Here is a 50,754-nt window from a genome sequence, read left to right on the forward strand (position 1 = left end):
CGTAAAATAATTTCAGAGACTTCAGTGAGCGACTTTTGGAAAACGTGGAGACCAAACGATTTGATAGTGGCAAGTAGACAGATAGTCAGAGACACACTTCAACAGCGGTTGTTTCAGTTACAACGAGAAAAGTTTCCAACGTTGCCAGTGCCGTTGTGTCATCGACCAGCTGATACGCGACGGCAAAATATTGACGTTGATATACCAGGACAGACCGAAAAACAAAATATCGTATTAAATGATGTTGTTGCAGTTGATATCAATGTTGTTGAAGATGCACTGCGCGCTGATAAATCCCCGTGGACGCTAGGATACGCAATGACGATACATTCATCTCATGGACTGACTATCTCTGATACAGTTGTTTGGATCACTGATGATCGTATCGAGTGGTCAAACTTAGTTTACATGGCTGTGTCCAGAGTCAGAAGAATATCTCAACTGCGAAGGATTGTTTTGGATGAGTCAATGGCTGATGAAATTAATAATGAAAACAACAATGATATAATAAGAAAAAAATTAGCTGGTTACAAAAGAGAGTGACAAAAAAAATAATCGCGATTTTGACCTTGATGTTGAATTTATCGTGACACTGAAACAACAGCAGAATAATCACTGTGCGAGCTGTAATTGTATAATGTTGTGGCAGTATTCGAGTAATAATCCAAGACAATTCACAGTAGATAGAAAAGATAGTCGTCTTGGTCATACACGAGAAAATGTGACGCTGACCTGTCTTGAATATAATCGACGTCGGGGTGCTAGTTAAATGATCTGGGCGGTAATTGTGTGTCCTCGGGAATTGTTCACGTGTGAATTCACGTTGAGGAGCAATTGAATCCAGTCTGTAGATTGCTGGTCTACCAGTAGATCTAGTTGTGTTAGATATCTTGTGTGTCGTGATGCTCCAGATAGGATCAGTCGCTCTTTTTTTACCACCGTCAAGTTCACCTGGTTCATATAAATATCTCACAGCTCACAGTGACATCGCCCAGTATTGGTTGTGCTGAAAAATCACGTCGCTGTACGGGTAGGGTTTCATGTTGGCTGTTCGAGTAATTTCATTATTTAATGCAGCTATCACACCTGGTAATCTTGCAACCCATTCGCGTGATCTCTTGTCCTGAATGAATTCCTTCGCGTATTGATATCCAAATAACCGCTCAGCAAGTGTTCGATTAAATCGCTGAACAATTGCCTCATCACGGTGAATTGCAGTATGTCCTCGTCTGATGTTGACGTTATATTGTTTCATCAGCGATGATACTGCACCCTGAAATTCTTTGCCAGGATCAACTTGTAACAACTGTGGCCATTGTAGAGGTCCTCGTTGATAAATTCGTTTAAACGCATCGGCTACTTCAGATGCTGTTTTAGTCGTTAACGGTTCTGCATCTTTGTATCTACTTGCAACATCAACTACAGTTAGCGCGTATTTATATGTAATTTGACGTCTTCGGATTTTAATAGTATCATGTGGCAGAAATAATATATCAGCTTGGTGAACTTCATTAGGAACACTAACATCAAAATGTGCAAAGTGAATTTGTTTAGGCGGTGGTTGGTAAATTTGCCATATTGCCTGTTTGGATAACCAATTTTTAGCAGTAACGCGCGTAACTTTTGCTGCTTCAGCGAGTTTACTAATTGCTGTGCAACCCCGCCAGTATCCTTTTGGGTAATTATAAATCGACTCCATTATAATTAATTACCAGCACCTAGCGCTAATTTACCTTTCATTGCTGATTTTATTAACCAACTAGCTAACCTCTCCTTGAAAGATTTATCAGTGATAGAATTTAGCGCATGAATTAATTTCACATCCGCGAGATGCCAATCTTGTAGATTTTTACTTTTATAAGCTACATCATGCGCATGACATGCCTTATCAATAGCGTTTATCGGATACTCACCTGGTTTTGGTTGATCTTGGTCATCAAGTCTGATATCAAGTCTGGTTCCAGGACCGCAGTAATTATATCCTGGGAGGTGTTTTTCTCCTGGGTATGTAGCCCACGGAGTTCCAGGCAGTTTTGTTAATTTTGCTGCAATATCACCCCCGTGTTGCTTTTTTTAACTTGATTTTGGCTTTGACTTTGACTTTGGTTTTGACTTTGGCTTTGGTTTTTGCTTTTACTTTGGTTTTGGCTTTGACTTTGGCTTTGGTTTTGGTTTTGGTTTTTCAACTGACTGCACTGACTTGTCAGTGGAAATAAATTTAAATTTCTTTGTACCGCATCGTTCACACTTGCCCGTAACCGCAGATCTATTATTTTTTGTTGTAATGGTTGTTAGATCACTTGTTGGCGTGCGTGCCCTGCATTTCACACAATATAAATCCATATTTATTTTATATTATTCTAATGGAGATCACTGACGTTTCTGCTACAAGGAAACGAGAACCAGTCAAGCATCATGCAGCGCTACCAAATTCTGTTCTTATGATTATTATATGACCATCGGGAAGTGGTAAGACGCAGTTGTTACGTAATTTAATAATGAAATGGATGAAGTGGGACAAGTTGTATTTGGTAGCTCCATCTGTAGACGACCAACGATGCTACGAAGTGTTAAAAGATTTTAATGAAAGTGCAAAATCGTTAAATGAAAACGGCGATGATGTTGTTGAATTTATAACTGACATTAATGAAGCGCCAAGTACTGATGATATTGATGGGTCAATTAACAATTTAGTTGTTTACGATGATGTAAGGTTGGATAAACAATCAAATCCAGCTAGGATATTTTCCAGAGGCAGACACAAAAACACATGTGATTTATGTAACCCAGCGGTATACACAAATTCCTAAAGTGATCAGGGATAACTGTAATATTCTTACTGTGTTTAACGGAGTTGATACTCACACGTTACGAAATATTCATCAGACCTGGTGTAGCGGCGATATGGACATAAATAAATTAAAAAATTTCTTTAGTCGTGCTAAAATAACCCCACATGGATTTATAACAATAAACTTACACGATCCTAGAACACGGTATCGAGTTGGTCTTGATAAAAAAATTTAATTCATAGCAGCAGGGAGGGCGACGACAACGAATTGGTTCATTTTTTGTAATCGAAGCGCCATTAATAGGTTTTTCAACCAGAAACCGTATTTGGACTAACTCAGGAGGACCTCCCAAGGAGGTTTATCTCCAAGGGTTCCTCTTGAAACGTAGTCGACGTTATTTCCGGTTGAAAACCCCTCCTTGTGGAGGGTTTATTTCGACATTTGGAACCTTCTACATTTTGTATGGTTCGCCCTCCCTGCTGCTATAGCCAATTGCCACAAAAACACATGGATAATTAGGACTCGTCAATTGTTTTAATTTTTTTTTTTTGCCTTAACAGTATTTTTGGTAGTCCCACTCTTCTTCACAGGGTCTGTAATCGTTTCGCTCATTTGTGGTAAAATAGGTTCATAATTGTTTTGCAATTAATGCAATTTAAAGTCTAGAGAGCGAATGCAAGTTGCAGTAATTATAGCAAAATTACAATTTTGGATCAAGAATGGCTAGGTTCTTTAATGCTTAACTGCACTGAGTGATACACACTGTTTAATGAAGCATGTCAATGTATCAACTTGGCTCCTAGTTTTTATACACCATGCGTTTATGGAGGCCTTTCTTGTGTTGTCTGAAGAATTTGTATTAACAGACCCTAAGTTGTGGGACGGTTGGTAATGCTTTTTTTACACTAATGTTCAGATATACCAAACATGATAATTTATAGTTTTCGTTCCTTAATGCAAATAACTGGTATTTGAAAACAAAAATGGCATATACTACCTAATACGCCCTTCCGTAGTTGTAGTTATAAGATTACTTCCCTAGTTTTACATTATTTATTTGAAAATATGTCCGAAAATCAAGATTACTTAAAGCCTGTATTGTACATAGTTACTATTTTGCAAATTGACATCGATAGGTTGGCATCATACGATAAATATTCCAGTTTGAAAATGTGTCCATGAGAAAAAGCCTAATATTTGCTTAAATCGAAAGATCAATAAATAAATCTTATCCATAAATATATATTAGTTATAATACTTAATACAATATTTAATTTGAATCCATCTAATTTAAATCGTGTCACAAGCTATTCAAGATCTTTGTCCCATTGATTGACATTATTGATGCCTAACCCATATCACAAAACTGCCCTCCAATAAATACTTGAAAAGTATTTTCCTTATCTAATATAAATATTGTAAAAAATTAAAAATAAATCTTGACTTTGTACTTTATGTAAGTTATGTAACAATTTCGTTATATACTCTTTACATTAGGAATTGTTTAATAATGTTCTAAGGGGCAGAAATAATTTGTGACTTTTCCAATTTGGTAAATGACATCAGTGTTATGTCACTGAATGGAATTTCTTCGCCATTCAATAAAGAGAGTGAGACTCAGGTGGAGCTCATGATGCTAAAGCAACATATTTAATATTCACCATGCCAAGTAACAATTAAAAGCTCTGGGATACCATGCATACTATATCACTCTTCAGAAATACTTTATGAGAGGTATGAACAGGTTATCACTGGTAGCAATACTGTATCAAAGGTATAAACAGGTTATCACTGGTAGCAATAATATATCAAAGCTATGAACAGGTTATCACTGGTAGCAATATTATATCAAAGGTATAAACAGGTTATCACTGGTAGCAATAATATATCAAAGGCATGAACAGGTTATCACTGGTAACAATATTATATCAAAGGTATAAACAGGTTATCACTGGTAGCAATAATATATCAAAGGCATGAACAGGTTATCACTGGTAGCAATAATATATCAAAGGTATAAACAGGTTATTACTGGGAACAATGCTATATCAAAGTTGTGCGTAGGTTATGAAAGATATGAATAGGTTATTGACAGTTAAATATCCTTTGTAAACAGCCTACCTCTGTAGACTGACCATACATGCCTTATATATGCTTGTAAGTGAAGTTAACAGACCCAGATCTGTCGTCACATAGTACACCAGCAGATCGTGTAAGCAGTTTCTTAGGAGCAATCATTATACACAAAAGCATATACCCTGATCTGCTGGCGCATTATGCAAATGCAGATCTAGATCTTTTTTGTTTGCAGTTAGACTCAAAATAGTCTCAGTATGGTGTTGTAATTGGTCTGGGCAGTCTGGGGGACATTAGTAATACCATGTCCCCTTACGATTATTTAGATATGAGGATCGGTAACGTATAAGAGACATATAAGCAAAGTCATATCGATAAACATCCATGTGTTTATCTATGGTCCAGGATTAATAACATAGATCAGATTAGGGACCCTATCATCTTATCAACAAAAGACTGTTTTTATTTTTTTTTAGTGTACCTAACTTCTATTGTTAAAACTTAGATTCTCCTTATAGTCAGACGGAAGAAACAGGACGAAGAGCAATTTGTTTTTTAAATGAAAGTTGATTATATTATGTTATGGTATTGTCTCTAGCATTTGGGTCTTTAACTCCTAACATTAGAACATATGAAGAGGGTTTCATTAACATTTGCTCTGACATAGATCATGACCAGATGGTGTGCAGTATACGATATGCCACCACGTACAGTTCCTGTTTAAATTTTATTTGTTTGTCAACAATATAAATCTTGCACCACTTACGATAAAGCTATAACATATTATATATAAACACAAATAGTATGAGTCATACACGTCTTTTCAGTTTGTTCCGACAATTCAACCTATCCTTCAATATATTTCAGCAACGATTCATACAAATTTCTGCAAATATGGGCTTGCTATATATTGTTTATATATGCTATAATGTCTTGCATCAAACAAAACATGCTTATATAGTTTCAGACTATTGATGCATGCTATATTGTCATGATGCAGACGGACTTGCTTATGGTTGTCAATACTCTTCTAATAGACACATCCTTGCCGATAGATTGAGGTCATTGCAAGAGGAAATTTAATTTTATGATTATGCAGATATTTGAAGGAGATTGAATCAATTTTATATAGTATGTGTAAATGGCATGTCACATAAAATAGACATGACCTCTGCATTTAGGTCAATGTCACATCATGGGAAAATGTAATACCTTTGTCCATGTATGAGTATAACTTGAAACCAATGAAGATATATTTTAATGAAACTTTTGTCTTTTATACGTGCTTGCTTAGCAGTGACATTTGTATTATGTTATGCCACCTGCACTCAGTCACAACAAGGAATAATGGAAGCCAATGTCCCTTTTCCTTATAGAGGCTGTCCCTTTTTAACTCCAATGTACATTCTAATAAAGCTTTACCCATGCACGCACCTTTATTGCAAGTAGTGAAGTCCATATCATGCTATGTTTATTAATAGGGAAAAGTCATATAGCGGGTACAGAAAAGGGCATCTATACTGTTAAATTCAGGAAGAGATCTTTTTTAAAATGCATTATTCAGACAAGTTTATATGGTAAAAGTTCCTAGATTTAATTCATTACATGTGTTTATGATTATCTGTAATTTGGTGAGTTTTTAAAAATTAAAAAAGGATTTTTTCGCAAAAGATACCAACCGAGTTTGCATTGCAATGAGTAGTTAGGTCACCTGTTCTAAATTATAACGTCGATTTCGATGTGCATGTGCGATCACGAGATCGCGTGTTCATCTGGTGTCAGCTCAATGTGGTTTGTTTATGTGCTTATAGTGGCTATTAATCTGCCCAAGTAACCTCTGCCAAATGGGGGGGGGGGAGATTAGTAGTGGACGTAAAACAATATGTTTTATAGGGGACCCATACATTTTAGGACAAGCTAAACTTCATCGGAGGTATTTTAGTCGAAACTCCATGCTGATGAAAATCATCTATTTAGGACATGTAGTGATAACAAGATTTTCTAGATGGCCACTGTGATGACCCTATTGGATTTATTTTAGCACCAAATAGACCATGCGATGATGTGTTTGGAAAGTTTCATCGTGATTATCCAGGTAGTTAAGGAGAAGTAGCAATCACAGACATGTGCTAAGGGAAAGAGTAACAACAGACCATCCCACAAATGTTCCGGTCTATAACAAAACATTAAGTTTTTCTAAAACATCACATGGATTGTTTGTAAATTATGAAATGGAGCCAAGTCCCAAGAGAACGATGCTGATTATATAACACGTACAGATCTTGATGGTTTCTAAGTTGTTGGGCACCAAGTGGGTAAAGACAGATCTGGGAAACCATAATGACTGCATGAAGTAATTCAACTTGTAATGACATTTAAGAGTATGTACTTGAAATTCGAGGTACGAATAATTTCTGTGTTATGAATTTGGGCCGGGGCGTCAGGGTAGAAAACAAATTTACGATGTTGTTGTATAAATGACTTGTGCTTTATGTTGGGAAAGTGAGTCTGAACGTATATCACCTAAAAAGATCAATTACACCAATACTAATAGAGATTATAGTAACTATTTGCTCAAAAACGTTTCTTTCCTCTCCACAGTTTCAATTTGAATTTTCATTTACTAGATGACGTATGACAACTAATCAGGTGAAAAATATCAGGTATATTTTAGTCTCTTGTTTTTAAATTAAAATAAAAAGTCATCTTGTTGATTTCTAACTGAAATAAACGGTGTGGTATTCGCCACAGTTCACATTCCGATCTCTTTGAAATTTTCATACACTTGTATAATTAGTAGAGCTTTGCACATACATAAATTTTATTTAAAAAACGCATTTTCACTTATATTCATGAAAATGTGGCTTATGCTTTAAAAAAACTTCATACAGAAGACAGAGATATCAACAAGATTTATTTTAAAATTATGTAGATACATTCAGTACATTTCGGCGTCTAGCTGCAAACATCATATGTCCTTATCTGCCATTATAAAATGAATTCAAAGATCAGGGTCAATGCCGTTTGTTCTAATGGTTATTCCTAACAAACTGCACAGACACATATTTATCAGCGCATTGTGACAGTTGACCTGGTTCTACGTAGTGTGCAATTGGATCAATTGTATATATATTGTATGTTTGTAAGCCGAAAGACATATATATATATATATATATATATATATATATATATATATATATATATATGGCAATATTATAAACCTTAGGAACAGTCGGGAACACGATTATAATAACTCTATGGATAATGTGCTTGTTTAACAAGATATATATATGCATTGGTTAATATATACGTACTATCTGATATTTTTGACTGGACAAGCTGTTTTCGTGGGCATTTAGCAGATAAACTTGTGAGTTTGCTAGATCCACTTCAGCTATTTGATAGTCAGGCTGAAACGCTTACACATGTTAGCAGCTTAGTATAGTTTACTGGCTATGAAGAGACGGGGATCATTTGCACATAGTTTCTCTCCAGCACATGCTCCTTCTAGAATGAAATGACCACCATCCCGCCGTCCTTACCAAATATCCTAGTGGGAATAAGACCTCTCTTCTTCACTGATGAATGAGAACGAATTTGCAAATAGACCCAACAAAATGTTTCAAAGGGCATTGTATCACATCCAATACCCATCCTCCACTGTTAAGCCAGAAATTAACACCTTTCTCCAACATCGGACTAATTACACTCTTCGACCAGTCATATGTTCTCTCAGTTCATTCATATGGGCACCATGGTTCAAAAAAGAAACACCCAGGGGGGTTTTAAGTACAAGTAATGAAAGGTATTTCACAGCAGGCATACATCTGCAAGATGTTTATCTACATGTCTAATGAGTTTTTTCAGTTTGTCTCTAGGGACTGAGTTTAACGGTTTAGGATACCCCTTGTGGTCTCAAAATCATTCCCTGAATCATGAAAAGAATTATGGACTGAGGAGTATCTCACTTCAGGACAATCTCCACGATCATGTCATTTAGTTATCTGGGCAACATACTTCTATATTATTAGATGATTTCCATTTAAGATCAAGATATAAACTCCTCGGCCTTGAAATAGTGTTACCCACGAAATATCGGACGAGTATGAATCTCTCAAGAACGTGCATTTAAAATCATTTCAACGGTGGCTTCAGTTCATTCAAAACACCATCTGAGAATCCCTTCACCCACTGGGTTTATTCCATGCGACAGCAGATTTGATTGTTCCGGGTTGCCTGTCATGAGACTATTACAAACAAAACTGTTCCCTAATGGAAACCAAAAACGCAGCCAATTTGAACAAACAATACCAATCTCCAGTAAGATGAGTTCCAAAATCAACAAATGGATAAACATCACTTTTCCTATGGCAGGTGAAAACCTTCCGGAGATAACGGTTTATATGGACGGAAGCACGTCAGACTCGGGTACATATCTCCTTCCATTGTTTTATGAGGTCAGATCGGTGAGGCCCACTTAGAATCGTTTATCAATATTGTAAGCCGAAAGACATGCAGCGTTTCGTTTGGTGTCGGAAGTTTATGAAAAGAACATTCTCACTAAATCCGGCAAATCTGCTATGGTGAAGTATCTCAAAAGGTAAGAAGACAACAAATCCACATACTTCTCCATTTTGTTTGGGAGTTTCAAACAGTGATGCCATAGTGACAAGTCCGTGAGAAGTTCGTCACATTCCTGGCAGACTAAATGTATACGTGCACTTGTTGTCATGAAGGAATCAGCCAATACAACCAAACAGACTGGTTGCTTCATCCCTTGGGTTTTCAGTTGATGGTGGATCTATTTCCAGCAAGGCGGATTGCAAAACTCCAAATCATCGTATCTAAGTCCAAGACCCAAAGGTCAAGCAATAAACAATCTTCCTTTCCATAGATCGTAATACTTTGATGCCTACACATTCCCTCAGACACCTCTGATTCCAACGATCCTGCGAAAGGTCGGAAACTTAGAGTGCTATCTCCTGATTGCAGCCCTTAAGTGAGAAAATGATGGATAAATGACTGAATAAATTGGCAATGGAAGTTCCAACGAAAGAAAATAGAAAATTTTCCGTATCTGCTCAAACAACCTCGATAACAGGCGTGTAATCCAAATCCAGATATGTTAACTATGCATGCCTGGAACATATTAAACAAGCCCTCAAGAACAAACAGTTATCACAACAAGTAGTGGAGACAATCATAAGGATGAGAATGTCGATCACTTTCGACGTGAACGAAGAAAGTGAAAAATGTGCTATCAGCGAGAACATATTTAATCAATACCAAAATAAATAACTTTCTACAAATGGCTCTTCAAATTGAATAAATTATCTGTCATAACGATAAAACGTTAGTGTTCCAAAATCTCTGGCATGCTACATCATGTAAAAGATCAAACAGGACAAAACAAAAGGTCTCCGATCTTCTGGATAATATTAATTAGACACACCCAAAGGAGTTGGCTCTGTGCCAAAAGTGCTATTTGTTTCGACCATGGTGTTTTGCCTCTTACAAGGAATGGCGTACTACTCGTTCTAGCTACAGCAGAAGGAATAAGCAAAAGCTGGTCAACAAAACATATTTCAATTCTGTCCTGATGGGTTTGTATCATTCATGACAGACCGTCCTTTCACTGCTATGTACAGGCTCCTGCACATGGACCATCAGTTTGTGGTGAAATCTCATTCCGTCCTGGATTATTTAACTCATGCTCGTCTACATGACAGAATGAGAGATTAAAAAAAAATGAATAACAAATGAGTTGGTTCCATCAAGTAGATCTCGTCTGTTCTCACCTCCGTAAGGGAGAAAAATTGATATTTCAATTCATACCCTATCGTCCTCAATAAAATGTGTTATTCGCTCTCCATTGTGAGAAGAAAGTCAAGATCAAATAAATTTGTTATGCATTATAAAATCTAGGCATTCATAAAAAGCATTTCATTTGAACACAACCTTTTCCTAGCTGAGATTATACAAGCCGTGAGATGGAGGTCAGAGTCAACTTTCTCAAGTTTCTCATTTGGAGATCTTTCATCCCATAAGGCTCAATTAGACCAGGTTGGCCTATGACCACAGTACAAAAGGTTACTTACCCGCGTCATTTTAGCAGCTTCACATGGATATGACAATATGACTTCTATTGGATTTTTCGGAGAACATTTACCTGGTTCTACATAAAACCGCATCTCTGTTATGTGTAGTCAATGTTCCAGCCGGGTATTTCAATTTGGAAACTTTATCACATGCCTTTCAGAACCAGAGATGGTTTATTTGCATAAGGGGATCTAATGCCCGTGGATGTGGAATCTTACTTATTTTCATAGGGTATTATGATATGATCGGGTAACGTTTTTGAAAAAGAAACCTATATTTAGCGTAAACTATATTTCTCGATTTCACTTGTCCCGTCATAATTAAAATACAAACTCTCAATCTACTAGCAATTAATTCCTACTAGCAACTTCAATAGTAATTGAAATAATGCAGAGTATTCGGTACCAATCCTTACATGAAAGGGCTATCGCTGTCTCAATGTCACCTATGTGGACAGAAAACTTTTAGGTATAGCATGCACAGCCGAACGTTTTAGACTGGGATGGCTGCATATGTAAGGTGATGATAGCGACCCTAAGGTATTAAGATGAGGTAGGTATTATCAATAAAGGTTATAATCCAAGAATTGTTTTTCTTGAAAGTTTACTGTCATTAGTTTAGCGTTACACCGAGTCAATTAACTGCAATAAATCCGTCTTTTAATTGAAGCAAGATATAACAATGTTGTTTCATAATCATGCACTATTAATAAAAACAATGTAAATGAACTGGAATGTCAACAGCTAATAGCTAATCAGTTTTAAGTATTTGAAAATACAATGCAATTGATAAACAGATCAGATTATATCCAGTATAATGGAATCGATGACAAAACCCAAATTATAGGTGAGTGAGTATATTCAGGCAGCTTGCACGTGATGAACCACGGTGTCAATATTCTCTTTGTCTGTGCCTTCTGTATATACATGGAATGATAAACAGTATTAGACCACTCATAGTAATAACAATTCCAGTCATGACGAAAGAGATTGTATAACTTCTTGTCTCATCAAAAAGCCAACCTGTAATTGAAAAGAAATGTTTTCAACAATAGGTAAATCTTAACACAAGCCTTAAACTCTGTCAAATCTCTCATCCCTTTCGTACATCTTCTTAGAAACACTGAATGGTATGAACTATTTTCAGTTTTTGTACATATTGGTATGGATATTTAATTTCGGATGTGTACCTGAATTTTGTCTTCGTTTTGATTGAGGATTGTAGATAGAGATTTTCATACCTGATTTCTGTCATTATTATAAGTGGTAAACAAAATTTTTACTTAAATTTGTGTTCAATGGTTAGTGGAATGTTTTATGGAAATGATTAATTTTTCAGGACATTTTCTTACGATGTAGGTCAATTGAAATACGTCTAAATAGAGGATTGGTAAACAATTATTATTTCCTGTTTTGTATCAGCCTTTACAAATCAATGATCAGAGTTTATAGTTTGGTTCAGATATTGTTTCAGAGTAATTTTTTATTTATGTCATCTCTTGGAATTACAAAGTGCTCATTGCCGTTTGGGACTAAAAGTCTACTTCGTGATTATTGAGAACTCATTCAAAGACATTCTGGATTACATCATTGTGCTACAGTATATCGTTCAAGACTGATGGAACTCAATCAGAATATTATATCATTCTGTGATAGGAATTTAAAGTTATTTGGGATTTAATTCACAATACTGTAAGTGTCTAGTACATTTTCAATTTCTAATTAAGAATTTTGCTAACTTGCTTGCTTTTGCTTCTTTTTGTTATATACCTTAAGACCTTGAATTATAACAATATTTCAATTCTAGTATTCAAGTATGTGTGTTGTGAATGAAATTTCCATAAAATGACAAAATTTAAGAAGAATACAATGTAGGTCATGTACCACATAGCAAATGTAAGTGCTCTCACATACACACACACATCCATCTCATTTTAATTATACAGGTTATTTACTAGTGAAACTTATAATAGTCTTTTGTCTATCTGTCATATAATGTGGGCACATGTTTGTTATATCATCTCCTAAACTATTAGGATCACTGGCAAAAACTGTACATACACATTGTATGACAGGGTCTGGGTAATTCTAAATGAGCAAGCCATGCTAAAAACACTTACCATCCGAACATATGGTCATTTTGACATGAAGTATTCACTACAGGTAATTTTGTTGTTGGTCCTAAATGAAAATGAAGATGATCTGACATCCAGTATGGTTGCCATGGATGGCGTTGGGTTACGCTTGCAAATAGTTTTACTATAACTCCTTTGATTGGAATGTTATATCTAAGATGGATTTTCACTGAAAGACGTTTTACTATGTTCACTTGGTCCTAAATGATAAAGTGTTCTATTAGACATTCCCCAACGCATCTGGCATCAACCATCTTTAACATCAACTGATCCCCAAAATGAACGGTTCTATTAACATGTGGACTGAATGACTTCATATAATGTTGAGTTGGTCCTAAATGAAAATGGTAGTGATCTGAAATCAACTTTAGACACCCATGATAGTCATCTCGAAAATCTTGTCCTCATTATCCCTCCTGAATGCAAGGTCTTATTCATCAAAATACGCTATGATCTGAAACCATGGTGGTTTTGAATCTACTAATATGCTTTGCATCAGTTCCTATATGCTTTAATGGTCCCGCTATCGTTTAAAATCTAGTCCGATCCAGTCCTTTAATAACATTAATGACAGCACTGAATAGTTCACCCCATAAATATATGGAAACAGGACTTTTCCTGAAGGAACTGATTTTTAACACCAAACTATTTTCGAAGTTACATATTTATGATAAAACCTCTATGAAGCAATTTAAGAAACATTTTAACATTATTGTACCATTTTATACTATTTCATCGGCTTTTTAAACATTTGACATTAAAATACGCTACTACGTTTGGCACAATGTTTAACTTTATATACTCAGTTCTCATCACATTTGCCCTATTCTGGCGAAATCTGAACTTACTCAGCTATTAGTGTCTAGCATAGATCCTATTTTATTTGCAAAGGCTTTTGGGACCTTTTTATGTCTTGATACATCTATTATAGTTATTTCAATAAAAAAGACGGTAAAGTAAAGGAAGTGGAATTTTGAAAAGTTCTAAATAGGAATGTAACCAAAAAATGTCCATAAACAGGCCCAGAAAATAACAAGGATTCCCCTTAAGCTCTTTGACTTTACTGTAACAATAAGGGATAGTTAAAAAAAGAAAGAAATCTATTATTTATGTTAAAGATTGTAATGAGCTTTCATATGAAAATTATATAAAATTGGGAAGCACAGAATACAAAAGTAAATGTATGTACTTTCAATAACATTTCATTGACATTTGCACTTTTATGGTGATAATGTGTACTTTTGAAAACTTTTTGTATTGCAACAGCACGCTTATCCTAATGCTGTCAAATATTTAGGGGAAGTTCCCTGCTTGCTCTTCTACAACGCCTAAAAGGACGGCCATAGTGCCATGGAATTTCCATCAGAAGACTTCTTATAATTCAAAATAATCCCATTTCATTATTTTAACACCGACTGTTATTATTTACAACTTAATCACTGAGGTAGCCATGTTGAATGTAAGATCAGTAGTGTTTCCATTTGGGATAAACTAGACACCATTATAAGCCTTTTGGTTAAAACTCCTTGTTAATATGACCATCAATTCAGAAGAATTAGTGACAAGATTGTCACCATGTTTTGTGGCAGCCACATTTTGAGGTCAGTTCATCACGATGATCAGGCTAAACATGAGAATTAGCCTTAGAGTGAAATCCATATGTCAATATATTTTTCCATTCAGAAGGAATAATAATAATAAGATTTGCCGGATGGCAGCCATATCAGGTGTCAGATTGGCACACTTTTGAGTTTGGATGACGTATTTATTGAAAACCTCAAGTTGATATCAACATTCATTCAGAAGCATTAGCAAAAAGAGTTTTAAATATGGCTGTTGTTGCAGCATAAAAAAAACCTTCTAATTTAGGACCAAGTAGCCAACATGAGATGATCTTCGTGTGAAATCCTATGTCGATATGACTTTTCATTAAGGAAGGAAAGCGATAACAACGTTTTTCAGGACGACGGCCATGGTGACCATATTGGACTACTGATTGACACAATTTTCATTGAGGATCAACTCCACATCGTAAGTCTTTCAATGAAAACTGATATTCGATCTGATGATCATTCAGTAGGAGTCAAACCAAGATTTTCAAGATGTCTAAGAGGATCCATTTTCATTTAGGACCAACTAGACATCGTGCGAACTCATCTGCTGAAAACCCAATTTTTATAACTCTATGGCCGTAAATAAAGCAACAGAAAGAAGCAAAACCAACAAGTTTTGTAACATTTAACAAACAAGTTAGTTATCAATATTATTAGACTTAAGATTGAAGAGGAACTTACTGTATTATGAAATCAATCCAAAATAATTATGGAAAAGTCATATTAAAGTCTAAAAGACTAAAACGTTCCCGATAAATTTCAGATCCACGACTATACTGGTCCGCTAACAGTTGAGAGAGCCCCTGTGGTGCGGTAGATGGTACCTGCGCAGCTCTCATTGCAGTTGAAAGATCATTGAACCACGATCATTGAAGTCAAAAGAAGGGCTATCATATGAGCTAGAGTTAGAAATTGGATCTTTACAGAAATCACCCTATGGGAGGGTGAATTCCCCTTATTTCGCTGTATGGTATATTCCGTCTGGAAAAGATTAGGTTACGGAAGAGTACAACGTTCTATTTACTGATTTTACACAATGTACATGTCGTATGGGCATGTGCATGATAAGTAAGATTTACAATGACAAAGAAATTGTATGCTAACTTAAACATTTGCAATCATGTTTAACACACGATACCTTAAGAAACATGTGCAGTACAGTATGAAACAATGCAGTATGGAATAATACTGCACGATTCTGACAAAGGGACGTTAACGTAGAAACAAATGAGCATGCAATACAAATTACTATGCATCAATATGACTACCTAGATAATCCTATTAGTATAGCCAGTGGAGCGGCCAGGTTGTTGCCATTCCAATATGACCTGCCATAAAATCAACCATGCAGGCTTTTTAACGTGGGAAATTATGTGATCTCACTAACTGTTATCTTGCCGAACAAAGTCGTTCACCAACATACCTTTTTGTATATGGTATTTTTAGAAAGGGTCAATGATCTTCATGCTATGAATATTTGATAAATCAGTCAGCTGTTGGTCTCGGGTATTTTTTACAAGCTTTTAATATGTGTGATGATTTTTGCCTGGGAGCAAATGCTGAAATACTAGTGAAAGAACACAAACAAATACCTATGTATGTTTTCGTTTCTTTGAATCATGGATAGCCCGGGCAATGTAAATAATATCAGCTGGTCAATAAGCAAGTACATAAATTACAGTCATAATCAGATCTTTTGAGCTACATACAACCTCTCAAAAAACAAAGATAATCATAATTTTGGATTCAGTTTTCACACTGAAATCCCTGAAAACCTAAAATAGTACAGCCTGTTAATGGTCCAAGCATTATAAAAACATGATTTCCTGATAAAGTCTGGAAAAAAATTAATTTTCCTTTTGCTGCCTAATATTATATGTATTAATAACATATTTAACTAATCGAGTTGGGTGAGATACTAGGTGTCAAGATGGTTTTAGAATTTATAGCGACCGGGACAGATCCATTTGCCTGGGTTGGTCTTTCCATTTTGTTCTCAGTCGTACATTTACGTCATTGCATTAACATCAGCAACAACAACAAAAACCATTCACTTATCTTTGGAAAATAAATTTTGTTTCTTGTTCTCTAAATTCCAAGTTTTCGATTTTTCTAATACATTTATAGATGCTTCAGTGATGCTTGCTAATTTGTGATAAGCACCGACAAAAACATGATGTGATAAAAGTACAGTTCATATGAATGTTATAGGTTATTTGCAATTTATGTACTTTAAGTTTGAAAATAAACTTAATTCATTATTTTACTTCCTGTATTAAATCACGGTGTTTAATACTTCTTTCTGACCGTACAATGATGAAAGCTTCGCTGACATATCATGTTGCTGTGCCAGCTGAACGTGAATTAAGATCAATGCTCTTTGCAACTGGATTCAAGTTGTACATGAGCATATATGGCATCTGTTTCGATTCTTGTGCCACATAATGAAATCGTGCAAAGCTGTGCAAGTTTTTGGACTCTCTCCTTTCAAAGTGTAGTAGGAATATGAGTGGTTTATAAATACAATTTTTCATTTTTATGTACTTTGACCATACCTGCAAGAGGTGGCCCAGCAAGGGAGGTAACTCCTGACACCATGTTGATGATCCCAAATGCTTCGGACAATAAGTCTATTCCCACTATGTCGACCAATACTACAGAGGTTAGAGTGATTGTCACACCTAGATGAAACAGTTCAATGATATTCAGCTGCAGATAATTGATATCTCCAGCTAAATTAATTTTAAAGCAAAAACCCATAAAGCAATCACAATATCAAGACAAAAAAGAAATTTTCATTTATTAGCTTGACATTTTCAAACACTATACAAGGCAGAGTGTTACAATTTACTACTGACGGAAAACACTGACACAGATAATGTTAGGAATGTTAAGGGAATAGTATATAATAGTCATGTTCATTAAATTGTGAAGGATAAAGATTTGTGTGTTTAGTTATTTGTGTTTCAGCTCAGTTGAGACTTCGCTAATCAATGACCATTTACAAACGAGACGAGTCTCTTGGTCATAATGTATAAACAAATGGAAACAAACAGAAACATTACAAAATACAGAAACTATTTTTGTACACATTGTGAATAACCTCTTCGTGTACGTCATTAGTTTAAGTGTATCAAATATTAGTCGCAATATTTAAGTGTATTTCACTAATAGAGATCGTCATAACGATATTTTTAAACGGACCATATCATATACACACCAAGTTATTGATATCCTCCGTGTGGATTATGAGTGTAACTGCATTAGGCATTGATAATTCATAATATCGTGACTTTAGTTTTACAAAACCAATTGTAGACAACATAATCCTTGATATGAAGTCACATAGTCAGGGTCAGTATTGCTTATTCTACTGACTAATCCTACCAAACGGCATAGACCTAGATCTGCTGTGCATTATTTGACAGCAGATATTGATTTGTGCAGTTTGCAGTTGGCTTGGGTTTGGTTTTGTGGGGTTAAAAACCATTGTTCTATACAAGACAGGCTGTACATGATGACTAGTATATTATGTGGGGTAAGAACACTGGAAGACCCAGAAAAGAGCCACGACTGAGAGGATGGTACTGGCAAACTTTTCCACATACCCACATTGGTCGAACCGATGTTTGAACTCACACGAAAAGATGTGAGATGTATGATTGATCTCTAACGAAATGCGCTTTAGATCATTCGGCCACCCCCGATTTGCGGTGGGACGAAATTTACAAGTGAGCATATACGGTAATTTTAATATATAAAACATGGTCATATACATCATCAAGTAACGCTAACAACGAATAGAACAAAGGAGGTGACGGGTTACATTTGCTTATATTAGTCGTTGAAATAAATGCACTTTTTCATATATGGTGATTGCTAACGCAGCACTGAAAACAATGTCAGAGAAGGGACCCCGAGTGGCCGAGTGGTCTAAATCGCTCTCCGTTACAGATCACTGCCATCTCACCTCTGTCTGCGTGGGTTCGAGTCTAGGATTCGGCCAATGTGGGTATGTGAGAAAGCTTGCCAGTAGCTTCTCGTGGGTCGGTGGTTTTTCCCAGGGTTTTCTCGGGTTCTTCCTCCATCATTAATACTGGCCGCCATGTATAGCCTATCGTGTGCTGAACAATGGCGTTAAACCCCACAACAATAACAATAACAATGTAAGAGAAACGACGCTAAATGTAAAACTGAATGCAGTTAACATGAAAAGTATGCAGCTGTGTCCAGTGTTAGGAAGCTTTACTATTTCAGAGGGATGGAACAAAATAAACAAACTTTTAAAATCTAAAGCCACAACAACGATAACACAAACCCACTTAGGAAAGCAATAAATGTCTCCACGTGCTTGGCAAACTTTACAAAATTAGAACACTTTGAATGGGTTACCGCTGAATGACCAAATAATATGTTACATTGAAATGATACTTACCACTGAATGTCCCAAAAATACAAGCGTATGTTATTAGGAGAGGAAAGCCATCACAGAGTGGCACCAATGTGGATGCACCACCACAAATGATCATTGAAGCACTGTACAGGTAGAGTCGGTTGACGTGCGGCAGGTCCGACAGAAAGCCAAAACTTACACGACCCACTGTGTTGGCAATTCCTACAGCTGAAATGATCCATGCTGCAAGATCTTTTTCAATACCTACAGTTAATGAAAGGAAGATCTATGTTATTGATTGTGTATCATATATAATATGTTGCATACAGGTTTTATGCCTGTTCTACACAAGAATGGATACTTGTTGTACAATATATATTGGTTCAATTACTTTACTATCACTGTCATTGTCGGCCACCATTAAAGATAGTATGTTTACAATTATCTTTTGTAGACACAGTTGAACGTCTGATTAAAAAATTTCCATTTGTTTATACTGAAGATAAAATGGGAACCAGGAATCGTTTTCAATGTCTGAGTCTAAAAAAAACCTAAAAATTTATATGTTTTAAGAGATAGTTATTGAAATCACAGCAACGTCTAATTAATTTTGTTTCGGTCATAAATCGTAATAAACTGAAACCTTTATTGGAAAAAGGGCTGAAAAGGCAAACATTATGTCTCATGGTTTATTGTGGTTTAATTTGAGACCCTTATTAAAATATTTTACGTAAATATTCTCAATTGTAGTTTACATGAACAAAAATTGACATCCCCACGCTAGTAACCATTTAGAAATCCAATTATGCTTTTACATCTTTACATATGCAGGAGGTTTGTGAACTTCATGTACATTTTTCACAATTAATATGTATTACAAAATATAGAGCGAAATTGTTTCTTTGCTTTCCCTCGAACAAATTCTGTGATTTTAAAGGGGCTTGATGTTACAGAGACCATGTAAAACAGTCGTATGGTCCTGTAAACGTGAGGTCAAAGACAGAACTATGACAGGGGTATGACATACATCCATTAGTTAGGAAATATTGTTGTGGTGTTCTAAAACATTACACTACATGCGGTATTTCTCTCATGGTAAGACGATAAGCATGTCCGCCTAAGATATTGTTTAACAGAGTATTCGGTGGGCTTTTTACTCGACATATACTTTGTATATATGTGCCAAAATGTTGTAAAAATGGGTGCGTGGATTTATCATTGCATACGCAAGCTAACTACACCAGGCAGAAATTTTGGAGTAAAACTTTTGACTTGGCCTTCACGCTATATAGCCAATAATATGTATTGAATAGTGCACATATACTGTGAATACTCAAATATACATAGGGTCTGTCTACTGACTACCTCTAAGAAATTGCATAAACCAAGATTTGCCGGACCTTAACGATCTATGCGATTTACAGACGAACCTGATTTACCTGCACGCATATACAATATTCCCTGACTGCAACAAATAACCCTGGAAAAGTAGAAAACAAAGATCATTACATAACTTAAATAGGCCTACCTACACTTTCAGCATAAACAGGGAGGTAGACATACGGAACATAATATCCAATTCCATATAGCATGTAAGAGACCAAAAGGATAATAAATCTACTATCCTTTATGAGGGAGAGTTGAAAGATAGACTGCAGCTCTTTAGCATTTGTTGGCGACAGAGTCAAACATCTGCATAAAACTAAAGGTTCATTTTCATTGCTGAATTGTGAGTCTGATTCGTCTAACGAATAAACTGTTGTGTCTTTATCGGTTTTATCCACTTCCAAAGGTGGAGAAAATAAACCTTTTGACTGAGGTTCAAATTCATCATTATTAAACTGTTTAGTTGCATTGCAGGTTTGATCTCCTTTCAAATGTTGATGTGTTAATGCTAGATGACGATTTTCTTGATCCATGGAATGGAGCTTATCTTGATCAATGGAATTCACACACGATTTACTATTCCTGATATCGTGAATTTGTCGAGTTTGATTACAATAATTTTTGTTTGATTGATCCCTAGTCTCATCAGGTAAAACCGTCTTTTCTTGTGCTATAGCAACATCTTCAAAGGTATACATATCTTTGTGATCAGCATGATTCGAGTTGTGTGTAAATTTATTAAAACCTCTATCAATATATTTCTTATTTGCCCCTCTCTGTTTTTCCACTTCCTCCGGAACATATTCTTGTCCGGCAGCAGAGTTGTTGCATCTACTCCAGCTAGTATTATCTAGCTTATCTAGGTCACCCATTGGAATTACATCAGAAAGCTCACTGGAAATGTCTTCTGGAGTTTGTGTCTTCTTTGGGCATGTGAGATGATGGTCCTGTCCAGAAGAAGTACTATAGTTTTCCACCCTGATGGTATTCACTTTGTCTATGTCATCCACTGTCTTGCCATTGGATGTCTGATCAGAACGGTGTGCTAAAACCCCTTTCTCCTTTGGAAATTCAATATAAGCATTGTTTTTACACGTGAGCTTTGAATTCAGTTTTGCTCGGTCAAAAATGACCGAACTGATTTTAGAAAACTTGCGAGAGAGAGCTGTGGAATTCTGGTTCTTTCTGAGATTTGTCAGGGGTCTGAATAGAGCCCCACACACAGCACAGTTCAGAAATACACCCGATAGAATCAACATTGTCCCTTTCCAGCTATATATGTCTATCAGCGTCTTAATAATGGGACTGAAAGCAAAGGTTCCAATTCCAGCGCCAGAAGCTGCTACTCCAACAGCAAATGAGCGACGCTTTTCGAAATATTGGTTGAGCAGGACTATAGCTGGTAGAAATATCACGCCATATCCAAAACCTGAAAAAGTAAAACTAGAAATTTAGTCGGCAAATCTCAATGACTGTATAATAAAGACCGTGACCTTAGTACGTATTATTTATACAGTTGAATATATTTGATATTAATACTTATTAATTCAACCTTCACGTAACTGGAAAGGTCAATAAAGGTTCAAAATACTAATTTGCTTACAGTGTTGTGCTTTTTCAGTGGAAATATTTAATACCAAATCTTACAACATTTTTCTCGTGTCAATGTCTACGTCAAAATGAAAATTGGATGACGTTTATGGTAATTCCTATAATGATTTAGCAGACACATTCCAGGTGATGATGACGATGAGCGTTTACTGATGAGAATCTCCAAATTAATATATATATATATATATATATATATATATATATATATATATATATATATATATCCAAGCTGAATATGTGCACACTGTTATAATTATTGATATATAGTAAGCCTATGTGATACTGTATTAGAAGGTAGGTACCACGTGCATGTTATCTGCTACTTTATATTTCACTTCTAACTCATCACTTCCAAAAATCAGCTGAATCATTGAAAATAATTCTCACCATCAGACTTGTTTAACAGCTCTAACTTTTCAACGATTCTCACCATCAGACTTGTTTAACAGCTCTAACTTTTCAACGATTCTATACCAGTCATTTATACATTATGTCAAAGGAAATGTGACTTGTGAAATAGAAGCAGCTAGTACATTAAGATACAAAACCAATATCTGCCACTGTCTCTCTTTCTCTCCCTACCACACAAACACTACCTTCCACGATTAGTTTGTTTAGTATGAACTTATAGGAGAATTTCTCACCTGCAAGGATTCCTAAGCTGAAATACATGAAGTACAGGTTTGGAGTGAAAATTGTAAGGATGAATCCAGATGCTAGGACCAAGGAACCCATTATCATTACTATTCGGGATCCAAATACGTTGGTCAGGATGCTGGCAAATGGACCTAAAATTAACACAAATGCAAACAATCAATTTTGCCCTTGATTCATATGCTTACCAGTCAATCTGTAGGACTTTGATTAAAATGAATGCGTCAGTTAAACCATCTATTTATCTTATGCTTTTACATATTTAACTGTTCATATATATATATATATATATATATATATATATATATATATATATATATATATATATACACACTTCCCTACCTGCCTACTAATCTTTCAACCCATTTCTATCTCTCTCTCCTTCTGTTACATAATCTGTCCATACCTAAGTTTGTTTTAAAAACAAAAAGTCCCTAGAATAAGATCTACTGACATTAAACCTAGCTCATCAGTTACTGGGACTCTTCTGAGAATGTGTTCATAGATATTTTGGCTGGATTCAATGAAATATCTTCAGAACTGTCTTACAGGCAAGCATGAATGGGTATTACAGTATCATAAGAACTTAAAACCCCCAGTAAATTCTTGTTACTCTCCGACAGAATCTTCCGTGCAGTTTGACTTTATATAAGCAAACTTGTTAAGAAAAAATTATATTTGCCGACAAACAGAGTGATATACAGACAGTATCAACAGAACTACAAGCAACAGTTCTAATCCAAAACTGATATATCGCACAAATATCTAATCTATACTTTGGACCCTGCAAATACGTTCACAAGATTAGTGAAACAGTTTAAAAAATTCTTACTGAGAACAAAATGTAATGCTGATTTTAAGGATAACTGTTACAAATATTAATTAAGACATGATCGCGAATAAATCATTATTGATTATGACTTACCAATAAGGAAAGGAATGCCCATAGCAAGAGAAACAACTAAGGACGTTTCTGATTCCGATGTGTGAAAGTAGTCAACAAATTCAGCAAATAAAATCCCAAATGAGTAAAATATTCCATCGAGAATGAAATGGACCATAAATGTACCAAACACAATCATCCATCCCCAGCCACCATCTGGTGGCAGAGGTGCAGCTGATCTTCGGGACATGCTTTATGATGCCTGATCTTGAATCTGAAATGCAAATTAGTCTTTGTTCTTCATCCTTTGCCCAATGTATTTTCATGCAATATTTAATAGACACTGAACAGAAGTTAGAAATACAAGTTAGTTGTTATTTTCGCATTACAAAAGTTCTTGAAAGATTTAAGTTGACTGTGACTACGCACAAAACAGATGTTGTATAGATTTTGTAACATCCTTGTGATATACATCTTTAACCGTGACATGTGATAATATGACTTCTTATGTGTTAATAATATGACACATAGCGGCCTAGGCATTTGACCATCTGACATTAGAACCCATTGAAATTGCAACCTCTGCGTCTTCTGACAAATTGTTTTATAAACTATTACATAATGTCTACTGACAATGTCAGCATTAACATTGGAATCTGATGAAAATATAGATATTAACATTGGAGTCTGGTGGAATATTGGCCATTAGTATTGGAGATATTGAATTTGGTAATCTTGAACCAAAATTGTAATTCAACAGAAGAAGGAATGGACAGAGGCTGTATATTACCATTTGTGACGTTCAGGCTATTTTCAAGCTATCCTTGTAAATGTATGGGACACCGTAGTAGTTATACATTCAAACAAGATTGGCCACTAATGCTATAAATAACTTGATCTCTGCATTTGCATGTTTGAAAGGCCAATTAAAAATGAATGTGAATGTTTGGTGAATTTTTCAATGTTTTCGCTCTAGTGTCAGTTTATTCAGTAATCTTAGCAGTACTAGCAATAAGAATTCAGTCTTCGTCTGAAGTGATACGGTCAAAATATATGCTGTAAGTTATATGAAGGCATATATATTAGCACAACAAGACCAATATCGTGTAAAACTTAATATTTTCTGTGATATCCAAATATCAAGAAAAAATAGTTTGGTTTAAAGAAATTTTAACACCATGGATCATAAAATAGGCAACATGTGAGATTTTAACATAAATTTGTAATACATTCGTGGCACAATTATTAATAATTTTTCAATGATTGCGTTTGTGATCCACAAAATTTAACTTGTAAAATATTTCAATTTTTATGGCTTCAATAGGATCGAAAACTTTATATATGGTCATTGAAGTTCTTTCATTGTTGTTGATCGCGATGCTTAGAAAGAGTCTAGCTACAGAGGCAAAAGAGTTACCAAAACAGCATATTTTGCGAAATAAAGTAGCTCTGCCAGTTACAAAAATGGTAATACAATGACTGGGATTAAGAGTGAATAAAGCTAATTTCCTAAGTGAAAAACAACACCCTAGAAATTATAGTGACATGCCATTTTAGGAGGATATTTAAGGGTTATAATATATGCTCTGGTCTGATCTAGGAATATCTTTTAGAAAGGGAGAGTGTGAGGCGGAGCAGACGCCTACCACCTCAATCAGCATGAAACAATACGAGACTTTTCTAGAATACGTTTTCTCATCAGTTATATCAGTTAATATTATGTCTTGGAATGCTTAAAATGCTGCAGTTAAATTTGTTTTACATCCTTGGCTCCCGTTAGGGGTTCTTTCCTATGACCCTTCAACTTCTTCTATAGCCCGCCCCACTACACCCTTCTTTCCGCCCCCCATTAAGTATCGCTGTTGAAGGGTAGACTACCAAGTAGGTGAGGATTGGAAACCATCAGTGGTGGCACATACCAGAAAGAGCCTCTTCTGTACTATATCTGTACTTTATATTCTCCATGGGGTTCCAGTTGTTTGGCGCTCCCTTTTATTGGAGGGAGGGGGCGACAGATGGCGGTTTTCTCTCTCTCTCTCTCTCACACACACGCACACGCACACACACACACACACACACACACTGGAATCTCCATTCATAATTTCGTGACATCCCTAAATGCACCAAAACTGAAGCATCTTACGCCTCGCAGTGGGTCATCTCCCCTAAGACTGCCACGTCCACATAAAAGTTTGTCTGCAAATGCCGCCTGGAGAAAACCAGCACAATTTACTGCATCACATTAAGTTTCTCTACAATGATTTTGTGCATAATGGAGAGATTTTTTTAAGGACGCTGGATGAAAATATCAAGAAGTCTTTAAATGCAACGATCACGCATAGAACTGATAATGTTATCAGCTAACATGCAACAATTATCATAATAAACAAATTGACGTCACAGTGTAACTCATCGGAAAATATTTATCAAAAACCAAAAAGAGATTGGATCACCACACACATACCCAGAATTACTTATGGACTCTAATAAAAATAAACAATCAGCATATAAAAATTTAAATCAATTCATAGACTCAGCAGGACTCAGGAACAAAATATAATTACTATCTCCACAAAACCAAAAGACCCAGTAACTAGCTAAATAAATTTAGAAGCCACCACATAAAAACCCATAACATATCATTCAATTTTATAAAAGTATTAATAAATAATTCACTTACGAAGCACCTATAAAAAACTAAGGAAAACGCAAAATCGGATGTCCTAGATGTCCTTAACGAACCGAGTAATCAGCTAGGATTCCGGTCCTAGATGTCCTTAACGAACCGTGTAATCGGCTAGGACTCCGGTCTCTTGCTAAATAAAGTATAAATAACGTTCAATCTCTAAAAACATCAATTAATAAATAACTTAAAGAGGTAATATCTAAAAACTTATAAATAACATAACGTAGGAAACACACCCTAAACACCTCGACTAGTAATACCATAATAACCTTGAAAATCTCTCTTCATACATGATATCTACTAAGAACCTCTATAAACAACATAGAACATCCCCCCTCCTTTTAGAACATTTTGAAGAAGAAAAAAAAATCGAGAAAAAAAGAAAAGAAAAGGCAAATGCAACAAGAAACCAGCGATGTAAAGCAAGCAGGACCGTTCCCGAGCTCTCCTTCCCACTAATGACAGCCTACCATTCAACTGTAGGGACCTTTATGGACCCACAGATTGAGGCCAAACTATCAGGGTTCCTTGAATCCATAAAAGCCTGGGGAGGTGGCACCATCCCCTTCCCCAGGAACAACTAGCAGGCTGCGGTGCAGTCAGAAGAAAGTGGCACATGCACAATTGTGCGCACGCCACTATAATTAAACTCAACAACAACAACAGGATACACATACACAGACTGGTTCTTCATATAGTATTTACGACTAGATTTCAATGCGTCAGAAAAGAAACGAGAATGAAACCAGTCGACATGCTTATAGACTACTGCGAGTAAATGATCTATCGACAAATTACATTTGGAAAGGAGATGTAGAGGAAGTGGAGACCTCAGACTTTTCATGACCCCAAATTCTGGTAGATTCTCGCCCCAGCCACCTACATATCTTGAAAAACATAATAACTAACTATTAGCTGACAAAAATTAATTTTCTTTAATTAAAGTGAAACCACACAACCCACAGCCAAAATTTGAATTGTCGGCCCCTTATTGTAAACCATCAAGTTGTTCTTCGTATATTTTCTATTTATCTGACTAAAAAAATTAAAAAAGAGACGCAAGACAACTTGATGATCTACTCTATTCTGAAAGTAAGGGAGTTATTAATGGCGAATATTTATTTAATGTTGTACGATAGGTCCAATATATAATCGGAGGAGTTCATCTGAACACCCTCATCTAGAAAACTGAGCCACATTACAAGCAACATGGGGAAGTGCAGTTCCTTTTCACTAGGGCAACTACAGCTCATTGGTAATCTCCTGTTTATAAATGACAGCATGGAAAAACTGGTAGCTAACCCGCCTAACGAGGCATTTAGCGCCACAGCCAGGCATACAACACTCGGCGCTGACATTGACCTCCTTAGGTGCACATGCCTTGACTCATACGAATGCATGAGCAGGTGGGAGAGATTCAAAGAAACACAACTTGTAATGATATTGATCTTTTATAGCCACAGTTATGAAGTTCGTGCTGACACTAGCATGCACCTATTTATTGAGAAAGACATATATGTCGCTATATTCTGTACGATGGTGAGCAGGCGTCATGTGAAAGCGAAGAATTCAGCCAGTGACTGCGAATAGCAAACCAGTTGGATAATCTACCATTACGTCAACAATCTCTGAGGTTGGACCATGGTACATATTCTAACAAAATGAACTCACACAATGGCTATCTTCTTAAAACTGACATCAAGTATTCTGAAGAGCTTCATGACGCGTACAATGATAATCCGCTTGCTCCAAAACTTATGAGCGTTTGAGACGATTGGCTAACCTACAAGCAACGTAATTTATTGAACAAATTTGGATATAGAAGGAGATATTGCTATAGGAACGAAGCTAGTTCACAGAGTGCGTTAAAACAACTATGCGTTCCAATACCAAAACTCCAACACTATATCAGACTTTAGACGTTTGTCGCCAAGGTCCACCGGACAATATAGTTGGACAAAAATGCATGGGTGGCACAATATGTGGAGCTGAATACAGACCTACGAACAATGCCAAAATCTGATGTCGAGAAATACTTAATATTTAAATTTCAATTCTCTCTTTGGAAAGACCGTATAAAACCAAAAAAAGCGAAATCGGGTGGATCGTCTGCGATCTTATCGGACTTGCTGTTCGTTACTCAGAGACCAGTCCCATATATGCTGGTTAGGCATTTCTTGGTCTGATCAAGCATCTTATCTACAACTTCTGAAATCAGATAAAAACTCGCCACGACGATAGGAAGCAGCTGCTGTACACAAAACTGAGAGTTTGCTTCTGAAAAAAGAACCCGCTAATATCTATAGAAGTATGACAGAAGATGCTCACCTCTAAGATACAAACGAATATCTGAAAAGCATCCACTCTGCAGATTGGCAAATATTAATGTCGTATGCAAGGTTAAGGATTCGTGCTCGGGAAACGCTCGGGAAATCAAATTGTCGGGCTTATAGGCCTCAGCCGAAAGATGTATTCCATTCTAGTCGGAGGTCAGGGAACCAAAACACCCCAAGGACAGTTATAACGACATCGTTTATGCCTCGAGTACATCTGAGAGAAAAAAGACTTTCAACCCTTTTTGACGCAATTCGTAGCGACTACGACAAAATGGAGCTGTATACTGCATAAACAAGACAGGACTATGCTGACACCCAAAACACGAGGCGGGCACGTGGCCAATTCCGTACCGCACAAGACCAACACGCCTGTACGGAGGATGATAGTGTCCTGTCCACCTTCCAGCTCTACTACTGACGCATATGGGTACTACATCAGGATATTTGAGGTCAGATGCTGCTCTTCCAGACCACCTCGTCACGTTACAGATGCTGGAAAGGTCACTGACGTCGAAGGATATTGCCATCAATAAACGTTTACCTGTCTGCCGTGTTACCTCTCCGTTTAGAGTCCCTAGAACGGCAGGCAACGGCTGAAAGCGCCATAGGCTACACTGTGCAGTCTAGCATTTAACAAGAAGCATCTACTGGGCGTATTTGTTTTTAAAAAGCCATTCGACAAGGTAGGGCTGAACTGCTCCACAATGCCATACGCAAGGTAGACGTTGACCTCTCCACGCGTCATGCAAACACCCTGCTTAGATAGGACAATAAACCTACATACGGGATCCTAACATATAGATGTCATTAACCAGCAAATCCAGCAGGAGCAGAATACAACTTTGAAGGGTGAAAGCGCCAAAATTATTACCGAACAGATAGATGTCACGTTCTTAGCCTACTGGGTCAACGTCGCAAACAAAATCCTGCCCCATCTATTGGAATCACTATGGTAGACTCCAAGAACAACATTCTTAGGCCAGTGCAACAGCTTTGCAACTTGCATATTGGAGAGCACCACCACGATCTGTTTCATATCTTACACGAGATGCTGTTGGCTGCTCATACGTGGACTCGAGCACCAGCAATGATGCTAGTCCTGGGTATGTGTTTATAGCATTACTCAAGATACAGGGTTCAGGTCGACCTTTGGAATTATCAGACCCCTTGCTAGTCTACTTTCCTTGCAAACCTACCCGCATTAATAAACTGCGCTTTACTCTAACCGACCAGGATGGCAACCTGCTCGACCTCCGCGGATGTGATGGTAATTTTGAACTATATGATATAATGTTCATGTCCACATATGTGCATGGTAACTTTTGTTGTACTATACCACAGGCGTACGTCTTAGGTTTTTGCAGAGATGCAGAAAGGTCATATTCGGCTCCAAAAAAAGCCGTCTCGATGACCCGTAAAAGCACCGACGATGACGCCTTGGTCCACTTTAATGCAAAGGTAATTGTGTGGACACGCCTTCAAAACATGTCTTTTGGATGCAAGCTGTGACACAGTAGCTGTCAGACGAGACCAAACTGTTCAAGTGTGTGCAAGTGAGAAGAGTAATTTGACCTTTCGGAACATGACCACAAACGCCCAGGAGTCATCTGTTTAGGTCAGATTTTACAGCGTCCCGGCACATATTCGTTGCCTTCCAGAACGTGGCACAACTAAATAACCAGCAGCGCAACCCGATGATATTGGATTAATTCGGCGTTACTTGGTCGAACTTGCTGATGAGCATCCACCATAATAAGGCGGATGAATTCATTATAATATATACCAACGACAACGAAGGCTTCGGTTGGCGAGTAAAGATCATTGCCTCCCTCATAGACAACACCGTTTCCACGACATAGATAAACTCAACACACACTCGCATTGCGTTGTACTATCAAAGTCATAATGATAACACAATGCTATATGATAACCAGCTTCTGTCCCTACCAGCTCGAAAACGTTTCCTCCTAAATAAAGGCTAACAACAGAGTCAACTTGCACCTCTGCATCTGGACATTTTTGTTGGCATGTCAAACTCATCCTATCATCTACCAAGTCAAGCATCTCAAAGCTACCAGTAGGTCAAAGCATGACATCAACTTTCTACATCTGCTCTGAATCCATGGGAAAACGTAGTCTTACACTCAAGAGATTTGTTGATACAGCCACCAAGTGCGGTAGTGATCTAAATAAAAGCGCGTAGCCGACACCAGCCAGAGCGGCTGTAAAGACTCTCTTTCCTACATTGAACTGATGAGAATGGCCCAACCCACAAAGCACCTCCTTGGCGTCTATGTGCGCGATGAGTTGTCACTGCCTACCATGACGCAGCGGGAATGAAACTGGCATCATCAACATCAACTCTTTACAGAACCGTGGAAAACAGTGGACAGCGGTCAGGGCTACTCAATCCCACCTCACTACCTTTACTTGAGCTGCCTATTGACCTAATATTCCATCTTTGTAGAAAAGCGGACATGACCTTCAGTCCCTTTAATTTACCTACGTCGCGATACTAATTCAATGAAAGGTCGATGGGCTGGTTTGCGGCCACCTGACCATTACGGCAATTAAAGACGACTGAACGCAATCCAATACCTTGCACATTGTTTGATGCTGCCTTATTTGTCGACTGGATTTTATTGAAGGTGTACTTTGTTTTGTTTGGTTAATTTTAACACGAATAATATGTATGCTCAGGCAACTCTCGTGCTACTGCTGTTTCAGCAGAAACAACAAGTGCGCTTAACCTCACCGACATTACACTTTTAGTAACTGCGCTCAGTTGTGGAGATTGCTCGGCTTCTTTTTTAATCTAGTTGATTTTATCCACCTAATAAATATCGCCGCAAAATGGTGTGTCATCAGCAGCAACACACACAGGATTCTCAAATTGAGCGATCGTATGAATGCTTTGTGAAGGCTACGAAAACATACATAGATAGCAGTATGGTCAAAACTGTTGTTGGATTTGGACTAACACGACTCACACATAATAGCAATAACGACTTTATGGTTAAAAAAACAAGTTCTGAGTACGATTCCAAGTGCAAAATATTTCATGTCTTTATCAAGAAATTTATGAATGGGCCTCTGTCAATTAGAAGCGTAACTCATGGGCAAAAGTCATTTTTCTTTTAAAAAAATGGACATATTGGAAATTCGACTTGACTGAACGGCTCATGAAAGCATCACACATTTTAGACTAGATAGAAACCTCATTGCTGATGTTTTCATATATATATATATATATATATATATATATATATATATATATATATATATATATATATATATATATATATATATATATAACACAATGGAGACCACTGTACAAATTCAATGTTACTAAGTAATTATTGACCGTACGTGTATTATCGACCCTTTGAGTGATGTGGCCTACATCATTAACCGTGTATTAACTGAGAGGTCTGAAACGGCTAACTTCAGCCTTTGACGTGAATAGCCAGTGTTAAATGGAGACAGGCATTTTTATATTAGTGTAAACATAAACCTAACCTGTTCACATCGATGGATGCTCTGTTATTTCAAGCGCAGATACCCCACATGGTGATTTCTTGCAGTACACAACTAAGACAGATCACACGGCCTCTAAACCCATGCCACTAACACAGACTCAACTGACCTGGTCGTGTTTTATGATGCGACGGATGACTTACCAACTTTTGTGTGGACGCCTCTGTGATCTTTACAAAAACAGTCGGTGTTCAAGCCGAACAAGTTTGTGTTTTCGACGTTAGTTGTGTACCAAGAAATAATAAAGCCTTAAAGGTCTTAAAGATCGCCGTTACCATAAGCTGCTTGCTGGTGATAAACAACAACTTTTAGCCTGTAAATGTGGCCTTTTGGTTAATCGGTAACCACCGTAACCAGTGGGTGCCGGGTATGACGCTCGAGTACTTAACGGTCTGCAATATTATATTACATCGGTTTACGGGAGAACAGTTATCAATCCGTTTGGTTACAGCACTAAATCCGTCTTGTTGCTATCGCTGCGATAAACACGAATCTTTAGAAACGTTATTGGTACTGCATCCAGCAGCAACATCGACACCATCATTTTCACAGGCGCCGGATTTTGCTTCATTAATCTACGACCCATGGATGTCCTGGCAAAACCTTCAAATCCTCGAAATAGATTTACACAGGCACAAAAAAACAGAGGTGTCGATTCAACCATCGGCATCATATTTGCCACTCGAGACACCATCCTATGTAAGGGCCTCATCGTCGAAGACGCAGAAGAGTCGGGATTCTCAGCCACTCGTCGGCTTCTTCAAATGTAACCTGAGTTACCGTAAGCTTAAACCAAACAACAAGGCCAATGGGGAGAAACCAGACAGATATAAGAATAATGGTTGAATCGTAATGCCCATACTTATGTCGCAAAAGAGGTGTGTGCAACAACAAGGAATATAAACAATTAGTCTGCAGGTACTGGTTCAAATTCGGGTCGAAAAAATATGCAAACCAGATAGAAATCGAGCCCTGGAACCACCCAGAACACCCTAAGCCAATCCGCGAGCACGTGAGGTCAATTGCTCATTCGTCGTTGGAATAACTGCAACAAGTACTACCTATAGGGGGTTTCGAGTGTGTTGTTGTTGTGAGGTTTAACGCCATATTTCAGCACACGATAGGCTATGCATGGCGGCCAGTATTAATGGTGGAGGAAGAACCCGGGAAAACCCCGGGAAGAACCACCTACCCACGAGAAGCTACTGGCGAGCTTTCTCACATACCCACGTTAGCCGAATCCTAGACTCGAACACACGCAGACAGAGGTGAGATGGCAGTGATCCGTAACGGAGATCGCTTTAGACCACTCGGCCACTCTGGGCCCCGTTTCGAGTGTGTCTATTGCTATAATGAAAAGATGGTACTAAGAGAAACGTCCTTAAGGATGATCCTTCATTTAGGGGTACGTAGGGAGTCTCTCTGTAAATCGTCCTTCAGTATAACCTTTCATTTTGGACTATGTTTGGTGTCACTCAGCCACTCGTCTCACTAACAGACTTATATTCGAAACAACACCCGATGTATCACATCGATAGTAATCAGACAGAAAAACTAACAGTCAGTGAACCTGTAAACAAAGGGCATGGTATTAGTGACTCTTGGTAAGAGTGTTGGAGTGCGTGTTTAAAAGACCATGTTCTTTCTAGATCTAGTGATATTAAGCAGACTGAACTTTGACATCACAACCATTTTACCCGTACACTGTGGAGAGAGGTTCGAAGTGCGTGTACGAAGGAATGCTAACCCACACCAGCCCAGATGAAATAAACTTTCATATCACGCAGCTTATAGTGGAATTATAATTCCAAGATATCCCCCCCAAAAAAAAAAAAAAAAAAAAAAACAACAAAAAAAAAAATTTTGCCAGTTTGGTGAGGATTGAAATATTGTCAACAACCATTGCTGCCTCATTATGATTGCCCACCTCTAAGCTCAATACAATCCCAGACCGGATATCAACAACGTAACGCGACATCGCCGTCTACGAGGAAGAATTGAAGTTTATCGTCAATGAAATCAACAAATACCTCACCATGGAAAGGGAAATGCGCACTGCATCTCTCAAGGCATATATTTCAGATATAACTGTCGAAGTGGTAAAAAACGAACCAACAGCTAGTGGTAGAATCATGATCATTGAAAATCAAGCTGTAGATTGATTTTAACCAATGTTTGTGACTTTATGAATCCACGCCTATTCCTAGGGCAATTCCATGATACGATAAACGTTTACAAGAACAAGTTGTATGTTTCCTAACGTTCCATTTAATTCTCGATTTTAAAAAATAAAACACAATAGATTTACTTAAATGGAACGATACTTACGGCGAGTTTGAAGGAAAACTCAGTTCAGTGCATGATTCTGCAAGGGTTTACGGTTGAACAAAGACCAAACAAAGAGTTGTTCTTTTATAAAAGCGAATATCTTCTTAGTCAAGGCAATACAATATGGTAGACAAAATGTAAGTCCATGCTTACAAACATGCCTGTCGGAATTATTAAACATTGCCACACTCTTTTAAAAAAGTAAAACTAAAAACATATATTTACCAAAGACTGAAATTAAAAACAGGAATGAATAATTATTTGCAATAACCTATATTTGGAGACTGTCACCTAAGGAATGACGCGGTAGTATTTTCTGAAAACCTTCACTAAACTTGTGAACAATGTCACACCTCTAGAACATTACATGTTCGTAAATAAAGTGAGGCCTTAAATTGAAAACAATGACAAAAGCCAGTGTGGGCAAAAGTTCTACCCTCAAACAAGGACAATGGGCACGCACACAATATAAATGAATAATACATACCACTTAGTGAACAGGTAGCATAAAACAGCATTCACCATCTAAACAAATTCGGACAAAATTCATATTGTATCATATGGAAGCATGGCAAGATCACACACTATCACAACTGTCAAAGAACTGGATTCCTATTCTAGTACCAAGCTACAGGAATTGCAATACATCCCGGACTTTCTAGACCGATTTCACCTAAGGCATAATTTTGTCTTCTATAACACTAAGCACAGCGTAATGGCCTATTGTAATGGCTATGAATAATTTATGTACGTCTTCGATATACCTTTTATACGGCGATCCTATCAAGTAACCGACCAATATATTCATCATCATATTGTACGACACCATTAATCTGTTTTCAACAATGTGTAATTAATGATATTTGGAATGCTTTTTCTCGACTCCGACATTTAACATATACAAAACGTGATCATCATCGTATTGGGAATGTTGTTTTCTCCGCTGAGCCATTGGTTTAATTTACAAAGCTGCTGACGTTTTACAGTAATTTCTTTTTTTTTTGTATGCTCTTTGTTTTGTAGCGGCATATTGAACAGGTTCTAATTATATGCGGCAAGTCGGTGCTATCGCAGAAGACAACGAAGTCTGTCTTTGGCACATCATTTAATTTAATGGAATGATGTTTTGCATATTTTTTACAATAATTAAACAATACATCTGTGGTCAAGGAATACAGGGTTTGTCTGTCTTGTTCTTGTGCATGTTTCAGTTGGTTAACAGCGATACAGTATTTTTATCGATTTTCTGGTGTCATTATTTATATAATGTTTTTTACATATCTGTCACTAGTTTGTATGTAGTTGTGTTCTTTAATATGTAACATGTACTATATAAGCACTAACATGTGTAACCATCAAATTATTCCAGCACGTATAAATTCGCTTTCGATTTTACTAAGTCAAGCTGATTCATAACTGAGCTATCTCTACAACTTTGGTAACGGTTATTCCTTATTTCCAATCATTTTGTGATTCTTAGTACCGCAGTTGTCGCATTTTGTCACATCCATTTATTGAAGTAGTAATATTTCAGTAGCACGATAGCATGAATCTAAAGCAGATAATAAAGTTTACTCCATCCTCAGTGTAAACAAAAACCTCTTTTGAAAACACCTACTACAAAAAGATGAACTCTTTACCAAATTTACAGTTGGACAACAATGTTGTCGTACCCCATACGAATTGGGATGGTAATTTGTTTTCATGTAGTAACACATGGACGAGTAACTCATGCAGCTCGATAATCACGTGGACCATTATGTTACGGTCCATGAGATGATTAAGCTGCAAGAGTTTACTCGTCCCTGACCTCGTTTATCTCACCACAGTGCAATTTTCCAAGCCTGTTATCGAAATGATGAAAACATTATGTTCTAATACATGAAACCTTGGATAAACATGTAACACAACACAAAATTTGTAAGTCGAGAAACTGATGTTGCAGACCTTTACTTATATCAAAATTGGATGGTTTGCGTCTGGTTAGACATTGTTGCGCTTGCCGAGATCACCGGCACTTACAAGAATGATTGGCTTTATTAATACACTTGTGCCAAACTAAAGACACCAGCTTATTTTTATATAAGCATGGAATTACTTTTCACAAGACATATATCATAACTTGCATTTGAAAAAGGAATTCCACCCGTCTCAGTTTTCACCATATATACGAGGTCCACAGTAGTGTCGGTGTACCACTGTATTTTTTTACTGGTGCGTATCATAATACTTTTTTTACTGTACGAATACTGGTAGTTTCCGTCGGTAAGGAATGAACGGAAATTTCCGAGTAATCTTGATATGAATAAAAAAATATTAACAGCATAATTTAATTTGTCATGACAAAATAATTCAAAACATTCTATTCCTTTTTTGTGTTGGTCTTAACTTTAAAAATATTAGCTTTCAGTGAATGATGTGGTTGACACGTGACACGTATGCCAACCTGGTGGCCAAATTGAATGTTGCTATTGATTTTTGAGCCACACAATTTTGAGTAACATTTCGGGAACATTTGTTTTTGTTTACTCGTGTATGTTAATGTGTTAAGTACACATTTTCCTTTGTTGTATGACTGCGAATCATCCACAAGTTTTCCATTGTTATATAGATTGCGAATCATCCACAAGTTTTCAGAAACGCAGTTGTTTTCTGTTTGAAATTTATGCAATTACTCAAGTCCACTAAATATATTTTGTTATTTAAGTAAGTGTGTTTTATGTTTACTGGCCATCGCTTATAAATATCTTGCCCGGGGATTGGCATCCACTCAAAGTTTCCCTACCTATTATATCAATAGTGTAGCAGGTAAATTGCAGGCTTCATTGTCAAGTCTTCCTATTTTTTTCAGTAAGTTCTCTGATGTCAACACAATGTCTTTTACTGGGTGTCAGTTAAACTTTATCACCACTCTTTATTGTCAGTTTTAGATTATATCATATACAATAATTAACGTACACATAGGAAATTCATCAAAAATAAGGCACAGATCATTTATTTATTTTATTTCAAGATTATTTTTTTTAAATAATATAATGGATCTATTTTTTTAAAAATAATATAATGGATCTATTAAATTGTGTTATTTTGGTTATAAAATCAGTTCAAGCTATTGTTTTATTATTTCTAGGCATTGATAGATGCACTTTTTTAATTTAAAAATGTGTTTTTTCTCTGCAGAACATTACGTTGTTCATCCCTAATATAAATAGGACATACGTAGTACGTATCGCGGTATGTTCAGAAATACTGAGTTATACCGCGGTACGAAACTTCTCGTGGTACCACATTGATATCAGATATATATGATTTCGCGTGTCTATTTGTCAAGTTGATTATTTTTGGTGAGCCTGACACGTTGCTATTTTAACGTCTAACATTTGTGCATTCGAATTTACGATAACCATTGAATGTACCTTTCTAAGTCATGCAATACATATATTTGTCCATCTGGAAATACCTAACTTACTGCCTAAATAACTTACCAACTAATGCGCAAACTAAGTAACAAAATAAATAATTAGGCATGATAAATGTTTACTTTAAACTGAAATTTTTAAAAAAATTAAACTTATTTCAGCTTGTACGTTAGGAATACAAATGTTTTACTTTATCCTGTATTTTATTTATGAGCCACGGTGGCTGATTGGTTAGCGTGCATGACTCGTCTCCAAAAGGGTGCGGGTTCAAATTCCAAGATAGGATCAGCTGGGGTCGGCTACCGAGATCTGGCCTTGGGCAAGACACTTTAATTCAATTGCCTTGGCACTAAATGAAATAATTTTTTTATAACTAAAAATTTTCTTTAAAAATACGACACAAGAGTTTCCTTTAAAATACAAAATAGGAAATACAAACAAAGAATGACATCAAAGACGTCAATCTAACACTGTTGCAATGCAGGGAACTGTATTGACACTACACAAGTTCTAGTCGTCTGAGACTTTGTAGTGTATTGTGAACCTTATAACAAGAACTTATAAATTAGTAGTTACAAACCTGCACATCACAACGTCTTCCCAACTGAAAAATCAATGAAACTTAGAACATTGAGCATCATATAAAACAAATTTCTGAATCTTTGCCATATTTACAGCATCAATCAAGAGTTAGTGGTGCCTGTTCTATAATACTTTTCTAATAAGGTCAACGATATAAAATATGTTTTGCTCACTGGAACTTGTTTTGTAGGACAGAAAAAATGCTTTAGTAGTCCAAAACAGATGCATACTTTTGGACTCTGTAACGACTTTGGAGATAAAGACGGTTGAATGGTTGGTTAGTTATTTTATTTCATTTTATTTCGCCTTTAACGGCACTTTCAAATTAACATTTGCTATATTGCAACTCATGTAATTACATAATATTTTATCAGAGCTGGTCGATGACTGATGAAAAACATTCTAACTGTCGGATGGTTGCAATTTTATAGGAAATATGAATTCAGAAAATTATCAAGCTAGTGCCAAGAGCTATAATTAAACTCAGAGTATGATGAACAATTTTATCAAAATGTTTGGGGATGAAAGGAAGATGAAAGGAAGAATGAGAGGATAGAGGAAATAACAATTATTCTCTTGGAAATATTGTAAAAATCGTTCAAAATTCCAAAAAAGACTAGCACCAAATAAAACAAAGGACACGTGCGGACATGATATCGCTCGTGAATACAAAAATTCATAAATGGTATGAAAATGTGGAATGGGAAGAAAAGTTTTGAACAATTACTTGCTGCACTGATTGTTAATCTTGTTAATATATATATATATATATATATATATATATATATATATATATATATATATATATATATATATATATATATATATATATATATATATATATATATATATATATATATATATATATATATGGTTTCAGTGTAGACTAATAATAATAATGATAATAGTAGTAGTAGTAGTAATAATAATAATAATAATAATAATAATAATAATAATAATAATAATAATAATAATAATTATTATTATTATTATTATTATCATTATTATTATTATATTGTCACAGAATTTTTAAAAATAATCAGCATGAGGTGAATATTTCTTTGCAGAGCTTGCTGACATCATATATTGAATTTGAAATATTTTGTCTGTAGCTCAGACAGGGGTTACGACCTGCTTAGAGAAAGAGGTCGAAATAGGAGTCCAAATCCTTTCCGACGCAACTCTTTATGGATTTCACATAAACAGAGAGAGAGAGAGAGAGAGAGAGAGACAGAGAGACAGAGAGAGAGAGAGAGAGTTACATTTTCAGACAATCATATTTTTCTGGATCCAAAATCCCGATCCCTGCAAGTCTCCGTAACCAACATCTGGTCCTATCCCAGAAATGGAATAACATTGTCTCAACTTTACATCATGATATACACTATTGTAGTCACGTTTCGTTCAAGGGTAATCACCTCAATCAGCCATACAGGTTTAATTTGCATACAAAGTAATTACTCTTCTGTCTTTGTGTGCGTGAACTTGTCTACACAGTCACATATACCATAAAACACTAAGTCGATTGAGAGTGGCCTAACACTTCAGATCACTTTATTTATTAAAATACATATTTTGTAATCATAAATATATTAATTATATGATATTAACTGCTACCAACTGGATTGGACATAAAGGACATCACAAACCCTGTGTCATATATTTTTAATTTCTTAGGAAGGATTCATATCTAGTGTCTACGTGTGTAAGTCAAGTTCTCTTCCAGTTAACAGGCGGGCTTATGGTTTAATGGTATTACCGGACATGGATTTCTTCTGACATGGTGCCGTAGCGGTTGTCCAATGTTTTCTCTTTAAAACACGACCTGGCATTCTCTAAATAGATTTTCTGTTCTTTTAAATGCAACAATTTCATGATATTACTAAAGCAAAAACGGCGATGAAAATTTTGTTCTGAATTGTAAATTGATTCAAGTGATAAAAATATTTTGCAAGTTTGTTTACCGATCAACAAACTGCTAGCTCCGCTTCGTCGTTTTCACTTCCTGGACTTCACAGTTAAATCGTAAGAAAGAGCCGAAAAAGTTTCTAAATTTGATATATTTTGTAATTTGTTCATTGCACTTTCAGAAGCTGGTTTTATATCTTGTGGAAAATAGTTTTCCTATTGTAATAACTGCTTTACACTAATTCAGACTGATTTTTCGAGCACATTGGAGTTGTCATTTTGGATAGCTGTGTGCTTAAGCTCATGTGCAATTTCCATAAGTACAATGTCCAATGAAATTTCAGCTACAGTACCTGAAAGTATACTAACATTCTCTCCATTGTACATGTTGCAAATGCAAACAACTTCATCTTACACCTCTCACGCTTTCAGAAGTTTATATTATCTTTAGAGAGACCCTGCAGCACACACGGTACTAATTATATGAAAAAATGGGAACCAGCATGGAATGGGTTAACATAAAATAGAGTATATATGGGTTTAGCTGGCCAGGATTGGTTAATAATGTAAGCTATATTTTAGGAAAAAAGGATCTTTTGAGAGTTTATCTTAGCTGTAAGTGAAAAAAATAGAGACATTGTTTTATTGATGGAATTTCAGTCCATTTTAGTCCTAAGTTTGGAACACTTATTGCTAAAATTAGACCATGACTCTTTGGTGCGGAATTGAAAGCACATGTTTCAAACACATGCAGGTCCAGACAATGCCACGGCTCATATCCTTTCCTCTACACAGAAGCTGACATCCAGGCTTCATCTATACTGATAAATATAGGTTGAACATGAGTACACAGAAGTGTTTGAATTTTTAATATAATGCCGTTTGCATAGGTTTACTATAGGAACTGAATTAGTACCGTGAGTCCTGCTGCAACTATTGTGATGTACATCTGCAAATTTAATTTCCTCCCTTTCACCACGATAGCCTCATTAACACAGTTAATGTTACAAAACAATCTCACTTTGACTTTGCCGTGTTAAAACCAAGTATCATTAAGCTGATAATTTTCATTTAAAAAATATAAGCTGGGACACTCATATTTCTATGATTTCTACATCTCATGTTGCGGTAAGGAAAATGTATACTTCAGTGAAACCCAATTTTTCACATAGAAACTAACACGCATAACAAAATCACTTTAAAACTGAATAGGAAAGATTATCTAACACATGTACGGAGCAGTGTGACACACGGTTATGGCAGAATCAATTAAGCAGAGTAATATGGACGGCAGAAGCAGCTTGTGATCACTTGGAAGAAAATTTTTGGACATTCAAGACTTGAAACTGTTTAAATTTATACTTCCTGATTATGATTGTTATTGTTGTTATTCTTCTTATCATTAGTAGCAGTAGGAGTATTAGTAGGAGTAGTAATAGTAGAAGTAGAAGGAGTAGTAGTAGTAGGAGTAGTGGTAGCAGGAGGAGGAGTAGTAATAGTAGTAGTGGTAGTAGGAGTAGTAGTAGGAGTAGTAATAGTAGAAGTAGGAGTAGTAGTAGTAAGAGTAGTAGTAGTATTAGTAGGAGTAGTAGTAGGAGTAGTAGTATTAGGTGTAGTAGTAGCAGGAGTAGTAGTAGTAGGAGCAGTAGTAGTAGTAGTAGGAGTAGTAATAGTAGAAGTAGGACTAGTAGTAGGAGTAGGAGTAGTTGAAGTAGTGTAGGAGTCGTAGTAAAAGTAGTAGGAGTAGTAGTATTAGGTGTAGTAGTAGCAGGAGTAGTAGTAGGAGGAGTAGTAGTAGTAGGACTAGTAGTAGGAGTAGGAGTAGTTGAAGTAGTGTAGGAGTAGTAGTAAAAGTAGTAGGAGTAGTAGTATTAGGTGCAGTAGTAGCAGGAGTAGTAGTAGGAGGAGTAGTAGTAGTAGGACTAGTAGTAGGAGTAGGAGTAGTTGAAGTAGTGTAGGAGTAGTAGTAAAAGTAGTAGGAGTAGTAGTATTAGGTGCAGTAGTAGTAGGAGTAGTAGTAGGAGTAGGAGTAGTAGTAGTAGTGTAGGAGTAGTATTAGTAGTAGGAGGAGTAGTAGAAGTAGGACTTGTAGTAGGAGTAGGAGTAGTAGAGTAGTGTAGGAGTAGTAGTAATAGAACTAGTAGTAGGAGTAGTAGTAGGATTAGGAGTAGGAGTAGTAGTAGTGTAGGAGTAGTAGTAGTAGCAGGAGTAGTAGTAGGAGTAGGAGTAGTAGCAGTAGTAGAAGTAGTAGCAATAGGAGTAGGAGTAGGTGTAATAGCAGGAGTAGGATTAGTAGTAGTAGTAGGAGTAGTAGTAGTAGGAGTAGGACTAGTAGTAGTACGAGTAGTAGCAGTAGTGTAGGAGTAATAGTAGGAGAAGGAGTTGTAGTAGGAGTAGGAGTAGTAGTAGTATGAATAGGATTAGTAGTAGTAGCAGGAGAAGGAGTAGTAGTAGTAGTATAGGAGTAGTAGTAGGAGTAGGTGTAGTAGTAGTAGTAGGAGGAGTTGGAGTAGTAGTAGGCGTAGGAGTAATAGTAGCAGTAGGAGTAGTAGTAGGAGTAGGATTAGTAGTAGTGTAGTTGTAGTAGTAGGAATAGTAGTAAGAGTATGAGTATGAGTAGTAGTGTAGGAGTATTAGTAGGAGTAGGAGTAATAGTAGTGTAGAGTAGTAGCAGTAGGAGTAGTAGTAGTAGGAATAGTAGTAGCAGGAATAGTAGTAGTAGGAGTAGTAGTAGGAATAGATGTAGTAGTAGTAGGAGTAGGAGTAGGTGTAGTAGCAGTAGGAGTAATATTAGTAGTAGCAGCAGTAGTAGCAGGAGTAGGAGTAGTAGTAATAGTATAAGTAGGAGTAGTAGTAGGACTAGGAGTAGGAGTAGGAGTAGTATGAGTAGATGTAGTAGAAGTAGTGTAGTAGCAGTAGCAGTAGTAGCAGGAGGAAAAGTAGTAGTAGGAGTAGTAGTAGGAGCAGGATTATTTGAGTAGTGTAGGAGAAGTAGTACTAGGAGTAGCAGGAGTAGGAATAGTAGTAGCAGTAGTGTAGGAGGAGTGGTAGTAGTAGAAGGAGTAGGATTAGTAGTAGTAGTAATAGTAGGAGTAGTAGGAGTAGGTGTAGTAGTAGTAGGAGTTGGAGTAGGAGTAGTAGTAGGAGCAGTATTAGTATTAGGAGCAGTAGAATTAATTGGAGTAGGAGTGGTAGTAGTAGTTGCAGTAGCAGTAGTAGGAGTAGTAGTAGTTGGAGTAGAAGTAGTATTAATGGTGCAGGAGTAGTAGTAGGAGTAGGAATAGTAGTAGCAGTAGTAGGAGTAGGAGTAGTAGTAGCCGTAGGAGTAGGAGTAGTAGTGTTGGAGTAGTAGTAGTAGTGTCGGAGTACTAGTAGTAGGAGTAGTAGTAGGAGTAGGATTAGTAGTAGCAGTAGGAGGAGTAGTAGTAGTGTAGGAATAGTAGTAGGAGTAGGAGTAGGAGTAATAGTAGGAGTAGGTGTAGCAGTAGGAGTAGGAGTAGTAGTAGCAGTAGTAGTATAGAAGTAGTAGTAGCAGTAGGAGTAGGTGTAGTACTAAAAGGAGTAGGAGTAAGTGCAGTAGTAGGAGTAGGAGTAGTAGTAGAAGTAGTAGTATAGAAGCAGTAGTAGTACTAGGAGTAGGTGTAGTAGTAGAAGGAGTAGGAGTAGGTGCAGTAGTAGGAGTAGTAGTAGTAGTAGTAGTAGTAGTAGTGTAGAAGTAGTAGTAGTAGGAGTAGTAGCAGTAGGAGTAGTAGTAGTAGTGTAGGAGTACTGGTAGTACTAGGAATAGTAGCAGTAGTAGGAGTAGTAGTAGTAGTAGGAGTAGAAGGAGTAGAAGTAGAGTAGGAGTAGTAATAGTAGTAGTAGTAGTAGGAGCAGTATCAGTAGAAGTAGGAGCAGTAGTAGGAGTAGGCGTAGTAGTAGGAGTAGTAGTAATAGGAGGAGTAGTAGTAGTAGAAGTAGTAGTAGTAGTAGGAGTAGTAGTAGTGTTGGAATAGGAGTAGTAGTAGTAATAGGAGCAGGAGCAGTAGTAGCAGCAGTAGGAGTAGGAGTAGTAGTAGTGGTGCAGGAGAAGTTGGAGTAGGAGTAGTAGTAGCAGCAGGAGTAGGAGTAGTAGAAGTGAATTATAGAAGTAGGAGTAGTAATAGTGTAGGAGTAGTAGTAGGAGTAGGAGTAGTAGGAGTAGTAGTAGGAGTAGGAGTAGTAGTAGTGTAGAAGTTGCAGGAGTAATAGTAGCAGTAGGAGTAGAAGTAGTAGTGGGAGTAGTAGTAGGAGTAGGAGTAGTAGTACTGTAGGAGTAGTAGTGGTAGCATTAGGAGTAGTAGTAGGAGTAGGAGTAATAGTAGTAGGAGCAGCAATAGGAGTAGTAGCAGTAGTAGTGTAGTTGTAGTAGTACTAGTAGAAGTAGTAGGAGTATGATTAGTAGCAGTAGAAGTAGTAGCAGTAGGATTGGTAGTGTAGGAGTAGTAGTAGTAGTAGGAGGAGTAGTAGTAGCAGAAGTAGTAGTAATAGGAGAAGGGGTATGAGTAATATTAGTACTAGTAGAAGTAATAGTAGTAGTAGTAGGAGTAGTAGTAGGAGGATGAGTAGCAATAGTAGTGGTAGTAGTAGTAGTAGTGTAGGCGGAGTTGTAGTAGTAGCATTAGGACTAGGAGTAGTGTTAGGAGTAGGAGTAGTAGGAGTAGAAGTAGGAGTAGTAGCAGTAGTAGTACTAGTAGGAGTAGTTGTTCTAGTAGGAGGAGGAGGAGTAGTAGTGTAGGAGGAGTTGTAGTAGTAGTAGTATGAGTAGGAGTAGTAGTATTAGTAGGTGTAGTAGTTGGAGTAGTAGTGTAGGAATAGTAGTGTAGGAGTAGTAATAGTAGTAGTAGTATGAGCAGTAGGAGTAGGAATAATAGGAGTAGTAGTAGTAGGAGTAGGAGTAGTAGGAGTAGGAGTAGTACTAGGAGTAGTAGGAGCAGGTGTAGTAGTAGTAGTAATAGTAGTAGTAGGAGTAGTAGCCGTAGGAGTAGGAGTAGTGGTAGTAGTGTAGGAGTATTAGTAGTATTGTAGGAGTAGTAGTAGTAGTAGGAGTAGGATTAGTAGAAGCAGTAGGAGAAGGAGTAGTAGTAGTGTAGGAGTAGTAGTAGTAGGAGTAGTAGTAGTAGTAGTAGGAGGATGAGTAGTAGTGGTGGTAGGAGAAGGAACAGTAGTAGCAGTGTAGGGATAGTAGTAGTAGGAGGAGTAGGAGAAGTAGTAGAATTAGTAGTATAGGATCAGTTGTAGTAGTAGGAGTAGATGTAGTAGTAGAAGGAGTAGGAGTAGGTGTAGTTGTGGTAGTAGGAGTAGGAGTAGTAGTAGTAGTAATAGTAGCAGCAGGAGTAGTAGTAACAGTGTAGAAGTAGTAGTAGGAGAAGTACCAGTACGAGTAGTAGTAGTAGTGTAGGAGTACTAGTTGTAGTAGGAATAGTAGCAGTAGGAGTAGGAGGAGTAATAGTAGTGTGGGAGTAGTATTAGTAGAAGTATGAGTAGTGTTGGAGGAGGAGTAGTAGTAGGAATAGGAGCAGTAGTAGGAGTAGCAGTGTAGGAGTAGTAATAGTAGCAGCAGAAGGAGGAGTAGCAGTAGTGTAGTTGTAGGAGTTGGAGTAGTAGTAGTGTAGGAGGAGTAGTAGTAGTAGTAGGAGTAGTAGTAGTAGGAGTAATAGGAGCAGGAGTAGGAGTAGTAGTAGTGTAGTAGTAGTAGGAGTAGTAGTAGTAGTAGGGGTAGTAGTAGTAGTGGGAGTAGTAGGAGTAGGAGTAGTAGTACTGTCGGAGTAGTAGTAGTATCATTAGGAGGAGTAGTAGTAGCAGCAGTATTTGGTGTAGTAGTATTAGGAGTAGTAGTAGCAGTGTGGTTGTTGTAGTACAAGTAGAAGCAGTAGGAGTAGGATTAGTAGTAGTAGAAGTAGTAGCAGTAGGAGTAGTAGTAGTAGCAGAAGTAGTAGTAATAGGAGAAGGAGTAGGAGTAATAGTAGTAATAGTAGAAGTAATAGTAGGAGTAGTAGTGGTAGTAGGAGTCGTAGGAGTGGAAGTAGTAGTAGTAGTGTAGGCGGAGTAGTAGGAGTAGCAGTAGGAGTAGGAGTAGTATTAGGAGTAGGAGTAGTAGGAGTAGAAGTAGGAGTAGTAGCAGTAGGAGTAGTAGTAGGAGTAGGAGTAGTAGTACTAGGAGGAGTAGTAGTAGGAGCAGTAGTAGTAGTAGGAGGAGGATTAGTAGCAGTTGTGTAGGAGGATTAGTACTAGCAGTAGGAGTAGGAGTAGTAGTAGTAGGAGCAGGAGTAGTAGTAGGAGTAGTAGTGTAGGAGTTGTAGTAGTATTGTAGGAGTAGTAGTAGTAGTAGTATGAATAGTAGGAGTAGTAAGAGTAGTAATAGGAGTAGGAGTAGTAGGAGTTGTAGTAGGAGTTGTAGTAGTAGTAGGAGTAGTAGTAGGAGTAGGATTAGTAGGAGTTGTAATAGGAGTTGGAGTAGTAGTATGATTAGCAGTAGGAGTAGGTGTAGTAGTAGGAGTAGAGGTAGTAGTAATAGGAGTAGGAGTAGCGGGAATAGTAGTTGTAGGAGTAGTAGGAGTAGTAGGAGTAGTAGGAATAGGAATAGTAGTAATAGTAGCAGTAGTAGGAATAGTAGTTGGAGTAGGACTAGTAGCAGTTGTAGTAGTAGTAGAAGTAGTAGTAGTAGGGGTTGGAGTAGTAGTAGTGGGAGTAGGAGGAGTTGTAGTAGGAGTACGTGTAGTTGTAGTAGTCGGAGTAGTTGTAATAGCAGTAAGAGTAGCGGGAGTAGTAGGAGTAGGAGTAGTGGTAGGAGTAGGAGTAGTAGGAGTAGTAATAGGAGTAGGACTAGGTGTAGTTGTAGTAGTAGTAGGAGTAGTAGGAGTAGGAGTAGGAGTAGTAGTGTAGGAGTAGTAGTATTATTAGTGTATGAGTAGTAGTAGCAATAGGAGTAGTTGAAGTCGTAGCAGTAGGAGTAGTAGTAGGAGGAGTAATAGTAGTAGTAGGAGTAGTAGGAGGAGTAGTAGTAGGAGTTGGAGTAGTAGGTGTAGTAGTAGTAGTACTTGTAGTAGTAGGAGTAGTAGTTGAAGTAGTAGTAGGAGGAGGAGGAGGAGGAGTAGGACTAGGTTTAGTAGTAGTAGGAGTAGTAGTAGGAGTAGTAGTAATAGTAGGAGTAGCGGGAGTAGTGGGAGTAGTAGTAGTAGGAGTAGTATGAGTAGTAATAGGAGTAGGACTATTAGTAGTTGTAGTAGTAGTAGGAGCAGTATAAGTAGGAGTTGTAGTAGTAGTAGGAGTAGTAGTAGGAGTGGTAGTGTAGGAGGAGTAGGTGTAGTAGTAGTAGTAGTAGGAGTAGTAGTAGGAGTAGTAGTAGGAGTAGGAGTAGTAGGAGTAGAAGTAGTTGTAGTAGTAGTAGGAGTAGTAGTAGGAGTGGTAGTGTAGGAGGAGTAGTAGTAGTGTAGGAGTAGTAATAGTAGTAGGAGTGGGAGGAGTAGTAGGAGTAGGAGGAGTATAAGTAGTAGGAGTAGTAGTGTAGGAGCAGTAGTAGTAGGAGTAGTAGGAGTAGGAGTAGTAGTAGGAGTAGTAGGAATAAGTGTAGTAGTAGTAGGAGGAGGAGGTGGAGGAGCAGTAGTAGTAGGAGTAGTAGTAGTAGGAGGAGTAGTAGTAGGAGTAGCGGGAGTAGTAGGAGTTTGAGTAGTAGTAGTAATAGTAGTAGTAGTGTCATTATTATTATCCTGAGAATGGATTACTTCCTATGTGTTTTTGTGTCCTGGCACATGTCACTATTATTAGAATCTTTAAAACAACACCGACAACAACAATAACAATGACAATAACAATTATAATAATAACAACATAATAATGATGATAATAAAATAAAAGTCGTGATTCTTATTTTACTACAGAGATCAAATTTGCAAGTAAATGAAGAATTCAGGGTCCTTCAGTTTACCATGTGTGGGCTGTTCATAGTTGTGTTTGTGTCTGATCGGAAATGGTTATGGTGAAGGGAGATAACTCGATTTCATGGTCATGATCCAACGATACTGAATTGGTTCCCTTCTATCTATATGCGTGGTTTGAAGTGATCTCCATGGAGGCCTCATCAAGAATGAAAATGAAAACTAGAACCATGAAAAAATAAAGAAAAGAAAAATGGAGAGAGACAATATTTATTTTATTTTTAGACTGATTAAACATCAGCAACGATCACGTTAGCAAGCCAATTCCATACAGAACATTTTTTACTAGCACAACTTAAACAAATTGTCACTTTTTGATGGATTGAAATGATTGTTAAGTTGGCGCATATTGTATCATAATGTACACAGTCACCATTTATAAATGCATATGAAAGGAAATACCATAAAATACGAAAATGGATCAGCCATTGAATGTTATCTGCAATGTCAGTGATTAAGTGCATCAATTTAGAACAACCTACCACAAGGTTACCGTTCAGTTTTCCAGCTAATGTTAGGAGTCTAATAGATTTGTAAACCTGTGACTGAGAATTTAGAACCAAATCACAATTTTTTTTTCAAAATACCAAAATGTAAAATGAATATAACTTTAAACTAGCAATGAAATAAAAGCTACTTAAAAATATAACCGCAGTTGTTATAACTGCTTTAGTTTACGAGCACTCGCTGTTACGTCATATTGTCATACGCACAAGTTAATACAACAAGCAGTAGTATAACTATGGGGCTTTGATGCCACTTTTACTGATTAGCGTTCTCCCCTTCTATACCCTATGACTGTGCATTCGTGGTACATGCAGCCGCAGACAATCCCCATTGGTACACCAACATCACGGGACGGCCTCCAGCGAGAATCAAAGGTTTCAATGATCAACCCTCGTCGGGTGTGGGAACCGCTATCGCCATCGGTGGCTATATCACTCGAGATGGATTCCATAATTCGATTTCTGCCTACAAATCAATTGTCTGTTTCAGTTCTGCCTCGCGGTTTCGTACATGCGCACGGAGTGGCATGCAGTTTTCCATTTCCGCTAACCCTATTTCAAACCCATTGTGGCAATTGTTTCATTTTCCATAGTTATGGGGTACAGCGCCGCCACCTGCACCACTTGGTGTCGATAGAGCTTCCGACAGCAAATCCGATTAGCGTGGCTATGATAGTTACCATAGTCGCAATTCTAGCAACACCCAAGCCAACGGTTGTTGCAGAGTAGAGTCCCAAATTGCATCCGTGATAACACATGTGAGTTTGCATTGCTCAAGAATTACGGTTTTATTTGGTTATTACTTGATTATTATTAAGCTGGTCGGACAAAGGAATATTTAGGCTATTTTTTTACAGAATAAAAACTGGTCGGACCAAGGAATATCTAGACTACTTTTTACAGAATGAAAGCTGGCAGATGTGAACAACAAGATGTAATTAAGGCGCAAGACCTAAAAGAGGCGAAGCTTGGCGCTCGAATAACTAACTCACTGGGCCAGGAACTGGTCGGAGTATATTATATTGTAATTATTCATATTTTTCCTGTCGATAACCAGGACCATCTCACGGCTGATATAAAAGACGTTCCTATTTTCCAGGCATCACTTATCAATATCTGCGCTCATTTATATTTTAAATATGGATTTTCTGGCACCAATTGTGGCTCGAGTGATTAGATTTAAGCATGTTCAACCAATTAAAAAACGTTGAAGCTAAACCCAACAATGGCGGAGAATGTAATGAAGACTTTGGAGCAGTCAGCTCAGGTACCTGCACATAATCCTACAGACACCTGTTGCACAGCGAAACGTTTCAACTGCATCAACCTGAAAGTGAAATTCAGCTGTGGTGTTTGCAGTATTAGCTGTAGTAGCAATCACAATTAAGCTGGAGAGACATTATGAAATGCTAGGCAGATTTACTTCCCAGTCAAAATATTAATCCGAATCATAATCGTTATAATGATCATTAAACCAATGATTTTGCGTCCCCATGATTGTCTTTCCTGCTGAGATGTCTGCCGGCCTTAAGTTTTGTAGCGGGCATAAGGCAGAAGTCACAATAGTCTGCTTGGTGTTTTCGAGACTTGGAATTACTATGGATCGCCAAACATCAAATTATTATGGTTTTATAATAAGCCCGTCTTTTATATAGCAATTATCTGGCGTGCAATCTATCTCACGTAACTTAATTGCTTTTATATCCAGTCGCGCTTTTAATTAGTGTGCTAGGATGTGACTCTAATAGACATTCGCCCAGTAATTTCCCAAAAACTGTATTAATTTCCGTGCTATATATCAGGTGGGATTTTGGATATGTGATGGTGTCGTACAGGTCTATATTTTTTGCCTGTCC

The 50,754-nt window shown here is 37.0% G+C and overlaps 1 protein-coding gene across 2 annotated transcripts; it reads right to left on the minus strand.

The window, feature by feature from the left end:
- Nucleotides 1–7,769: 7,769 nt before the first annotated feature.
- LOC149799791 (monocarboxylate transporter 12-like) lies at nucleotides 7,770–39,857 on the minus strand. 2 transcript variants are annotated; one of them, XM_089959174.1, is made up of 7 exons: nucleotides 39,792–39,857; nucleotides 23,684–23,915; nucleotides 22,749–22,892; nucleotides 20,636–21,922; nucleotides 19,150–19,371; nucleotides 17,270–17,395; nucleotides 7,770–11,989 (listed from the first exon to the last, which is right to left on the minus strand). In XM_089959174.1, the coding sequence occupies exons 2-7, from the start codon at nucleotides 23,889–23,891 to the stop codon at nucleotides 11,859–11,861; spliced, it is 2,118 nt and encodes a 705-aa protein (XP_089815300.1). In that variant the 5' UTR covers nucleotides 23,892–23,915; nucleotides 39,792–39,857; the 3' UTR covers nucleotides 7,770–11,858. The 2 variants fall into 2 exon arrangements, with proteins under 2 accessions (XP_089815300.1, XP_089815301.1); XM_089959175.1 differs by lacking the exon at nucleotides 17,270–17,395.
- Between the last annotated feature and the right edge of the window lie 10,897 nt (nucleotides 39,858–50,754).

This window comes from Sinohyriopsis cumingii, chromosome 5, assembly GCF_028554795.1.
Source record: "Sinohyriopsis cumingii isolate HCF-2022 chromosome 5, ASM2855479v2, whole genome shotgun sequence".
NCBI lineage: Eukaryota > Metazoa > Mollusca > Bivalvia > Unionida > Unionidae > Sinohyriopsis > Sinohyriopsis cumingii.

Bases quoted from the DNA above. Each gene is read 5' to 3' on its own strand.
- LOC149799791 (XM_089959174.1), bottom strand. From the start codon at position 23,891: ATGTCCCGAAGATCAGCTGCACCTCTGCCACCAGATGGTGGCTGGGGA. The intron at 22,893-23,683 runs GTAAGTCATAAT...TGTTAATTTTAG, and splicing joins GGGCATTCCTTTCCTTATTG to GTCCATTTGCCAGCATCCTG. The intron at 21,923-22,748 runs GTGAGAAATTCT...TTACTTTTTCAG, and splicing joins CAGCTTAGGAATCCTTGCAG to GTTTTGGATATGGCGTGATA.